Here is a 72089-nt window from a genome sequence, read left to right on the forward strand (position 1 = left end):
AAAAGTTTCTGTCACAAGTGCAACATGCAAGGATATATGACACAAAATTGCAAATCCAATGTCACAAGGACTCAAAGATTTGATGGACATTGTTATAATTGCAAAAAGTATGGACATAGGGAATTTGAATGCAGATCAAAATCTATGTGGACATCAAATCAACCAGCAAAAACAAAAGGGAATGAAAGTCATTATCATTGGGATTACAACACCAGGTACAATTGTCACTATTGTCAAGAATATGGACATGTACCACAGAACTGTATAAGAACACATTTCAAAGGAAACTACAAAAGATGGTTGAATCAAACTACATGTTTTAGTTGTTTGAAAATTGGTCATATCAGCAAAAACTGTCCTACAGGATCAAAGGCACCCAAGACTGAAGATAACAAAGGAAAACAAAAGATTGATGTTGAAAAGATAAGAGGGCAAATGAATAAGACTTGGAAAAAGAAGGAAGAGTGCAACACATCAAGTGGAGGGATCACTTCACCCAATGGGTCAAGTGATCATACTTCATCAAACTAAGCACAAGAAGTACATAGGACTAATATACAAAGCTATATCATACATCAGTCCCAAGACAAAGAAGCTAAGCAAAGTATAAATCTACATGAAACAAGATGTCAAGACAAAAACTAAATGTTGATGCCGAGCTCCCAACAGCGACCGAGCTGAAAATTGATGTCGAGTTGGAAAACTCCAAAGGAAGCCGAGTAAAAGTGAAATATAGTGGAAGCCGAGTTAGGTCAAAATTTCTTCAGGAGCCGAGTTGGCAGTTGAGCATTCAATGCGATGATATTAGGGTATATTATCGCAATTTCAATCAGTTTTTTGCATCGTGATCAAGAAGCAAAGGAGAAGAAAGAGAGCTGAGCAACTTCATAGCAAAAATCCAGTGTTTCAAGCAGATTGCAACCACATTCAACACATTTTTCATCAATCTAAAGGTATTTTCGTTTGTGCCAAGCTACATAGTTTCATACCCATTTGTTGTATAAATCCTAGTTCGCAAAAATGGTGTCAAGTTCAAAGAAAACCTAAGAAAAAGAGTCATTTGAAGTTTAGTTAGTTTCAAATGAAGTAAAGCAACCTGATTTCCGCCCTATTCCCGAAGTTGCCTACAAAAATGGCCCAGTCGGAGCCCTCTCCCACATTCCCCCAAAAGTTGTAATGGTTCAAGATGTGAGGAAATGTTACAATTGCAAGATAGGAGCTCTAGGAGACATGGAAATTAGACAAGCTTATGATAAACTATGTGTAGATGGAGTATTGAAAGAAGAATTTAAAATCGTTGAAAGGAAGGGTTTGACCCGAGTTTTAAGTTTTCCCACCGTATTCAAAACTGAATGGATTAGACTTGTATTGAGCAGAATCCATGGTGGAAACTTGTGGTTAGAAGATATGCCCATCAAATTGACAAAGGAAATTATACATAGAGTAACAGGGTACCCAACCCTAGATCGATACAAAACCCTAAGAAGTGAATCAAAGGAGGTCATTGAAAGGAATACTGGTGCACAATGGAACAAAAGAGGGATGACAATTCATACCATACAGGATCCACTAGTAGAATTTGCTGTTAGAGTCATTGCTCACAAATTATATCAATCCAGTAGACTCAACAGTGTACCATGAATTGCAGTAGATGTAGGTTACAAATTGGTGAAAAAGGATCATACTTATGATCTTGCAGAACTGCAATTGCAACATATCAACGAAAACCTAGCTGCCATAAGAAAAATAAAGGGCACACAATGCAAATTTGGAGCAATTCTAGTTTGCATATTCTTTTATGTACAGAATGAATTTCCTTCTTTTGGTAAAGTAGCATGGAGGAAGGACAAAACCATCATTGCACAAATTAATGAATATATACAGCAAATGGGAGAAAATTTTGATACTTTGATGACAAGCTATTTTGAGGATTTCAAGAAATCCATGAAGCAAAGGTCAAGGATACCAGCCTCATTAGTGGAAAATCATACTAATGACATATGTTTCTTAGTTGACATTGATTTTACTTACATTCAAGTAGTAATTCCAAGGGTAAGATGGCTAAGGCCATTTGGATACGAAATTAATATTGATAAGGCATCAACAACAATAACTGCATTATTGGCAGAGGAAGCAGATAAAAATGCACCACATTTTGGCACTTATGATGTGGTAAGATAAAAAATAAACATGGAATTAAAAACTACTTCTACATTGAAAAAGAAAGATAAATTAATCAAGAAGATCAAAAAGAAGTTTGGCAAAGAAATTGAGGCTGAGGCAGAAGAAGAAGAAGATGACAGTGAGGATGAAGATGAGCAGGAAAAAGGGCCAATGGAACTAACACAAGGTCTTGGAGAAGACAAGGAGGAAGGTGCAGAGAAAGAAGAAGCCAAGGAAGCACCAACTACAGCCGAGCCAAAGAAGAGAAAGGCAACAGAACAACCTTCAGCCAAGCCCAGATCAAAGAAAGCTGCCACTCCATCACCTCAAAAGCCAACAAAACAAGCATCAACAAGAGCCTCTACTCAAAAGGCTAAAGATGAAGTTACCAAGAAGAAACAAGTCAAGGAATCACAGGAAGAGCCGAGGAAAAGGAGAAGGTATGTGGCTCAACTTGACACTGATGAAGAAGAGCAAACAGAAGAGGTAAGCAATTCATCAGTTGATACCCTATGTAAAAAGATTGCAAGTGGTGACTTGAATAATTTAAATAAAGTTGATTTTAGTAAATTTACAAAAGAAGAACAAAATAAGATAGAAGAAATAGTGTATGGAATGATGGCACAGTTCAACTACACTCCATTTGAACTAGATGGTCAATTGCCAAAGGAGCTATCAAAAATTATAGAAGACACATGACATTTTTGCTTAAAAATGGAGAAGGAGATGAGGGAATCAACCCTAGCCAGTGTATTGCCGAATTTGACCAGGGAACAAATTAGCAAAGCAGTCAAAAGGCATAATAAGAGGTTTACACCCAAATACAGGGCATTCTTTATACTTCAAAATAGAATAGAAGAAATTGTTCAAAGAACAATGAAATCATGGAAGAACTTGTACAAAAAGATTGAAGATTTTCTTGAGGAAGAATACAAGGAAGAAGCAGCTATACCAATAGAAGAGAGGAGAAAAAGAAAAGAAGAAGAAGAAAAGAACAAAGAAGAAGAGAAGAAAGATGAAGAAAAGAAAGATGAAGAGGAGGAAGAGGCACAAAAATAGGATACAATAGCAACAATTGAGCCAGAAGAGCAACCAGATCAGAGTGTGCAAGACACACAATTGCCACCCCCTAGCCCTCCACAAGCATCCATCCCACCTACAGATACTATAACAATTACTGATGTTCCTAATACTTCTGGTCAGAATATCAATCCATTAACTGCAGAAGATCTGAAAAGAATTCTTGACCAATCAATACAACAAGCAATATTATGTGCAGATCCAGTATTGGTCAGTATAGATGAGTTACAAAAACTAGTAGAGAGTATAGTTAAAGATAAGGTGAATACACAAGAACCACCTTCTATCACAAATACTAGTAGTCAATTTGAAATACAAACAAGTATAATTGATGCTGCAAGACAAAAGCAAAGTGAAGCTATAGAAAAAGGAACAGAACAAACAGGACAAACTATTACATCTGATCCTATAGCACAAACACAAGGTGCACTTCCACAGATGACAATAATTGATCATGGTAGACAGAAGGAGGAGGAAATAGTAAAAACCCCTAAAGAATAGGAGGCAATTCAAACATTAATAAATTCGCCTACCTCGGGAACTCCTTCACACCAGCCATTGCAGATTTCAGTATCATCATCCAGTACTACCAGAGTTGCAAGGGTACTTCACTATGGAGACCCTGAATTAGATGAAGAGATAGTCATACCGAGCTATGACTCAAAATCAATAACCATTGATCAAATCAATGAGGTGCAGGATTCACTAAATAGAAGGAAAAGATAGGAAATACTTAGGAAAGAGTATAAAAATAAGCAAACACTTTATGAGATCAAGGACATCTTTATGGATGCCTTCAGTTTGCAATCACTGGATGAGTCAAAGCATATCACAGAGCAACTAACAGATATTTTTGACCAGGTGACAAATGAAGACGTAGAAACCAATGCAAAACTTATGGAATGGTCAGAAAGAAAATTTCAAGGGAAAGTGAATGAGAAAATATCAAGACAAATCGCACTTTCACAAGTAGAATTGGCAAAGCTTATTGATAAGGTGAAGAAGGTACTTGAGAATATATTTTCACTGTACAAAAATTTGTGTGATTTTTCATACTTCACACAAGAAACAAGCCAAAAGATACTGAGCTTGGAAAGAAATATAAACATTTCAAGCATGCAGTTACCAAGTGATCCAGCTCAAAGTGAGAAGCATTTTGCTCAACCGCTTCACACTCACAAAGAAATAGCTATCTTAACAGCAGATGAGGCTAATATTAAGGCCAAAGTAATACAGCTCCAGTTCTCCATTACCCCACATTTAGAGATACTCCTAAAGAGCAAGTATATGTTGAAAATGTACTCAAGAAAGATCCAAATCTTTCTACATTAGATGGACTTATTCATCTTGTTGCCGAGACTACTATCTAGCATAAGTCACTAGAAATTGCTTTGAATAATTGGGATGTAGCTCTCAGAATGATTATGGAGGTAAATAACACATTTTTGGCCAAATATGGTCTTAACCCTTAAACATTCTTTGACATAAGTGTCAAAAAGGGGGAGATACAGATCAAAAAGGGGGAGAAATAGATTAATAAGGAGAGATACAGATATGAGATAAATTAATGGGAGAGAACAGATACAAAGGAGGAGCATTGATATACAGATAAGGCACAATCAACTCAGGGGGAGTTACAAAATTTTTGAGGTATATATTGTAAGATTGTAAGTCACAAATTTTGATCAAAGTTCTCAATATGTACATACCAATTAGATTAAGTAAATGTACTTATAAGGTCAGTTAAGTGTTTTTGTCACTCATGTCAAAGGGGGAGATTGTTAACATCATAATATTTTTGACACTTGAGTGCCAACACACTTAATCATATTCCACATTGGATACCGAGTACATCATGCATGTCGAGTGATCTTCATGTGCCGAGTAATTTTCAAATGCCGAGTGAAGACATATACCGAGTGTTAACAAGTGCCGAGTAATACAATTTTGTTAAGGTGCCGAGCTATCCAGGAAATAGCATGTGCCGAGCATCAGCAATACTTCAAGAGCCAAGTAACTCAGTAGATCAGCATAAGAGTTTGTAATTGCACAAACTACGATGCAAATAGTTTTTACAGTCGACATAAGGTAAATCTCGAAAGATTTAATAATGAGATCGAATCTTTTATTTTTCCTATGCAATTTGCATGTAGCCAATAAGAAAAATGCTAAAGGCATGTAACCAATCAGCAAAAGATAAGTATTGAGCGAAAAATGAAGATTGAATATGGATCGTAGATCCATACCTAACCCTAAATCTTCAAAAGTCTTTATAAGGAAGATGAAACTTCATTGTAAAAAAAAGAAAAAAAGAAACAAGAGGCATGAGAAGACATACAAGGGTTCGCAAGGAATTCTATTTTCAGAAGTGAGGATTATCAGATCACAAAAGGATCCAGATCAGAGAAAGCATAACAAGTGCCTGCAATCAACAATCAAGGATTGTAATTAGTTAGGTTTATTGTACCTAATACTCTCTAGCAATTGTATTAGAATGAAAAATCCTATGGTGATAGGTTAGCTTAACAGCTATTTCGATAAATCCTTTAACTAGGTGATGAAATCCTTTTACAGGGTAACACTTCATGTTAAGTGTTTGAAAGCCTCTAACCAAGTCACTATTGACACAGTGTAAAGCCTTTAACAGGGCAGGCCTTTAATAGGGCAAACCATCAGAAGTGGTTGAACAATATTGCTGCAATAATTTTTGTGGGTATCATCCCCGCCCCAGTTTTACCTTCTTATTCCTGGAGGGTTTCTGGGTTACCAAATTTCAGTGTTAAGTATTATTGATGCATGTGTTTTGTTACATGTTTATTTGATGTATTTACATGCATGCAATTTACTTTCAGTTAAGAGTTTTATTGGCTAAAATATGATACTTATGATTCACCCCCCCCCACCCTCTCATAAGTACTCTTTCCATATTTGAATATTCCAACACCACATTGGTATGTTCATTGATAGAGGAGTTCTACCATCTTGGGGGTGAAGGGGGGGGCGAGGGTGTATGGAGTCTCGAGCTTCTATTGTGGAGGCTTTCATTATACTCATGGTCTTGAGAGATTCTCTTGAGATGTTTCATTTGTGCATTCTCTTCTATCTCTTTTTGGAGTAGGGTTTTTTGCACTAGGATTTCTCTATTTCTCTGTTTCATAGAGATTTAATTATGATTGGGTACCTCATCAGACCTTGTTTTTGAGACCCAAGTTTTCTTTCCGTGTTGCATTGTAGTTTCCTTGCTCTTTCTACATTTTTTATAGCTACATTGTTGCTCATCTTAAGGGGGGTGTTAGAGAAAAAGGTTAATCTCATTTCATTTATTAAATTACCTTTTCTCCCTTCTTAATATTTCATTTTATGCACTTATGCATTCACATTTAATAATTAATTAGTAATTATTAAATGGCTTTTCCTTTTTAGGCTAGCCTATTTTCGAGTTTTGATCTCCTTCTACAAGAATTGATCTTTTGTAATTATCTCTTATCTTTTTCATTTTTCAGAATATAATTTGCATATTTTTCAGAGCAAACCCTTTCCTCTTCTTGTCTTTTTTCTTTGTGACAAGTTTTTGCATGCAGGTATTCTTCGAGCTTTGTGGATTTGTATTGCTCAAATCCTTCAGGTCCAGCTATCTTCCACAATTTAATAGGGTTGGCACAACTCCTAATAGTGTTGGAATCTCCTAATAGGGATTCATATGTATTGAATATATTCATAGACTCCTAACAAGGTCCATCCTCTAGCAAGGAATATTTATATTAGTGCATCGTCTTGTGGGTACCATTCGTGTCGAAGTTTTCCCTCTAATCAAGGGTTTCCATAGTTAACATATCTGGTGTTATTGTGTATGAGTATCTTGTTGTGGTTTCTTATTATATTTCTCATATGGTTGAAGTTTAATAAGGTTTATAATTGTGATATTAGTTGTATAATTGATTCACCCCCTCCCCCCCCCCCCCCCTCTCTCATTTATATTGGTGGACTATATATTCTAACATGTCTAATGACACTTAATTGGATTCTATCTCTATTAGGAGATATAATCCAATTACCAAAAAGTACTTCTCAAGACTCTGCCAGAACTCTCTCTTCAATAAATGTCAAATAATTGTCAACTATCTTCATATTTATTCATGGTCTCTTAACCACATCATCATGACACTATTGTAAATGGAAAAAAATGAAATATGGTGTAAATAGTGGACCAAATATAGCACATGCATTTGGAATTATTGCAAGATTTTCCTATAATCCTAAGGAAACACATATGTTTGTTGTCAAGAGGATGTTCATATATCTTAAAAGGGACTAAAGATTTTAGATTGTGGTATAAACAAGATGGTGACTTTACTCTTAAAGTCTATACTGATGCAAGTTTGGCTTGTAATGTTGGTGATAGAAAAAACACAAGTGGTGGAGCTTTTTTTTAGGAGAAAAACTAATTGCATGGTTGAGCAAGAAATAGAGCTTCATATCACAATCTACTACTGAAGTTGAGTATGTTTTCATTTTAATTAATTGATCTAATATTATTTGGATCAAGAAACTATTAGAAATGATGCAAGAGGACATAACCAAACCTATTAGAATTTTATTTAATAACACGAGTGCAATAAATATATCAAAGAATCTGATGATGCATGTAGAGACAAAACACATATCAATCAAGTATCACTACTTGAGGGAACAAGTACAAGAGAAACAAGTAAGGCTTGAATACATGAACTGTAGGGGAAAGCCTCTTCACCCCTAGTTTGATTTCTAGACTGTTCATTTCTAGTTAGTTTCTCTCTTTTGCTTCTCTTGGTCAGACCGAAGACACTTCAACATTTTATTGGGCTAGCTAGAAAGACATGCCAACTGTTTCTCCCACTTCTGCTACTGGCTTCACCCTTGCTAACACCAATTCTAACTTAGTATCCAAAAAAAAGTTACCCTAAGACAAGAATGAAGGTTGCTGACATATCTACTAATCCATTGCTTAAGGATTCTTTTGAGAATCTAAGAGGTAACTTGGGGTTTCTTCCCCTATCCAAAATTCACTAAGTAAAGATGCATGTTGTGGTTATTCATGTATTATTAGATATATCTTTATGGAGTTGGTGCAAGAGTTTGCTCTTTGGGGATTGTTTACCAAAGTTGTGAAAATGATTGTAATCAGACTGATGTAAACAATACATGCAAGGTACAAGTATAACTACAATATTTGATAAGTTTCACATTGGAAATTATAATTACCTTTGACATTGTTGTCAAAGGGGGAGACAACAAGTAAAGGGGAATATGATAAGAAAAAAGAGAGAAAGAATAAAGATAGAGAATATGCTAATGAGTGATACATCATGGGAGAGAATCAAGATTGTTATCATAGGTGATAAAGATAAAGAGAATCAGAAATGAGGATGAAGTATCAAAGGTGAAGCTAATACATCAAGGAGAAAAATGAAGATATTGTTGAAGAGAAAGAAAGCATATCCTAAGGAAGAGAAATGTTGAAGATTTATGTTGTTGAAGATGCAGACCCGAGTAGACCTGGTGATGAAAATTATTGCAGAGAACCTAAATGAAGTTAGTGCACTTAATTTTTATTATTATTGTTAATGTGTATATTTGATTATCTTGTGTAATTTTTTTAGTATAAAATCACATGTTTATGTGTTGCCATCAATTCTAAAGGAGGAGATTATTAGCCCCAACTGATAATCTTGATAATGTATGTGAAAGAGTCATATCAATTATTATGTTGTCATTGATGTCAAGTCTTAGTTTGGCTAGACATTATGTAAATTTAGTAGAGTGCCATATCATTTGATTGATGAAGACGAGCTAAAGAAAGTATGATGATGATAGAGTTGATAAGTATTGGTGTTCAATAGGAACTTGCATGAGTTGGATTGTGATAAAGTAATGATGGTTTGATTGTTTTACAATCATGTAATGTAATGAGGAAGTATATATATTCAAAGATATATACAAGCTACACCAAGTAACAAGGTGAAAAATGAATATAATATTCATTGAGTGACTATAGTTGTAACCAAGCAATTGTTAGAGAGAAGCTAAAGTTGAGTGTTAATTGAGTAATTATAGAGTTAGCCGAGTGAAATATAATGTTCATCAAGTATGAGCTAGAAGAATCAGTTAAGAAAGATGAGATACGAGGCCAACTTATTATGAAAATAAAGAATGTTTGAGAAGTTCAAAAGATGAAGTAAAAGTTAGTTACAAGATCTATGACTAGAAAAATGTAATGGAGATCTAATGATGGAGATTGAAGCAAGATAAAAATGAGCACAAAGTTCAATAAAAGTTATATTTTTGAAGCGACTAAATATATTGAATCTGAGATCTACTATAGTGGTTAAGCAACAAAATCTAGAGGATTCTAGAAGATGTAAGATTACTATTTAAGGAGATGATCAAGCAAGTTTTTAGTTTTTCATTGTTCATTGATAGTTACTGTTTGATGTTGAACTATTATTGAAATTGAAAGAGAAGAAAGATCAAGGTGAATTGAGCAAAGCATAAGGAAGATCAAGAAGAGTTAGAGCAAAGTGAAAGTGTGAAGAAGTGAATCATTCAAAAGGAGATAAGAGAAGGAAGAAGATAGATCAAAATAGAGATCTGAATGAGCAAGGTAGCGCTAAACCTAACAGATTATTTGACTATTACTTTCTTACCATTGTAGCAGAAAAATATCTTAATCAGGTGGACCTAAAAAGTTCATGAAATCCTATATGGTAACATCAATTAGTGATGTTTGTAATTCCTTTAAAGCAAGCCACTTTTTAGATAGGATCAAGGAGTGATAAAGTCTAGATGATCTTTATGTTGAAACCCTCTAACCAGGTCACACTATAAATGCATGTAACCTTTAACAAGGTTCACTCCTAGCAGAGCTCATTGTTAGTTTATGGTGACTGATCATGAAAGTGTTGTACATGCTTCATAATTCCTCAGTGGGGTTTGGGGCTATTTTATCGGTATTTTTGGGCTGTCACATTGTAACTAATTTTAACCTTAAAGAAACAAAAACACTTGTATAAAAGGGCTTAGGGTTAGGGGTTTTTTATAAGGTTTGATGCGATAATAACTTCTTGTGATGATATTGAGTTGTAAGGGATTGCAGATTGTAATCACATGATAATAAAATATTGGACTCATTGTTGGTGGACATAGCTCAGGGATTGAGTGAACCATGTTAAATCTTTATGTCTTGTGTTCTCTTCTATGTGCATTATTATTTTCTGATATTGGTTATATTTGCATGCAATTGTTATTCTTGTCTCTTTAAATCCTAACAAGTGGTATCAGAGCCTAGTTATTTTAGTTATCCTCTACAGGTTATGTTTGACTAGGAGTCTTGCAGCTAAGTGGGAGTTATGACAGATGAGGGTAAGCTGAAGGTTGAGAAGTTTAATGGGCAGAACTTCGATTATGGAAAATGAAAATGGAGGACTATCTTTATCAAAAAGATTTATGACGACTATTACAAGGAAAATCCAAGAAAGAGACAACTATGACAGATGAGGACTGCAAAATTTTGGATCAAAAGGCACTTGGAAGTATTCGTTTATGCTTGGTACAATCAGTGGCATTTAATGTTACAAATTCAAAGACAATGGAAGAGTTTATGGAAACCCTAGCAAGGTTGTATGAAAATCCCTCTATTTCAAACAAGGTATTTCTCATGAAGTGTTTATTTAATATGAAGATGATAGAAGGTGGATATGTTGTAGATCATTTAAACAAGTTTAATATAGTTACTAGTCAGTTATTTTTTGTTAATGTTAATTTTGATGAAAAATTTAGGTCTCTCTTGATTTTGTATTCTTTGCGAGAAATCTGGAATGGGTTCGTCATGGTCGTGAGTAATTCTTTTCTTGGATCTAATACCCTAAAATTTCATTATGTGATTGGTGTTATTATGAGTGAGGAAACTTGATGGAAAAGCTCAAGTGGATCTACATCGGGAAGTGTTTTGAATGCACAAAGTAGAGGCATAATGACTAAGAGAGGAAACAATTATGGGAATCATGGAAAATCAAGAGGAAAATCAAAGGGAAAGAAGTCTCAATCAAGAGGACCAAAAGATTGTTGGTATTGTGGAAAACTAGGGCACAAGAAGAAAAATTGCTAGACTCAGAAGAACAATGAAGGCAATAAACAAGAAGGGATCACGAAGGTAGATGTGGTAAGTAATAAATTTGAAGAGGATGCTTTGCTTCTTTCTTTAGAAAGTGTCGATGATTCATTGGTTTTCGATCAGGGGCTTCATTTCATGCTACTCCTCATAGAGGTTACTTCCTAGATTGTGTCTAATGGAATTTTGGGCTTGTTTATTTGGGGGATAATGAACCATGTCAGATTATAGGAAAGGAAAAAATTAAGATTAAGTTGAAAAATGGGAATCATTGGCTACTACAAGAGGTAAGACATGTTCCAAGGCCGAGTAGGAATTTAATTTCAGCAGAGCAACTAGGTGATGAGGGTTAAGTAGTTACTTTTAATGTTAAGAATTGGAAGGTTTCAAAAGGTTCCCTAGAAGAAGGTGTGAAAGTAGGCACCTTATATATTTATATAGGTCATATTGTTCCTTACACTTTAATTGTTTCAGAGAAAAATGAATGTTCAGGAACAATTGTTGCAATTGAGCTGGGAGAACAAACAATTGATGTAGATTTTGATACAACACTATGGCGCAATAGACTCGGGCACATGAGTGAGAAAGGTATGAAATTATTTCATTCAAATAAAGTTTTACGATGTATGAAATGTTTTAATATGAATTTCTGTGAAAGTTGGGTGTATGGAAAACAAAAAAGAGCGAGTTTTGTGAAGAGTGGGAAGGAAAAGAAAAATGAGAAATTAGAGCTTATGCATATAGATGTATGGGGACAAGCTCAAGTATCTTTCCTTGGTGGCTCTCATTATCATGTTACATTCATTGATGATGCAACTAGAAAAGCATGGGTTTATTTCCTTAGGCATAAATATGATGTGTTTCAAACTTTTAAGAAATGAAAATTCTTGGTTGAAAATGAGACTGATAAAAGATTAAAATGTCTCAAGTCTGATAATGGTGGTGAGTATTGTAGTTATAAATTTGAAGATTATTGCTCCATTAATGGTATTCATAGAATAAAACTATTCCAAGGACTCCACGGGAAAATGGAGTCATTGAATGCATGAACATGACAACAATAGAGTATGCAAGGAGCATGAGGTTGCATGTTGGGCTTCCCTAAAAGATGTGGGCAGAGGCTATCAATACTAATGTATATTTGATTAATAGAGGTCCCTCTACTAATTTGGGTTGTGGTATTCTAGGGGAAGCATGGATTGGTAAGAAGGTGAGTTATTATTTTTCTCAAAACCTTTGATTGTGAAGCTTTTACACATATAAATTATGAAAATAGAACCAAGCTGGAAGCTAAGTCAAAGAGATGTATAGTTGTTGGATATGACATTGATGAATTTGGTTATAGGCTTTATGATTTTGAAAATCATAAATTTGTAAGAAGCAAGGATGTCATATAAAATGAGAAGTCATTGTATAAAGATCTATTGCGAAGAAAGAAAATGATTGTGTAGTCTTGGATGATACTCAAAAGGATGATGGTCCAACAATCCCTCATGCTCTAGAACAACCACAACAACAAATACTACACACCCCGATAAATTCAGATGGTCAACAAGGCTAAGTAGACCTCTGGACAAATTTTCTCCCTCTTTGTATTCTATTTTATTAACAAATGCTAGTGAACTTGAATGTTACAATGAAGCTGTGCAAGTGGTACAAATATTCAGTGGGAGTAAATAATGTCAAAAGAAATTGAGTCCTTGTTGGAAAATAAGACTTGGGATTTATGTAAGTTGCTTGTAGCTAAAAGGGCTTTACAAAATAAATGGGTTTATAGGTTGACAAAAGATGATGGAAGTAAGAAAAGATTTAAAGCAAGGTTAGTTGTAAAAGGATTTGCATAGAAAAGGGCATTGATTTTGATGAGATATTTTTTGTTGTTGTTAAAATTACTTCTATTCACACTATTTTAAGTATTGTGGGTACTGAAGATTTGCATTCAGAGCAACTTGATGTTAAAATAACCTTTCTTCATGGTGATTTGGATGAAGAGATATAGATGACATAGCCATGGGGATTTGAGGTCAGAGGTAGGGAGAATTTAGTATACAAATTGAAGCAAAATTTATATGGCTTGATGCAAGCACCTCGACAATGGTATATAAAATTTGACAGTTTTATGCATGAGCATGGTTACACTCGGTGTCATTTAGACCATTATGTTTATTTTAAGAGGTTGGATGATGATAACTACAATATTTTATGTTTATATTTTGGTGATATGATTGTAGTTGGGTCTAACATGGATCACATTAAGGGGTTGACATCAGTTAACACATTTATTTGCTATGAAGGATTTGGGGGCAGAAAAACAAATCCTCGGTATGAATATTTGCATGGATGGAAAAAATAGAAATTTGGTTGTATATCAAGTTGATTATAATGAGGTGTTGCAACATTTCTCTATGGATAATGCTAAAGCTGTCAGCACACCTTTACTTGGTCATTTAAAATTGACTACGAAGATGTGTCCCAAGACATAGGAAAAGCAGAACAAAATGTTCAAGGTACCCTATGCTTCAATTGTAGGAAGTTTGATGTATGCCATGGTCCCAACTAGGCAAGATATTGCACATGTAGTGGGAGTTGTTAGCAGATATACAAGTCATTGAGGTATTGAGCATTGGAATGTCGTCAAATAAATTCTTAGATATTTGAGAGGAACATCTAGCAAATGTTTACATTTTGGGTAAATATAAGTATACATTAAAGATTTCTCATACAATTTTCAAGAAATAATTGGTTGGAAAAAATACATGAAAACTTTAGTGTCCAACTAATAATTAAATACATTAGGGATCAACTTTTTTTATTAAACCTATTTTAATATAAATAAAATTTTATATTTTAAAATAATTAAATAATTTTTAGTCAAAATATTTAATATTTTAAAATAATTAAATAATTTTTAGTCAAAATATTAGAAATGTGAATTTTGAGAGTGCATGTACAAAGTCCCATATAGAAATTATTTAAGCCAGGCGCAAGTAATCAAAGTGGTAATAATTTTGTGTCAAAGAGAGGCATGAATGAAAGAGGTTAAAAATATGCAACACATTCATTCACTGTGAGGAAGATGAATAGAGAAGATTCTCCAATCGTTTGCCAATGCTTTTGGCGTGATTACCTTTAAATTTTTTTGCAATATTCCTCTTCTCTTTATTTTTGTCCAATGATCATTTTATTTTGTTCTGCTTTGAAATGGCAGTGGGAGATTGTTTGGAAAACTGTTATAGGGCTATGTTGACTCAGATTTGGCAGAGGATATTGGTACTAAGTGGAGTACTACAAGTTATGCATCTAGTGTTGGTGGGGCATCAATGAGTTAGGTTTTCTCAGTTATAGAAGGTGAATGTCTTATCCACTACAAAGGCAGAGTATGTTGCAACTATAGAGGCAACTAAGGATATGATATGGCTTCAGTTCTTCTTGGAAGAATTGGGGTACCCATAGAGGGATACTTATTTGTTTATAGATAGTCAAAGCGTCATTCATCTTATCGATAATTTTGCTCTACATTCAAAGACAAAACACATTCAGTTGCTGTACCATTTCATTCAATTAGTTTTGGATGATGGATAGTTAAAGCTGGACAAGATTCATACAAATGATAATTCAACATGTCTACAAAGGTAGTGACAATGGAGAAGTTGAACTTCTCTTCAGCTTCAGTTGGTCTTCTCGATTGAACATAATAAAGGTACAACTAAGTCTAGGGTGGTTTGATCCAATGGGAGCCTCATGGAGTAACAAAATTGCTACAAGACCAATCTCCAAGCAGGAGATTTTTGTCTAGTGTGGAGCTTGATTAGTCCCTAAGTGGGAGATTGTTAGTTTGTGGTGACTGATCAGGGAAGTACTATACATACTCCATAATTCCTTGGTGGGGTCCAAGGCTATTTTACCTGCATTTTTTGACCAACATATTGTAACTAATTTTAACCCTAAAGCAACCAAAATACTTGTATAAAATGAGTTAGGATTAGGGGTTTTTTGACAAGGTGTAATGTGATAATGGCTTCTTGCGGTGGTATTGAGCTACAAGGGATTAGGGATTGTAATCAGGTTGTAATTAATGGATAATAAAATATTGGATTCATTGTTGGTGGATGTAGCCCAAGGATTGGGTGAACTACACTAAATCTTTGTGTCTTGTGTTCTCTTCTATGCACATTATTATTTTATGATATTGGTGATATTTGCATGTAATTGTAATTTTTGTCTCTTTAAATCCTAACACACATTTTAAAAGAGTGAAATTATTTGGGTTGTTGGTCACATGTGGTTTTTCCCTTACAGGGTTTCCACATTGAAGCATGGTGTGAAATATGTGATTGCTTTTGTGTTCCAAGTTGATTTTCATGTTATTTTCTTAATACTGCAAATCAATAAAAGCTAAGTTATATCTCTTATACTTGGTAAAGCTATGGACAATGAAGTAATAGTTTGAAGGAAATTTATTACAAGTAAGAATTGTGAAGTTGAATGAGATCATCGAGTTACTGTTATTGAAGTTAATGAAGTTTGAATTGATATTAAAGTGTTTGGAAGACCTATAGGATAACTAGACATAACTGATTCACCCTATCATCTCATCCATCTAACAATTATGGAGTTATGGGGTCATGTTACAAGATGTTTGCATCAACTAAGGGGGAGTCATCTTTGTTGTGGCTCAGAGATACATTTTTACCATGGTTTGATAGTTAACCATTTTTTCACTAATTGTTGCCATTAATGCCAAAGGGGGAGATTGTTTGCTTAATTATGAAGTCTGGTGAGATCAAAAGGAATGAATCATCATTGGAGTGTTGTCATTGTTAGAAATAATGTGTTTTGGAGTTGATGGATTAACCATATTGGCAGAGGAATAGATCAAACAATCATAATTATGATATCTTCAATGTACCGTTGATTGAATAACTGGTAATAGTATTTGTGTGATTTGGGACGAGGAGTTTGATGTTTCAAGTGTATGGTTCATATAGAGTCAGAGTCATATCAATCTATGTTTTAAATCACACTATCTAAAGTGAAGTACAAACAAAGATTTGGTGAATTGAACTGGTATCAATAGGAAATATAGAGTGATTGAAAAAGTAAGTTATGTTGAGCAAGAAATCTAGTAAGATCAAAGTCAATAGATTGACAGTTGCTCATAAAATTTGAATTGCTTGTAGAGTTGACATATGGTAATACATTTTAGGGTTTTTTTATGCCTTAAGACAAGTATAATGGAGTCATAAGATCGAGTTGTGATATTGTTGTTGATGTCAAGGGAAGATTGTGATGCTTGAAGGCGTTAGTGTAAAAGTGTTGTGAATGAAGTTCATAATAGAGCAATTGAGAAAAAGTGCATTGGATTTGTCAACTTGTAGAGTGCTATTATCATATCACTTTCACTCGTTGATTCTAACAAATTGATAAGTCAAATACCTTAACTCAGTCACTCCCAACATGATGAGCAGGATCCTAACAAGTCTAAAGAACAAATCCTCTAATAACGGGACTCTGAAAAACTTATTACTGAAGTAGTGGGAATTGTGGGTATTAATTCCCATCATGATTTTTCTTTGTGACCAAGGGTTTTTACATGAACAATCTTGGTGTTATTTTGTCTCATGTGAATGCTTGATCTACTTTACCTCTATGTTCTAGTTTTAATTTAAATAATAGACATGGTACTTGTTTGTTTATGTAGATTTAATTTAATTTTACTTTGATATATAAAACTATAATAATATTAACATATTTTTAAAATTACAATCATAACAAAATATTACAAATCACAAAAAAAATAATTATTAAGCACATATATTAACAAATCACAAAAAATAAATTATTGAGCACATATATTTATGTTGTAGATATCACTTTCCATAATTGTCTCCTAAACATTTTCACGTGTGAAACCCACCTTAATCATCCACTCTCACTTTAAAAACGGAAAGTCTTCTTATATTATTATAAAAATATCCTTAATATTATATTCTTTTGATAATTTTTAAAAAGACACTAAAATAAATAAATTCTTTTTCTCCTTCTTAATATATTATTTTTAGAAAGTTAAAATTTATTTTATTATTTCATATATTTTATAAAATGATAAACACTAATAAAGATATTAAAATTAATTTAATAATAAGTATCCTAAACCTCCTTTAGATATATCTACTTATATTTTGGATTTTGCAAATATCGTGTATTGGAAATAACCGTCAATTTTATCACATTTCGATTTTAAAGCCCTAACGGTAAAAACTTCTCGGTCAAATACAACGTTTAAAAAATCCCCCCCTTGAAAATCAAATTATGAGCCCGCCAAAACAAAATCGCACGTAGCACTCGGTCCCTGGGTGGTCACATGGCCGCTCGAATAAACCCCTGAATTCTTACCAAATTCTTCTACGTGGGAAAATAGAAGTTTCTATTGACAAGGTTCGTTAAATTTGCTCAAATTTTGAATAGAAAATCTTCATGCACCAGCATTTCAGATCGAAAAATCATGTCTGAAGACAGTGAAATTTTGAGCTCCAGTAGAAGGCAACGGATTGACAGGCAACAATGATTTACAGGTACGTTGTGGATTTTTTTCGTCTACAAAAATAATTCAAATACTTTCATTTAGAGGAAATGGAAGAGCAAACGACATTCAAAAATGTGAAGCGTAAAATTCAACCGACGGTTTCTGTCAAAAACGCTTCAATTTCTGCAAATTCAACTGGTTTTTCTGCCAACAATGCTTCAGTTCCTGCAAATCTAGCGGGATTAAGCGACAAGGATAGCTGCAATGTCAAGAGAAATCGTGCTACATTTGTGATCACGGCTCCGACTGGGAACGTTTTCATAAGCACAGCTAAAACCAGGCTCGTTTTTGAAGAGTCCCAAACTTTGCCTCGAGAATCATCTTTAAATTTTAACCTCAAGAAGCCTGAAGATGAAAATGACAAGTCAGAAGAAAGGGCGGCGAATTTGCTCGGGCAAAGTATAAGCCCTCGCAAGCTTGAAGAACAAAGTCAATGCTCATTTCAGGAGATTCCACAGGAAACTGGTATAAATTTGTTGGAGAACACTAGCAAGCCTGAGGACAAGAACTCATTGTCGTTTGAAGAAATTTCGCAAGAAGCACCACTACATTTGCCGAGGCTAAGTTCAAACCCGACGGAGCTCGAAGATCTGAATTCAGATTCATTAGAAGAGTTTTCCAAAGAAACGGCTCCATATTTGCCTAGGCTAAGTTTAAATTCAAGTAGGCTCGAAGACGACACTTCACATTTATTTCATGGAAATTTCTATTCCCAAAGTGGAAATTCGGTTCCAGATTTGAAGAATAGTCCAAAGGAAGCTTCCAAACCTTCGAAAATAACGTCAAAGAAGCTGGACAGAAAGGAACCTGCTGCTTCTGGAGATACTTTTGATATTTTTAAAAACGCCGCTACAAATGATGCAGGGACCCCGAATTTGAATCAAAATGTCAACTCTGAAGGCGTAGCTAAGTTTACCACTAAATTACACGGAAGATCGCCGAGCTGTTGCTCCTCTAGGGCATCATTAAGTGGAACTAAGAACACTCCTACGTCAAAGTTATACAAAGTACAGAAGAATTTGTTGCCTACCAATCGTCATCGGGCGGAAGCAGCATCCCGACTGAAGGCCATGGAAAATGAGCAGATCCAGGCTTCCCGGTTGGCGCAGGCAAGAGAAGATCTTTGGATGGATAGACAGGAAAAAGCTTACTCTGCATGGCTGAATTTTGTGCTCAAGCAGCCAATGAAGTCAAATCCTTCAAGTTCCTCAATGGCAGAAAATCTGAGTGGCATCGCTATTGAGAGCACTCCAAATAGAAACAAAAGTAAACGGTACAGCTTCTTTAAACCATCTGGTGGATCAGAGAATGAGGCATCATGGCATACACCAAGGCGAACTGGTTTCAGATACCAAAGGGGAGTGTCGACAGATGGATCCAAGAGTATGGAGAAATTCAGGTTTCGATCATCCCAAGCAATGTCAGAAGCTTGCTTCCAGGATGTATGCCTTGTTTCTGATTTGCGACAGAGACTCGAAACCTATCTTGATTCTACTGCTGTAGAGGATGTAATCTCTGGAATGTTAAGGGTTGCTAAGGTAAGCTTCCAGAAGCTGTAAATTGCTGAAGTGCACTGCTTTAACATATGGTCAAAAACTGCTTAACAGTTAGATAAGCATCGGATTTCAATATGTTTTTACTTTGTTTTGCTTCTCTTTATCTCTGTTTTTTGGTTTGGTAATCACTTTTGACTAGAGCTCTGAACCAGCGGGGTCACAATGGGGGACCCTACCCCCGTAGTGATATCCCAGCTTGAGGCATTAACACCTGCTGTTGAGTTGTTTCATACAGTCGTCTTCTTTACTTCAAACCTCAGTCACCCTCTACCCTCTTGCCACCTCTACCTTTATACCTCTCATCACTGCCACCTTGTACTCCACTCCACTCACCTTCCTCTTCCTGCTCCTGCACCGTCTGAGTTTCCAGCTACATACTCCACACCTGTACGCTGCTCTACCACCTGTTTGACTGCAAACTCTACTTGGCATTCTCCAGCCTCATCCGTACACCATTCATTCTCCTCGCCAATCTTCTTCTCGTCTCGAAATCTGCACAGCAATACTCCCTCCGACCTGGCTCTAAACAACATGATGGCACTAACACTTGTGACCATCCTGATTGCGTGAACACCAAACTATTTTCTCCTTGTGATTTGAACCAAGGATGCTCCTCTCATCAGGGGTTCACAACTACCCTTGCGTTATAGGCTCATGCCCATTGACTCACCATTTATCACATGTAGACATCGGCATAATTTATTTTTTCTACTGGGCTAGCATGTATTTGAAGATCTATTACAATTGCGCAGAGCAGGGAGTCACTGAAGATTGTTTAATGTGAAGGGTAGAAACAATGTATTGACATGCTGTTTTCTGTTTTGAATTCTTTTAGTATGTTGAAGATGGAAGGTTCAAGATGAAAGAAGAATGTGCATTAATAACAGACATTGGTTTGAAGGAGAGGGCAGTTCAAGTTCTCATGAATTACAATCCTATATGGTTGCGAATTGGATTGTACATTGTCCTTGGACACAATGCCCTTGCGACAAAAGGAAAACCTAGTTTTCCTCTGCATGGAAATTTTCTTGTGGAGAGGAATGCAGAAGAGGACTCCCAGTTTTTGAAGCTTGTTATTGAGAAACACTTCCTTGGACATGCTGGTCTATCGAAAAGTTATGCATCAAATAAGTCAGTATTGTCATCTGACCTTTCAGCTTTTACACAATTGTAATATATTAGAAATAAATCAAATCCATATTTTAAATTGATGCATCAGCTCATTTTTATCTGTTATGGCAGATCCATTGACGGTTTATACCGTCCAGGATATTATGAAGCTCTGGGAAAGGTAATCTTGAAGAGATTCTTCTTGTTTGTCTTAGCTTTGGACAAGGCAAAGTGTCAGTCCACCCTTCCAATCAGAAATGGAATTGATGGTCTTGATGGTGGTTCTCCGTTACTATTTTGCCAAAACACATCAGTAAAATCTAGTCGCCAAGCACTGCAAAGTGAGTTAGTTATAAATAAACGACTTTTGAAGTTTTTACTTGATTGGTCATGAAGCTAATCAGCATGTCTTCCCATAATATTGGGTCCAGATTTCTTATCAGATGTAATGCACGGAGAAGGTGATTTGCTTGGACGTCTTGCTACAATAAGCTACCAAGTTTTTCATCTTCAGGTTTGTGAGTGGTCTTAGAGGTCAAAAACATTATTGATGTAGACTGTGTTCCTTGGGAATAAGAGCAAGTTGCACACAACACAGAAAAATAGTAGCTAGAAGCTACTTTAAGAAACTTTTGACCATTTTGTTTTTGAACGAGTCTGGAAGCTGATTTTTTGAGTCTTTGACAATTTCTCTGAGCTGAATTTTTACGTAAATTCCTTCATGATTATCCCAGGTTCCACTTGCTGATTATGATTTCCGTGTAGCAAATTTGATTGAAAATCTCCAAGATGGTGTTATACTCTGTAGACTTGTTCAGGTTCTACTGGGAGATGCTTCTATTCTAACGGTATGCACATGTTCTTGCATTTTAATATTTTTGTAATGAGATTAATGTGCTCACAGTGTTAGTTCAATGCATTGACCCTGAGCATGGTTTTTATATCTGAAACCAGAGAATTATTGTACCTTCGGATCATCATAAAAAGATGGTGCATAACTGCAATGTTGCATTTCGATATTTGCGTGAAGCTGGGGTTCCTCTGGTAGACGAGGAGAGCTATGATCTGGCAGCAGAAGATCTGGTGATGGGAAACAGAGGGAGGATACTATCCCTTCTTTGGAATATATTCATCCATTTGCAGGTTCAGTTATATTATCAACCCAACAAGCATACTTATTTTTACTTCAATCGTTATTGAGCATATTATGTAGCCATAGATAAAAGCATTTTTATTAGGGCACTTCAGAATTTACTGCAAGTATATTCATTTCTTGAATTCATGGTAGTAATGCTGTAAAACTTCTGTTGAAAGATTGGATGCGTTAAAAAGATGATTTTAAAAGTTAGGGTGCTTTGCAGTCATATTGTATAAAAGAGGAATCAGAACATTGACTGAGTAAACTTTGGGATCTTTATGATGAGAATGTGTGCATGTGTGTTGGTTGGATTGATTTTTTGAGATTACCGTTCAGGTGAACATAAATCATTATTTAGAATGGCCACAACCATATATGTCAAATATTTAACCACTAGACTATAAAAGGGTGAAAGTGAACGATAAAGAAATGTGTGATCCCCATTCCCTAGGATGTCAGATATGATGTAGGTAGATTTACCGTGGTTTTGTGATCAACCCAAAGCTTAACTTGATTGACATGTAAAGTTGACCAATGCTATATCCATTTGTGAGTGACAAATAATGATTTGGTTAAATTGCAGGGTTAATCAATATCCAATGATGCATAATATGCTGATTAAGGTGTTATGTTGTATTGTATGTTTGCAAGTGTGTTGTACAAACATCTTAAGGTGTACGGTCCTATTGATGATTAATCTATTGTAATTTGATGTCTATGTAGAATTAGTAAGACACCTTATGGTACTTGCTTGTGTGCAAGGTTAGTATGCCATCTATGATAGATCTATTTTAAACGAATCCCTCTTGCAATTTTTGTACCAAAAACTTCATTCTAGTACCAAAAACTCAATAGATAGACATGATACAAATTTCAAAGAATGCCCAAAAAAACAAAGAATAAACATTTCCTAAATGAACCCTATGTGAGCAGCATTGTGAGACATGAGATCAGAACAAAATCATCAGAACAGTGGCATCTAAATAACCCACAGACAAGGGCAAAAAAGAGAGCAGAAAAAGGAACCACACAAATAATTGAGATAGATATACCTTATGAAAATATGTGATGTCCCCGACTCAAATCAAAATGATTAACAGCAGATTGGTTGAACTTTCCATGGATTACCCAAGAGGAAAAAGGACAGAGCATCATTGGGTAAGATTGAATGAATAAAGATGCTAGCCTATTTTTCTAAATTTTCTCCATAGGGTAGAGCATTAAAATAAAGGGGATTTGGAAATAATTAAATAAAAGGCCAAAAAGTTAAAGATTGATTTAAATTTATCTAATTTTTCATCAAATTCATTGCTGGGTCATTTTAAGTCATCCATTGTTTTACTTCTAGGCAAAGTATTCATATTGGGGAATGTGAGTCAGAAAATGCTCTAAAATCAAGGCTTTATGAGGAGGATCACAGCTTTCTTGATAATAAGATAGCTTATGGAGAATTCAATGGAAAAAGAGGAGGATGCCAGGTTTATGATATTGTTTATTATCTTATCTCTTTGCAATTCGTGTTGCTGGTATGGAATGAAACCCCTGTAGCAGCAGCTGTTCTGGATGCAACCCCAACACAGGATAACGTTTGGTGATTTTTATCAGAACTACAAGTCAACAACTCTGGCAGCAAGCCGTGAAATATAACCATTCTGAAGCAGACAAGGGTTTGAGAGCGATCTGCAAATACACAAGTTTCATCTGGTCTGAACCCTACAGCATCCTCTGGTATTGTAATTGTAGAATTAATTAAGGAATCACAGCGTGCATAGAGGGAAAAAAATGCAGCTGCTTGGTACCTACAGGTGATTCTTGAAGCAAAACTATTCATGGTTTTACGAGTACAGTGATCTGGTATGTTTTTTGTATGACCAAGTTAGGTGATCAGAATTAAATGGTGATTTCTCTTGTAGTCTAATGTAAGCAAGCTTTGTACAATAATAATTGCACAAGGTTCGAATTTTCAAATAATCTGTGTGTTTGCTTCAGTTTGTGCTAATTCCATGAAACGTTTCTAAGAGCTGCTAGTTAGGATATTTTAGTGGTATCAAAGCCACAAATCTTACCAGCCTGTGAGATTGTATGTCAAATTTTTCAGTTTTAGGGTTGCTTTTTCTGTGTTGCATGTCAAAATAATGAATTGCTTTTTGCTCCTAAACCAATGTATGTTAGCATAAAGTGGTTCTATGCCTTCTAGAGCGTTTGATCCACACACATATAACACTAGAAGTAGGCCAGGGCCACCAGGAGATGAAATTAACCCAGCTGCAGCTGAGATGGGTGAAAGAGGAGAGGGAAGCCCACAAATGGAACTGAATATTCAACTGAATGATTTTTGACAGTTTTTGCTGAGCAACAGCAGCAGATGGTGCAACAGTTATAGGATTGTATGATCACAGCTACAGGAGAACCGAGAGTTTATCGTACATGATCAAGAAGGTCAAGTAGTCAACATGACAGAAGTGAAGCTGGATATTGGAACCAAGACAAAGCGACTTCCAATGTTGTGAGAACAATGAATACGAGGTTTGGTCGACCATTATGTCCCACATTTTTACCTTGTCAATAAAATGGGAACCAATCCTAGAGGTAGAGGAGGAAGAGACACACATCATAGATGATGTGATGGTGGCCCACAATGAATATATGAACCTTCCAGCGGATGTAAGGCAACTAGTGAACTTAAATCAGTTCATGAACCAACGTAAGGACAAGACTAGAAACCATCTAGAAAGACCAGAATGAGACCTCAAGGACACGTTATGCAAGTCACTCAACCTATGAAGTATAAGAATGCTCTGATTAAAATCTCTGTATCAGCCTGCATGGATGAATAAATATGCAGCCAGCTGGTACCTACAGGTGATTATTGAAGCTCAATACTTCACATTTTTATGAGTACAGTGATTTGGAATGTTTTATGTAAAACTCCAAGTTTGGTGATCAGATTTAGATGGTGCTTTCTTTAATAGTCTAATATAAGCAAGCTCCATAGGAATATAGGGGAATTCAATAATAATTGTATTAGGTTCGAATTTCCATATAATCAATGTGTTTGATTGAGTTTGTGATAACTTTTGAATGCTTTTATACTTTTCCTAAGAGCTGCCAGTTAGAATATTGCAGATTTGGGAGTCTTTTGCTTTCTCTATATTGTGTTCTTTAGTTGTGTGCTTGTCTTTTTATGGAACTTAAGTTATTTTAAGAGAACATAAGTTATTCAAGTTATGGACACATCTTTTTAGTCAACTAAAGTATTTTAAAGAAAAAGGACTTATTTTGACTCCCTTTTATGTACTTTAAGTGATCTTAAAAAGCATGTGACAAAAAGGAAAGGGGGCATTGGTTTTTAAGGAGCATAATGACTCATTTTTAGGGTTTCAATGTGGAATATTGGATTAAGAGGTGGTTTTTGAAAGAGGTGATTTGTTTTGGAGTGTTCACACCAAATTCAACAAAGCTAAGGTTTGACAACACCTTTGGGCACGCCTAGAGTTTGAAAATAGTTTTTGGAGGTATTTTATACCTAAATATGCATACTTTATCCCATAGTTACGGGACTCGGACTCGCCTCTGACTTGGAAAGTCAAAATCCGACTCGGACTTGATCTCAGCGACTGGACTTGGCAAGGACTTGGAAAATTGAAAAACCTATGAAATTCAAAGATTTTTAAGGATTTTAAGATTGTTTCATGCATCTTTCAGTCAATTAACATCAAATTACACAATAATTGAAATAAATAGAAGCTACTTAATACACATACACAATTTTGCATAGATCACATAAGTATAAAAACAAATTTCTGAAGGAAAAAAATTGAATAACACAATGTAAACTATAAAGTATAAACTTAAAGTAACAAAAATAGTGTCACTCCAATGTCAAAGACTCAAATGTCTACAATATTCATGGATTACGAAATCCATGGTATCAAAAATTCAAAACATTTATCAAAATAACAATGAGAAGACTAAGGCTCATAGTAGGCTATGTCCTCCTATGATCACGCTTAAGATAAGTCATGGAAAACTGTAGACCCATTCTCTCTCCCTGTGTCTAAGGCTGATCCTGATCCTTATCCTCATCCTCACCCACATAATCCTCATCATCAGACTTGTATCCATTACTCCTAGCCTCAGGGTCCTGCACTCTGTCTCCTCGCACTCTAGCCTCCTCGACTGCCATCGCTACTGCCTCAACCTTTCGATCTACTTGATCTACCCACTCCACATCTTCATCACTAAAGATAGGATCGACAATCTTTGTGTTCCACTCTGCATGTAGATCATATTTCTCTAATACAATCGGTCATGTATCGGTGTCGATGATCTTTCTATGGTAAAGGTGAAGGTTGTAGTGAACAAAGACAAGATCATTCAATTTTTTCATTGCCAAACTATTGTGCTTCTTCAAGTGTATGTGCTCAAATAGACTCCAATTATGTTTGCATCCTGATGCACTAGATGGTTGGCTCAAGATGTGAATCAAAATCCTTTATAAATTTGGCACCTTTGTGCCAAACATCTCCTACCATGCATTTGAAACAAGAAAATTTTAAATCATATCAATAACTTTGACTTTATCAAATAAAAATGGTAATAGAATTAGAAATTAGGATGTAGAATCAAAGATTTTTACTAGGCATCAATTTTGTTCTATTTTTCTTGCACAACTCCCGTGCAAATAAGTCCCTTTGAGCTTAATTAAACAACTCAATTTCACGGACTACAATTGTTCCAACTCTTGAATCAAGTGACATTCTCTCTACAACATTGTAGAGGCCACTCCACACCTCATCATCAGCCTTGAAATGTGGGCTGAATTGGTATGTTGGATTAAGGAAGTAGGCCGCTACATGTATAGGCTTGTGAAGTAGATTGTGCCGACATCTATCAATGACATCCCATATAGCCTCATACCTATCTCGATTCTTTGCAAAAAAAGAGCAAATGGCCTCCTTCACCCTATCCACGCCCTCATAAATGTAGCCCATTGAGGGCTTCTCTCCATTAGCAGTTTGTAGGAGAACAACAAGCGGCTTTACAAACTGTAATCATTATGAAAGTTGGAAGAGAAATAATCAGCTTTAAGTTTTTTCTTTAAAAAATGAACAATAATTTATAACATAATTTCATAAACAAAATGAAGTTGAAATGAGGACAAAAAGGAAAACTACTGTCACAATATCAGCAATCAGTGTCCAAAAGGAAGCCTCATCAAAAACGTGTTCAACTGCATCAATTCCTGCAGTGGTCTTTGCATATGATGATGCAATCCACTCTTCACTAACAAACATGCGTCTAAAACCTCTCTTTGAATCAAGCAAAGATTTCAATGTGAGAAAATTGGTTGCAAATCTAGTGACCCTTGGATGAGACAACTCCTTTTGCTCACTGTGTTTTCTCATGAGGTTGAGAACCCATGTATGATTATATATGAATTTACATTCACTCCTTCGTTGCTCTATAATTGTTTTTATCCAAGGGAGTTTACCAAGATCTTTTAACATATGAGGTCAATGCAATGAGTAGCACAAGGGGTCCAAAATATGTGAGGGTGTCTCTTCATAAGAAGCTTTCCTGCAACAACATAATTTGCTGCATTATCTATAACTATTTGCACCATATTCTCCTCAACCACGTCCTTTATCACTTCATCCATTACCTCACAAAGATATTCAACATTCTTTGTTTTTTCTGAGGCATCAATTGATTTCAAAAAACCCGTGGTACTTGAAAAAAAAAGAAACAAATTAGTATAATGATTAATGATGAATCATAATTTATAAACTTAATCACTTAAGTGCAAGTTCTACTTCTAAATTTTAATGTCTAAGTACAATTATCTGATGAGGAGACAAGAAAGTTGAGGAGTGTTCTACTCCTATTAGTCCAACCATCAGTCATGATGGTGCAACCCTTCGTCTTCCACACCTCACGTTGCTCCTTGATTGCACCTTCTACATCAATCACCTTTTGGGTCAAAATAGGGCCTCCTAGCTCGTCAACACTAGGGGCTTTGAACCATGGACCACAAGCAATAACATCATCAATTGCAATTTGCCAATAAGGGGACCTAAAACAAATTAAATAAAATTTAAAGGTAAACAAGTTAGTATATTATAAATAAATTTGAAAACAAAGTACAAATTAAAATAAACAAAATAAGCATATTATTATCTCTTGAAAGTTGAAATTGAAAGCAAGAGAAGTAAGACATAAATTTAAATTTAAGTAAATAAGTATCTTGCAGCATTGAATGAAATGTTGTTGCAGATGAAGTCTCCAAGTGCCAATTTTGCATAATCATGCTTCTCCTTGTTCCAACCCATGCTTTCAAGCGATGGTTGTGCACTTGGAGCCGTGCGTGGAACAAACATAGAATCAAGTGTCAATCTTTGCTTACGAATGCGAAGCCCAATAGTCACACTCGTAGAAGCAATGGCATCCGTAGGTGGAGTAGGGGATAATGGAGAGCGAAAACTAGAAGATTCGTGTTGGGCTAGTTGTGCCATTTCTTCTTGTTGCTTCTTTTTCAATTCTTTTTTCTCCGTTTTTTCCTCTAGAAGAGTTTGCGTGTTTTGCATAACATCGTGGGGTACATCTTTGCATTTTTTAGCATCACGCCTAGGTATATGTGCTAGGTGATACTTCAATCTATTTATTCCTCCCCCATTATATACCACACCGCAATGCCAACATGTAACAACTCCTTTTTTGTGCCCCGGGATGACATGTTTCCAAGCCCTATCCCTTGCTATTGCACTTGAGTTTGCATTAGGGTTTAATGTAGGCCTAATTCCACTTCTAGAAGGCTCACCCTGAGGCATTATGTCAATGCGTTTGCTGTTGCAATATGAATATATTATAAATAGAAAAAAGCTAGCATCAAATCAGATTTTTAAACTTTAGGGCCTCCTTACTTTGTCATCAACATAAATTAGAATAAATCTAGATTTTAAATAGTAGATAGTAGAAGCAGAGATTAAACAAATGTAAACAAAATGGAAAGTAAAAAATATGAATGTAAAATATATTGCAAAACAACACAAAGAAATGCAACTTGTTGCTTACCTCTTCAAATTTGCACAAAATCAAACAATGGAAATGCAAATAAGTTTGTAGAAGCCTCCTCCAAATGCTTCCTTAAGCTCCTCTCAATGCTTAAGTGCAAGCTACAAAGTTGCACAAACCATTAGCAACTGATACGGGAGAGCCAACTGGTTTGTTGATTTCTCTCTCAAAACCCCAATATTCTTCTCTAACTCTTTTCTCTCTATCACAAGCATAAGCAAATGGTGGAATGACCTTTAGGTCAATTAGATGTTATAACAACTGGAAAAAATGCAACTTAAGTCAATGTTTTTTTATGTATTTTTGCACTTTATGTGTTTGCCGCTGGCGAGAGTCCTGGGCTCGAGACTTGGTGAGTCTGGCGAGTCCCTCGACTCGATGAGTCCATGTGGACTCAGCTAGGATTCAGCCGAGTTCGAGTCTAGAGGCCAATTGCCTCGGAAAGTGGGACTCTACCTTGGACTCATAGGGTTCTGGTCAGACTCGCAAAGTCCTGTTACACTGCTTTATCCTTTATCTCAGAATTGTGTTCATTTCTTGAGTTTTTGGGCAAAACTTAAGCAATTTATTGTACTTCTGGGGTTAGTATTACTCAAAATTCATTTCTTTTGGAAAAAAAATCAATTTTATAATTTGATTATGAATATGGGTTTATTGTAGAAATTTTATATGGAAATACAGTTTCAGATTTTTCCTTGCCCTAGTTTTGGAAATATTGTTATTTTTCTTGTATCCCTATTTGGGGATATTATTATTAGTGGTATCAGAGTTGCAAGACCTGACAACTTGTTTAGGTTGGTTGTATGTGTGGAAAAGGTGGTAACACCTGGACATTAGGGTAAATGGTGGGACAAGGCCCATTGACGAGCAATATGAGAAGATTGATGAAGAGACAAACAAATGAGAATCAAGATGATTTGGCATAGATGAAGGTTGTTGCAACTCTTGCGACCACTCATTATGGTGCTTTAAGAGTAAAAAGTATTATGCAAGGACAATGTGTTGTTGTATTGATCGGTAGTGAGGTTACACAAACTTCATCGATGCATCCTATGTTTCCATGTGAGGAAAGTGAACGACACATTGCCTTGTGCTTATCGTTTTCTAAAGTCGAGCACGACTTTGTGTAATTGCACCCTTATTGAGGATTTTTTCTGTGATTGATATTGATGAGACCAATGTTGTGTCGAGCATCCAATGATTGCACACTATAGTCCGTACCTCACAAACATTGAAACTATACAATTGATTTTCACAGCAAATGGTTGGAAGGTGGTATCATAGGGCTTGTCTTTAGATGCCGCATAGAGATGTTTCAACCAAGAGAAGGAGAATTTATCTAGCATTCAAATGATGAGTTGGTAGCGCAGTCTTTCACTTTAGATATATCTACTAATATAGGACCATATGGATATCATGTTGATATGTAGGGCTTGTTGGACAAGTATAGTTTGGTGTTTATAGATCTTACACATGTAAAAATACCTCTACATTGTTGATTTTAGCATGTTATTGAGTTGGTAGATAGTAAGCTGGTTGTTAGGGATCCTTACCATAATCCTTAACTATTCGAGGATGAGATAAAGAGGACACTTTGGTAGTTGTTGGATGTAGGATGTATACAACCTAGTTCTAGTCCCTTCGTTCCTTTAGTTCTCTCCGTAAAGAAAGTGGTTGGTTCTACGAGGATGTGCATTGATTATTAAGCACCTAATATGAAGACCATAAAGAACAAGTATCCTATTGGGTGTATTGATGAGTGACATGGAGTGATCTATTTCTCCGAAAATATTTTCATTAGGATATTATCAGGTTTGAGTTGTAAATATATAACTTGGAAAAGATAATATTATAAACTATATAATATAAAATTATAACACATAATGGAAACATAAAAATAGCTATATATGAATAACCAAACTATAAAGATAATGATTACAAATCTAATCATTTTAAGTATATATAGAAAACAAATTAGATATGTATGTATGTATTGAAGAACACACAATTATACTGGGGGGGGGGGGGGGGGTGAATCTGTATAATAACAATTTTGCCAATTTAAAACTTTTATCCAAACAATAACTTCAAATGCTGAAATAAACAATTATGCACATGAACACAATGACATAGATTTTACGTGGAAACCCAATGCAGGAGAAAACTATGGCAAATAAATGCTTTCTTATATAAACTATTCTTTTACAATGTTTTGTAGGCTCCAACCTCTATGTTTATGAGCACCGACCCACTAGAAGCTCCAACTCCCACACTTCGCAAGCACCAACCTACTAGAAGCACCAACCCCCACTTCTATGTTCGTGAGCACTGACCCATTGCACACAAACTTCTTTTCCACCAAGTCAATGTTGCTTACTCAACTGATGATGGATGCTCTATCTACTATAAGTCTAATCACAAGATTTTCATAAACAATTCTTAAATCTGTCTTTCTTTATATACTTCTATCCAAATCTGCTTATATTTCAATCATTTCAATATACTTCTTAATCTCTGCTGCCGCATCTTCACTGTCACAAAATTGAAAACTGATTTCACAAATGAAAGATACTATCGTTTCTTTAGTATTTGGATCACTCTATATTGTATGATATGGATGCCTACAGATTCAAACATGCTATCCTGTCTTGTATTTCCACATATTTGTTTCTCTTCATTGATGCCACATTATATACATATGATTTTTGTGCTGCTTTGACTATAGACATTTCAGTTTTTATTTTATGATAGTGTTACCTCCTTATATTGCAACATGTCGTTAATAATTTTGTTGGATTCATATCTCCAGTCTCTACACTATGCCTTAAGTGTTCACTGCAGCACTCCATCATGGCTTTGAAAATTATCTAAGTTGCTGATTCGGGTTTGGGTTCGGGGTTCGGTTCGTGGGTTCGGGCAATTTCTTTTTTCCCCATTTGGGTTCGTGCGTGGGTTCGTGTTATATATATATATATATATAGACACACACAGAGAAGAGAAACATGCATAGTTGCAAAACAAAATCATTTCACAATATGAACAATTGTTGCTCGATCATTGATCAATGCCAAATGCCAAAGGGTTTTGGGTCCCTTCAAAACATGATTTTACTTGAATCTAAAAACATTAAATACTCGCTCATTAATCTATCTTCATGATTGTAAAGAAAATTATACATTGAATTACTAAATTGCAAAACATAGACTAGTTCATCAAATAATACATTGAATTACTAAATTGCAAAACAAAGATTAGTTCATCAAATAATAAAGTTTGAAACATGATGATAGATGACAAGTGTTTAGTAGTTTATCAATAATCATAGTATCAAATGCCCTTCAAGGGTCGATTGGATCATCATAAAATGAGAGATCAATGGCTTCATCCCCAACTGCAACTATATCTAGAGCTTCATCATTGGAACCCAAACCGGTTCCACTAGTCCCATATGCTACTATATCATCGTCCTCCTCCTCCTTGACATAAGGGATTAGATGAGTGAAATGTTTTTAAAATTTTTATTAAGTTCCTTTGAGAGTTACAGAAGAAATCAATTTAAAAAACACACTCTTTAAAGTTGTTTTTAGCCCTGGATTCGCTGTGGGTTCATCTGGGTTCGCTCCAGCAAGGACCCGGATGAATTCACAGTCAAAACTAAGGACCTTGCGCGGACCCGGGGGCGAATCCGAACTCGTGCGGACCCGGACCCGAATCCAGGCAGCAGGGGATGAATCCGGCAACTTAGAAAATTATTAAATTTGATAGCCCATTTTTGTTATTATTAATGTTTTAAACCAACACAAATTGAAACTTTCGTCACAACTGTAGAATATGAATGGACTTCAATTTATTGTTGAAGATGCTAATTTTTATTTGTTACGCTATTCACGATTGCTATGTATACTCCCGGCTATATCTGTTAAGATGGAATCAATGTCAAGGAAAATGAAAATGGAATTGATCGAGGATGACTTTGTACTCTGAGAACTTCATGGTTATCCTAGATGGGATTATTGTGCGCCCCTGGTATGTAACTTGCTATTGGAAACATGCCCTCTTCATCTCTTTAGGCTCTTTTAGAGTGGGCTCTCATCGGTTATAGGTCCAGATTGACCATCAGATTGATAGAGAGGAGAGGATCTGCCAACTTGGTGAGGTGGAGATTGAGATCCACTTTATTATCCTCTACCGCATTTTCTATTAGATCAGAGGGAGGTTTCAATGCTTGTTTAGAGAGTGGACATCCCTCTTGTCCTTCTTTAGGAACACAGATCAGTTGTATCTGGCACTTTATCTTCAGGAGGCCTTGCAGCTTTGTGGTCACATCTTGCAGCCTCAGTTATCTTCTGTGCAGTCTACCAACCAGCTCATTACCTCATTCTTCGCTCCTGGGTCTCTAACTTGGGGGCGAAGCAACCCCTTTGCCATTCTTTGGGTCACAACAAGTCTGTGACACCTTGTAGAGGCTGCAGTGAGCAACATCACCCGACTTCCAGTGACTCTTTGAGATGGTCGGGGGCTCACCCCCGCGCCGGGGTAGTACCTCTTGGTACTTGACTACTTCTTGCTTGTGAGGAGTAGCTAGTTGGTTTGTCTCTCTTAGGTTCTTATTCCTTCGCTTTCCTTTATGTATGCTTTTCAGTCCCTTAGACCCTCGTGGTCTCTTGTTGGACACTAATAGATTTATCTTATATTATCATTCTTGTTCAATTCTTTTTTCTGTTGCTACACCAAAATGTTGCTAAATTTTGCATAAATTGGATAACTTCTAACTCTCTACTCATAGGATTAAGTAGGGAATTGTTTTGTATTTCCTTTTGTTATGATAAGCCCAATTATGTACTTGCTTGCTGGTGAAAAATCAAGAGCTCTCATTTGGTAATTACAATTTATAGGATCATTGAGCTGAATATTTAGCATCAATATGGGCTTAGAACTTATTGAATTTGTATGAAAATGCTAAATATAAAGTTAGCTTGCTCAATAAGTAGACTTTCTTTGTGAAAAATCTTCCATGCTATTCATAAAGTTTAAAGCTCGAAATAAAAAAAATTGAAAAGCAAATATACTAATAAAGCTTACATCAAGTTGAAGCAGGCAATATGAATGTGTTAAATTTTCTCCAAACATATGTTGTCTATGACTTAGAAGTTCAAAATGACCATGGCTCAACCTGTTCTATGTGATGATTTAGTGCCCTTTAAATAGCTTTATGAGCATTAAAGATCTATACAAAGTAAAAAAGATACACCCATGTTTGATCACAAAGCAAAAGAAAGAGACTGAAAGATTAGGAAGGATCATTTAACTTCTTGGACTGCTCAAAAAGTGCAAGATAGTGATAATTGGCATTCACATCAGAAGAATCGTCAGAGTTTACTTGGACTAGGTGAACTTGTTATCAGCATTACTCAAAGCATGCAGATTTTTCACCAAGCTGTTTTGGACAGTTTTCTGCTTCTATGAGGTAACAGGCCAGCATTATTGTCTAAAAAGGGCTGAAAAGGAAAGAGATCATTCACCACCTCTTTGGAGATAATGTGAAAATGTGTATGGTTACCTTGGTGGGAATCAGTTTTATCTAGGGGATATCAGACAAAAGTGTGGCTACAAATATAGATTAGATCTCTTTCATTTCTTAAGATTATCTTGCCTGTTGATGGGGATTTGAGAGATGGTGGGCACAGGTTGTCAACGGAACTTTTATCAATCATGAAAAACTCATATTTGAATTTCTCTTATATGTCCTGTGACCATTTGTTTCATTTCTATACACTGGTTACTAACACTGCATGGCTAGATGATATAATTATAATCTATAATAACGTCTCTTCTTTGTGGGGCACTGTTCAAGAACAACTTGCTCCACATAAGAGATTTCCATTACCATAGTTTAAATAAATCCTCAAACAGGTTTGTAGACTCTACTACTGTAGATGAATTGGGTCAATCGGAAATGTGATCATGCACCAGTACAATAATGTATCACCTAGCTATATCTTTTGGGACGTTTTTATCTCCATCCTATGTTTAATATATTCTGAGTGAACTGTAAATCCAACGTTCATTGGCTATAATGAGCATCTGTGGTCATTAGAAAAGTTTCACTTTCTGTTGTAGCTATTATCTTAAAATTAATCTAGGCTCCTTGGCGGGATTTTTATGACATGTTGCATGGTAGAGATCATCATATGCTTATTATATGCATGCCAGTTTTCTTTATAGAACTTTATGATAATCCATTTGCTTTTGATCAGATGCCTTTATTGATTACCAGAAAACAATTTTGTGAAGAAATTGTCAAGATCAATGGACCAGAAGTTCCTAATCAGGTATTATTTGTGAGCTCTGTTTAATTCCATTTTGTTCATTTTCAAAACTTACAAATTTTTTCTGCATGAGTGTTCTTTCTGTAGTTAGTTATCTGATTCCAATGACATGCCTTGTTTTGCTTGTTCATTGATTTTATCATTACTTCTCTCTTGAAGCAGGTAGTGTCATCAAATGATGCATCTACAATAATTGACCTGATGATGAAATGGATTCAGGTATTTGAATAGATCATTGTGTCGAGCTTTTGAACTGTTTCACAAACTTTTTACTTTAATGTTAGCATTTTTTGAACTTAATTCCTCTTGGTGTAAGTGTGCCCTCGGCTGCATTTGATGCAGAAGGCCTTCTATGAAAAATAACTTTTGTTTCTTTGATTTGAAGAATGGTGGTAGTTGTATTGCATTGTAGCAAGAATTATAGCAGAAAGAAGTTGGAGTTTTTGGTGGACTTATGGTTCAATTTTTAATTATAGGCAATATCTGCAAAATATGGTCAGTTCACAGAGGATTTTCAATCATCATCTGTAGATGGTAAATTCATTTTATACCTGATTGACTTCTACCTTGCTGGATATATGCCATATTCTCATCTTCCAAAGGTAAACTTTTACATTTTCCTATTCCTCTATTTATTTTCAATTATATTAATACCTACAGTTTATGGTCTGTTAACATATTTCCTTCCCTTTTTAGGAACCTCAACATGTGATGAAGACAAAATCTTCTGATTCCAAGGCTTGGATTCATAAATATAGTGAAGTGCATGAAATCATTAGGCATTTGTATGATATCCCAGAGGTAAGTCCACATCTTTGTCCACATAATGAATGGCTGCCTTAGATGATTGCTTGTGACAGTTGCTTTGCTAACAGGTTCTTGAGGTGTCTGATTTCCTTGAAGGGGATCCTTCATGCAATGAACGGAATTTGATCATTCTTCTAACCTTCCTTTTTCCCCAACTCCTTGAAAGGAAACTGATGGTAAACAATTAATTTTCTTCTCAGTTAATATAACATCTTGGCTTATGTTTTCATAGATTCCTAACTAAGCTGTTGTGTTCTTTTGCTTTAGGATAATAAGTGGGTGCAATCTCTTGAAAACAGTATTGGCTCCGACAATTATGAAAAAATAGTATTAGATAAGAATTCTATACAAATGGAGTGCAGAGTTGAAGGTGACCTAAAACACAGTTTTTGTTCGAAAGTCTGTTCAGTACGTTCTTTATCTAGCCATTCTATTATTACATATCTGGTGATTGATACTTTTACACATTTGTAAATAGAACACTTGGCAGCTATCAAAATACAGTCATCATATCGATCTGTACTTCAAAGACGATGGTACCTGAACATGAAAGAAACCAAAATTGATCTTAACAAGACATTGCATTGCAATGCTTGCATGACAACCCAGGGTGCGTAACAACTAATAAGGGTAATTTGGTATGCATTCATATTATAGCTTTCCCTGGTTCTGAAAATCATTTCCTTGTTTTATTATTTAAAATGTTAATGGTGTTACAGAGAGGGCAGCTATTAAAATTCAGTCTTGGTGGAGAGCTTTGAATGGAAGAATGCATTTTGTTAGGATTAGGATGGCTGCTTCACTTATTCAACATTCTGTGCGAGCTTGGCTTTTAGCAAAGAAACTGCCAAAAAAACAAGGTAGTGTATAAAATTATAAATTATCAGTTATTTCAATTCGCTTTTGTGTTTTTCTTTGCAGTTTTTCTTTTGTATCTAAATTACTATCTTTCATAGGTTAATATTTTTGATGTTGCATTGTTGGTTCTTGGATCTCCTGTTATGAAGGCAGGGTATTGATGTGTTATGATTGCTTCATATAGCTTTGTCATTCTTCCATTACTCTAATTTATACACTTTGTACTGTTCATACATGGCATTGGCATGTTCCTTCACATTTCTAGCTATTCCATCATTTATTAACATTTGATTTTGGAATTCCTCATATTGTAGAAGAAGCGGCAGTAGTCTGTTCAGTACCTTTATTTTCTAGTCATTCTATTATTATATATCTGGTGATTGATACTTTTACACATTTGTAAATAGAACACTTGGCAGCTATCAAAATACAGTCATCATATCGATCTGTACTCCAAAGACGATGGTACCTAAAAACAAAAGAAACCAATAATGATCTTACCAATACATTGCATAGCTATGCTTGCATGATAACCCAGGGTGCGTAAAAACTAATAAGGTTAATTTGGCATGCATTCATATTATAGGTTTACCTGGTTCTGAAAATTATTTCCTAGTTTAATTGTTTAAAATGCTAATGGTGTTACAGAGAGGGCAGCTATTCAAATTCAGTCTTGGTGGAGAGCTTTGAATGGGAGAATGCATTTTGTTAGGTTTAGGATGGCTGCTTCACTGATTCAACATTCTGTACGAGCTTGGCTTTTAGCCAAGAAACTGCTAAAAAAACAAGGTAGTGACTACATTATTAGTTATTTCAATTTGCTTTTGTGTTTCTCTTTGCATTTTTGCTTTTGTATCTAAATTACTATCTTTCATAGATTGCTATTTTTGATGTTGCATTGTTGGTTCTTGGATCTCCCGTTATTGAAGGCAGGTTTTTGATGTGTTATGATTGCTTCATATAGCTTTTTCATTCTTCCATTACTCTAATTTATACACTTTGTACTGTTCATACATGGCATTGGCATGTTCGTTCACATGTCTAGCTATTCCATCATTTATTAACATTTGATTTTGGAATTCCTCATATTGTAGAAGAAGCTGCAGTAGTCTGTTCAGTACCTTTATTTTCTAGTCATTCTATTATTATATATCTGGTGATTGATACTTTTACACATTTGTAAATAGAACACTTGGCAGCTATCAAAATACAGTCATCATATCGATCTGTCCTCCAAAGACGATGGTACCTAAAAACAAAAGAAACCAATAATGATCTTAACAAGACATTGCATAGCTATGCTTGCATGATAACCCAGGGTGCGTAACTACTAATAAGGGTAATTTGACATGCATTCATATTATAGGTTTACCTGGTTCCGAAAATTATTTCCTAGTTTAATTGTTTAAAATGCTAATGGTGTTACAGAAAGGGCAGCTATTCAAATTCAGTCTTGGTGGAGAGCTTTGAATGGGAGAATGCACTTTGTTAGGTTTAGGATGGCTGCGTCACTGATTCAACATTCTGTACGAGCTTGGCTTTTAGCCAAGAAACTGCTAAAAAAACAAGGTAGTGACTAAATTATTAGTTATTTCAATTTGCTTTTGTGTTTCTCTCAGCATTTCTGCTTTTGTATTTAAATTATTATCTTTCACAGGTTGCTATGTTTAATTTTGCATTGTTGGTTCTTGGATCTCCTGTTATTGAAGGCAGGGTATTGATGTGTTATGTTTGCTTTGTATAGCTTTGCATTCTTTCATTTCTCTAACTTATACACATTGCACTATTGATACTAGGCATTTCTGCGTTCCTTCACATGTCTAGCTATTCCATCATTTATTAACCTTTGCTTTTGGAATTCCTCATATTGTAGAAGAAGCTGCAGTAGTTATCCAATATTATTACATGGGTTTTGTTCAAAGACAACAGTTTCGGAGGACAAAAGCAGCTGCTTTATGTTTACAATGTGTTATAAAAGCTTGGCTAGTAGGCAGGCGCATAAAGGAGAGCAAATATGTTTTGAGGCAAGGTAGTATTCAAATGTTTCACTATTCCCTTTGTTGATATATTTTTTATTTTAAGTATTGATAACTAGATCGCTGGGTTGTCAATTAATTTTATGTTGTATCATCTCACATGGACAGAACGAGCTTCCATTATTATTCAATCCTATTATAGAGGTCTGACAGAAAGAAGGCGGTTTGCAAAGAGAAAAGCAGCTGTTTTACTTTTGCAGAGTGCTGTAAGAGTTTGGATTGCAACTGTACAGATGAAAAAAAAAAGTCAGAAAACCCAAATTGCCGCAGTGATAATTCAGAGTCACATGCGAGGATGGTTACAATGGTCCAGGTACCATTTGCTGGTCACTAAAGTTAGGAAAATTCAATCTATTTATAGGGCTTACAGACATAAAAGAAATCAAATTGAGGCTGCTGTAAAGATCCAATCTGCATGGAAAAGGGCCTTGGCTCAGTCAGAATTTTCTCGAGTAAGATATGCTGCAATCAAGATTCAGAACTATTGGCGGGGTTGGCTGGCTGGAGAGTATTTTAAAAAACAGAAGGCAGCTGCTGTTGTGATTCAAAGTCAGTTTCGGGGACATCAATGTTGGAAGCAGTACATGTCATGTATAGAGGCCTTGATCAATATTCAGAGTGTTATCAGAGGAAGATTAGTGTTACAAGTTTATTTAAAATATAGAAATGCTGCATGTGTACTGCAACATGCTGTCCGAGTTTGGCTTTCAAAAAAAGCTGTTCAGAAACATGGTTATCGATCTGTTGGAGAGAAGCATAAATTCAATGAATTTGCTATAGTAATACAGGCAGCTTTTAGAGGTTGGCGGGAAAGGCAAATATACAAGATGAAGCTTAGAGTGGTAACTATGCAACATTCAATAGTCATCTTGTCACAATTGAACATATTTGAGGTTATTCATAATGTTGTGTTTTTTTTCAGGCAAGGAGCATCCAGGCCATTTTTCGAGGAGGTCAAGTTCGAAAAATGCTATCACATGATATTTCAAACAAAGGACTGGGACTTGGTGAAATGGATTATGAATCTAAGTATGCTCGACTGTTCCCCAAACTCACAAAGATAAATATGAGTATTGAAGCTGCAAGAACTATTCAGCGATACTATCGTGGTCATGCAACCCGTTTAGCATACAGTAATAGAAGAGAAAATATCTTAAAGGTTCACGATGCCAGTGTTCCACAGGAATTGACTTGTGCACAGAATGGCACTCGTTACATTACCCATGTTGAATATATTTCTAATTCTCATCAATCAGATGTGGCCAAGATCCTTGAATTAGAGAATACTGCACGGAGATTGCAAAGTTGGTGGAGGGGAGTTCTAGCACATAGATCACGCTCAGCTATTGTAATTCAGTCTCATTTTCGTGGCTGGCACTGCAGGAAAGCCTTTTTGAATTATAAGTTGTGTGCTCTATTGATTCAAGTAAGGATACACTATGATTGTTAATTTCATGACCTATTATATGTTTATCTTTTTGAAGGAATACCACATAAAAATGATCAAATGATTATTCCAAAGTTTGAAGTGATGTAATTTTCTATGTGCTGCAGGCATGTTGGAGAAGCTACCTTGTAAGGAAGAACCAAGTTGATATAAGTCAACAAATTTCAAACCTGCGGTTTCGAATTGAAAATTCTGCAGCTAATGTGGACAATAATTTGCGACTAGAAAACCGTTTGACAAGGGCACTCGAGGCATTATTGAATCATAAAACTCTAAGTGGAATTCTTCATACATGTGCAACTATAGGTAAAGTTCAATCCTGAATAATATAGTGCTACTATTATGGTAACTAAAAATGGCTTATTTTCTAAATTTTAACTTTTCTATCAACAGATATGGCAACCCAACATTCAAAAAGGTGTTGTGAACGCCTTGTTTCTGCTGGGGCTATTGAAAAGCTGTTGCAGTTGATTAATGAAGCTAACCGCAGTGCACCGCACGAGGAGGTTCTGAAGCATGCATTATCTACATTGTGTAACATTGCTCACCATCCAGAGCTAGCTCAGCTCATGGCGGATACACCTGATTCCATTAGTCAAATTGCAAAGCAACTTTGGAGGTTAGTGAGAAGATGGATACACAGAAATCACTTTCTTTGGTTTTAGCCTTTTACAATGGATATGTGTGTCAGATAATTGGGATAACGACAATGGCATCCTCTATTATTCTTTTGATATTTATTATAGAAGCAAACACGCTTTAAGATGCTCCAATTGACTTGGGCAAGAATCATTGTAGTCGTAGAAGCATTAATCGTTTGGGGAATAAATTGGCAAACCAAAAGTATAGGATTTTCTGATATTCGGATTTACAGAAAAATGAAGAAAAACAGTCAAAAACTACCCTTTTTAAATTTTTTTGTTATAAAATAATCAAAGGGTATTTCTCTAGTGGCATAGATATAGATATATTGAGAGCAAAGGAAATATAGAATTCATCCAATGAATTGTAGAAAATGTAAGGGATTGTTAAAAAAACCATTGAATTGTCTATAATAGGTTTGCCAATATGTTAGAGCAGTTATTCTAAACCATGTGGTTCTCTCTGATCATCACAATCCAATTGGATAGACTTAACTTTTCTATAAGGTCGAAACTCCTATTTACTTGTCTCTCATTGCATGAAAGCATGAAGAGTTGTGCAAGCAAATCTTGGATCGTGATGTATTACATATTCATTCTTCTCTGATCTTCCTAAGCTTGGAGTCTTTCTGTGAATGGATGACTGCTCTTTAATGCTGAGATTCATCACCTATTCTCCAAAATATTATTCGTGTCAATTTTGTGTTGTACTGGAGTTATTGTATATCATTGCATTATTATGCATTTGATTGCATATTTCTTCTCTTGACTACAAATTTTCCCTTCACGTGGTTTCCCCATCACTGTTCATGGAAGATTCATTGACCTTTGATCTTTTCTACACTTACTATTGCACATTTGTCTTGGCCTTTCGACAAGATCACAGGTAGCAAGGCTTCCTTTCACTGTTTTATGACAATCAGCAGGACTGTTCTGCATATTGCTTTGCTTTGTCATGATAACATGCATCCTTGTGCATATTGCTAAAGGCACTCTTTATGACTGTCTGCTCATTGCCTAAAATATGTTCAGATCTCTTTTTTCTTCCAACAGTGAACAAATCTTATCTTTTGACAGTGAGAAAAGCTCTTCAAGTACGACTAATCGCTCTTTTAGAAAAGTCAATCACTCTTTTCATAGAACAGTTGTTCACTAATGGGATGGTCTTTTGATCTTCAAAATTTTAGAGTTAAATAGATTTAATTCTATTTCTAATGGTCACTCCTATGTTTCCATATTCTTTCTCTGTTCAATATGGAAACTTTCTCTTTCTCACTCTCTTCAGAGTGTTTCTATTTCTCTCTTTGTTCATTATAGAGATATTTTTGTGTATACTTGTAGATATAGATCAATTATGATCTTCATTTAATAACACATTCATTATTTTACCAATTGCTTTGAGTAATATGGTATCAGAGTGATTTTTTCTGAAATAGGTTTTGAATATCTTCAATTTCTTTATGTAATTTTTAGACTCGTAAGATTTTCAAAATCCTTTGCTTGGTTTTGTTAAAAAAATTGTGTCAAGTTTTTTTAAACTTGACTAGGGTTTCCTAGCCGTGGTTTTTTCAGTCAATCACATTTTGCTGTTGGAAAATTTGCAAGGTTTTTTCTTCTGCAACTTGTGGCATTATTCTGGGCTTGTTTACTTTAAATCATGGTCATTTTGCTGCATTCTAGCTCACATTGTTTTGGTCCTAGATGTTCGGTTGACCTACAACCACTGATTTTAAAAGCCTTTTCTCTGCAATTTCTAGAGTCGTCTCCTTGTGTTTTTTCAAAAATGGCTAGGGCTTCTTTCAAAAGCCTCTGATTCTTTGTCGTTTTGAAAAATAAATTGCAGATTCCTTAAGGGTTTTTAATAAGCTCAATTGGGTTAGTCTCAGTTTTTTTAGTTGACTAGTTTTTTGAGCAAGCAGATTCAAAATTTGACATCAGCATCCCTCTGGGTTTTTCAAGCTCTCTTTTGGGTGGTCTTCCGTCAATTTGTCTTGAAATTCGCGCCTTTTCAGATATTCACATATTTTTGCATCAAAAAATGTGTCATGGCATCTCTCACCAATCTTCTCTTTGAAGGCATTCATCGATTCAACAAAAAGAAATAGAACACTTGGAAGCAAAGAATGATAATGATCTTCAAGTACTGTCCCATTAAGGCGATTGCTCTGGGTATTGAGACTCATCCCATCACAGTCGATGCTACTCAAGCAAAGTTTGATGAGTGCAACTGTGACTCTGTCATGCTCATTAAGCTTTTAGTAACTAATGATCAACTGCCTTAAGTGTTCTGCGAAAAGACAACTGCAGAGATCTAGAGTAACTGAAGGATCTCCACGAGACAGACAAAAGTGATCCTTTGTTTCTGAAGAATCAACTATTCTCTATTATTATGGATGAGCACATGTCCTTACAGGAACATCTTCTGAAGATTAAAGACATCAGAGATCAGCTTGAGGCCATTGGTTGTACAATGGAGGAAGAGGATACGGTAATTATTACTTTGAATCGTATGAGCACTTTATTGAGACGCTTAATATTACTGTAACTAATGTTGACCTCAAGTTTTCAAATTTGTGTAGCAAACTTCTACTCTAGTATCGTTGGAAGCAACAGTTTGGTAGCAATTTTTATCCATCCTCTTTTGAACGAGTATTTACAACCCAATCCTTAAACAAGGATAAAAACCCATCTCAGTCTTAGGATAGCTCCAAGAAAATGCAAAATCAGTGCAACTATTGCCACAAATTTGGTCATGTGATCTGAGATTGTAGGACTCACATTGCTTCTGAATAACGAAAGTAAGGAGGGTATTAACCACAGGCCAATATTGCAGAACATGCAGAGCTCATTGGTCAGCTCGAGTGTGCCTTTTACGTCTTTTGAGTAATCACTTGCAAACTTTTGTTTTGAAGTTAGATTGACCATTAAGGGAGGGTATTAGAGTTAAATCTCATTATTTTTGTTTCTCTCTCTTCTGTAGATTTAATTATTTTTATAATGGTCACTCCTCTTCTATGTTTCCATTTTCTCTCTATTCAATATGGAAACTCCTTTTTTTTTTCTTTCTTCAGAATGTTTCTATTTTTCTCTCCTTGTTCGTTATAGAAACATTCTTGTGTATACTTGTATATATAGATCATTTATGATCTTTATTTAATAACACATTCATTATTTTACCAATTACTTTGTGTAATACAAAACAATCATTTGATCATTGATAAGCCAGACCTTGAAAACATAAATATCTCTAGAAACAAAGTGTGAAAACATTGAAAGAAGGGTGATTCCCTTATCTAGAGCAGCATAATAAACTTTAAAGACAATGGAGACTCTGAATAGTGTTAAGTTTTCGATCCAGAATATAATCAGATTCTTTAACAAGAAGACACAATAAAACCAGACACAAATTTACCTCAGGAAAACCCTCCTACTTAAGGGAAATACCTTGACACACCCAAAAGATAGATCCTTTATTGAGTTCTCAAATCGACACTACAACCCCTTGCTTATGATTGATGACAAAAACCAGTCAATTGATAAGCCTTATTCAACTTGCACACAAATTGATCACACATGCAACAACCAAATGAAGACTTTCATTAATAGATGTAACACAATGTCTGATAGACAGACAAAAGCTTACAAAAAATATAACTTGATTCTGCGGCAATCAAGAGTATGATCACAAAGACAATGCTCGAGTGTAGCTTCTTGTTGCTTGATGTATTAACTCATTAACAAGGGATTTTACCTTGAACTTCTCCCTCACGGAGAATAGCTCATTAACAAGGGATTTTACCTCGAATTTCTCCCTTACAAAGAAGAACTCATTAACAAGGAATTGCACCTTGAATTTCTACCTTACCAAGAAGAATTCATTAACAAGTGATTGCCCCTCAAACATCTTCCTTTTATAGAAGAATTCATTAACAAGGGATTGCACCTCGAAAATCTCTCTCTTAGAGAAGACTCATTAACAAGAGATTGCACCTCAAACTTCTCCTTCGCAGAGAAGAACTGATTAAAGCACATGAAATATCATCTGACTGCTAAGACCCCCTTTGAATAGGGACAACATACTGCTTTGATTATCACAATAAATTAAAGCTGATTTCAATGTTTAGCCAAACAAGAAGCTTTTGCAGGCACACTGCTACACGAGCTTGCTGATCCTCTGCAAATGACTTCGCAACCTCCCTCTGCAACACAGGCTCCTTCTGAACTTGATTTCTGCAGCTGAATAGTCTCCCTCTGAATGTCATTTCTTCCACTTCAAAGAAACTAATTGCAATGACAATCTGTATAAGTTCTTCCTCTTTAATGAAGTTATGTCACCAATTCAGTACCATGGCTGCAGGCAACATTCCCCATGTTCGTTTCTACACCTGCATGACTTTGATGTAATTCTCTCACTCTGTCATGGATGCATTTTTTTTATAGAGATTAGCAATAATTAACAGAATCAAACCATTCATGAAGAGAAATATACAGATCTATGCTAAAAGTATACACGATTCACTATAGCCAATATTATTAACTACACAGAACCCATGATATATAATCAAGGTAAAATCATAAAATATTTGTCTTTATTGCCTAGATTTCCTCACAATCCACCAATAGATCTTATGGCATGACACAATTATAATGCAGGTAGAGAATGAAATATTCAAACACCAACACATCTGCTATCTTCATAGACGTGCATGCCAAACATGTAAGCATAGACTGCATGGCAACATCCTCCCTGTTGATATCAAAAAAAGAAAGCTTTGGAGTCTTTGGACAGCATAAGCTCTTAAACTCCCATCAACATGTGAGTAGCAAGAAATCCTCAGTATTCAACTATTAACTGAACAACTTATTCGGCACTCATTAGACAACATGATTCTTCTAGAAACCAATTGTCCTATTCTGGTTGAGGATCTTTTCTTAAACTTGATACCATGATAAGTTTTCGAATGAGAATATAATCCATGCAATAAAATAATCAGAACATTTTACAAGAGGAAAGGCTTTCATCTGGATTTTGCATGTGTGAACAATTGAGTGCAAGTTGAATAAGGCTTTTTGATTGCCTGGTTATTGTCCTCAATCATAAGCAAGAGGTTGTAGAGTTGATTTGAGAACTCAATAAAGGATCTACCTTTTGGGTGTGGCTGGGTTGGTCCCTTGATATCTGCATCGTCTCTGTGAATTCTGTAGTATAGGATTTGTTTGGCAATCAATCACAGTTTTCAATTGATTAATCACCCAAAAATTGTGAAAAAAATCATCGATAATAGTTGACCAAAATATCACCTTTTTTTGATTGTTGCAAATTTCTGCTTTTATGATCGTAGTGACTGAATTTTGTTTAATCGATTGTCCTGCAGAAATAAGGAAGAAGGTTTTTCAAAGGCAGTAGAAATCCTGAAGAAGCTCTGTGGTGTCAAAAGTGGGGTTGATGTTGTTCAAATACTGACTCCTAGCATTGGCAGACTACAATTGCTGGCTCAAAAAATGGAAAAGAAAGTTGAAATGGAACGAAGGTAATTATAATTTTGATAGTTCAGTTTTAATTTATCTCGATTGCCAATATCATTTTGTATCTTCATGTTTTTGACAAATTGTATGCTGTTCGTTTTTAATTGGGAAAAGATAAAACTTGACTGTCTTTTTTTGAATTTGTGCAGAAGCTTAATGAGGCTTCCTCAGAAAGGGGCAGGTACAACTCGAAAGATGGGAGAAAGAAGGTTGAGGGAAGCCGAGTCACAGTATTCATCGATTGTTCATCTTTTACGGTGCATTGCTGGTGAATCTGATCGAAGAAGATCTGAGGTGCACAAGATCAGACGTCAGTCTTTCCAGGTGCCAAAAAGGGCAAGCATTGGTCCTACCGAGCTTCCAAAGCACATTAATAAAGGACGCAACCCATTTCAGGATTGTTCAAACCATTAGTCTTTCCTTGTAACATAATCTTGCAGAGGTTTGTAAATCTTCTGTATTTTAAATGAATGTATATTAGTTATTTTTCAAATATCCTAAAAAGGAGACTTATGTACAATATCACCACCGCTGAAAATTAGTACCAAATTGCTGTCTTGATTTGTTCAATTTTAGCTGAAGATCAGTGGACGAGTCCCTTTTTTAACTAGCCACTTCAAGTAGACCGTTCCAATCTTAGCATTTGATGAATTGCTTTGGTATTTTGAACATATTCCCTCTTGGAGATAGTGCAGCTTGGAATGCTAGAAATCATGAAGGAATGTTTGCATCACCTATCTTTATTGAAGTACACTACGTCTTTTATTTACTTTCCCACAAGATTGATTTAACATGATCCATCAGCATCAGAAAGTAATAGAACAAAGAATGGAAAATTCCAAAACGAGTTTTATTGTAATTTTATTCCTAACCTAGTTTCTGAAAGATCCTTCAAGGAATTTAATACGTGTGTGAAAATACGCTGTCCAGTGTTTTGGGCTAAACAGACAGGAAACTTAAGATTTATATGTTGCAATAGACTTAAATAAACTCTATTTTCGCCTTTATGTGAGATTGGCTGTCTTTTGATGCGTCCGAGGTGCATCAAAAGATCTTCAATGATTTAATCCCTTTGCAATTCTATTTTGACCTTTACAAAACGTGAATTAATGACCACTCTTCCAATACGAATGATTAGCTTATTGAGCCGTGAAAGTGCTAAAATATAAAATCACCAATTTTATTGATTCAGATTTTCATTGGAATACATATGAATGATTCACATTAGATATCTAAACTATTTATTCACAGCAACTAAATATCTAACTTATTTATTAATTTAATCTAAACATAGAAATTAATCTAATGAATGTAATAAGTACAACAATCCACTCTTATTACATTAATCCAACAAAAGTGAAAGTTGAGAGAAAGCTGTAAAGGTTTTAACTCAACCCTGGAAACTTTGATGAAGCTCCTTCACTAATATTCTTCCTTTAGAAACTTTGATGAATGCTTTCACCAATTTTCACTTATTAAAGTGTTTCATGTCTACAATTTCAGATTGCAAATTCTGAAATTGTCCTCATAATATGAATGTTCTCGCCTCCATTGTACAATGAGACATAGTTCCTCCAGAATTTCACATATCCTTGGAGTGTGTCTAATGTCCCCTTAAATGTAGTAGGAACAATAGTCACTAATATGATTGCACATGAGATGTCTTTCCTCCTCTCTCCTTGGAAGGACAATCATGTTGTCGATCCCCATCTTCTCTTTAGAGACACAAATAGGTGCTTCTCATGCAATAATAATATCTAAGCGAGAAGCTAGCTTGAGATGATAAAAATCCTCCAACGGTTATTGCCTCCAACCTCCTATAATTTCTTTTTTATTCTTTAATGCACAAATCTTGTATCAATTTTAGGTGGACTATCACAATCATCATTATTTGCATGTATTGCAATAAAGATTGTATTTTTCTTGAACTTCCCATCGATAAGATCTTTGGCCTGTTGAAAACAATTCATTCGTACATGTCCACTTTGTTGACAATAAAAGCATTTAAAGTTCTCTTCTTCCAAGAACACAAGATTTCTTTCTAGAAAATAAAACACATTCCTCAATAAAATTATGACTCTTATGAACTCTACTTCCTTCATCAATTAAAGAATCAATTACTGTTTTTAGGCTAAGATTCATTTTGTTCAAAACAATATGATCAAAGCTTGAAGGCATGCTACTAAGTAGGATTGCTTTGGCATCATCATCATCTATAAAGAATCCCTATTTTATTATTGATAAAAAATAAATCATAGCATATTCATGAACTCATAGGTTGAAAAATATAACATTTGCACAATAAATCTCAAGCCTCTCTTCAATAATTTTTTTTGTAGAAGATCTCATCTACAAAAGTTAGGGTTTGGTCATCCAAACTCCATTATAATAACTCTTCTCCCCATTGATCAACTTGCTCTGATATCAAATGAAAGTGCTAAGATATAAAATGACTAATTTTATTGGTTCAAATTTCCATTGGATACATTTGGGTACATGCAGAATGATTCACATTGATATATGAACAACTTTATATAGCCTTATTTTCCCTTATGGAAAACTGCTTAAGGGAATAACTTCTGAGCAACTAGATATCTAACTTATTTATCACTTTAATCTAAACATAAAAATTGACCTAATTAATGCAATAAATCCAACAAGCCATAATTTAGTTGGTCCTATATGACTAAATGCACACTAACTGTCAAAGCTTGAAACGGTAATTTATTTTAGTTTTTAGTTCAGGTTATTATGTTAGGATTGACTGTAAATATAGATATATACACTAGTTTATAGAAAGTATTTTTTTCCTTGCAAAATTAGATCCTTCGACACAAAAATAATAAATATGGGAAAAAGGACAACTACCTTTCCTTAAGTCTACTCAAAGACAATCAAATAAGTTGCATACAACTCATCAATATGCACACACTCAGATTAATTGGTGAGAGCTATAGCCCTTGCCTATTGTTTAAGAAAAAAAAACTTAATTTCAAATTTTGAATATGTAGATTAACATATTTAAGAGTATAAAGAGAATACGTCATACAAATTAATTGAAAATGAATTCAAATCAATTTGAAAGCAACCCAAAAACAAATGCAAGTAAAATCATATATTGCAAATAGTAAATTTTGTAATGCATATTAATTTATAAGACGCATATATTATTTAAAATTTTAATTGTAATTTCTATATTAAATATAATAATAAAATAATACTTTAAGAGAAAAACAGAAATACTATTTCTAGAAATGAAGATTTATTTTAAAAGATTAAATAATTTTAATTATATTATAATAAAATAAAATAAATTAAAACATATAAAAATCTAAATTTGATATGATATATTTTAATGATTTGTATTAAAATTAAAGACTTGCTATTACTTGTAGATACATTATTTATTGTGCTCGAGAAGTCATAGTTTATGAAAGGTTTGATTTAGAAATGATTTGATTTAGACAAGCATCAAAGACATTGTAGTGAAGCAGTTGTGGAATAGCAACATTGTGAAACTCAGTCATCAAAAGAGGAAGCATTGAGAAACGAGCAATTTGAGATGGAGGTGGAAACATTGGGATGTATAAGAAGAGAAATGTAGTGAATTTGTATGGTGCTATCTTAACTATGTCATCTTTACATCATCCTCTATCATATCCAATGATCAATTTGACTAATTCCTTACAGATTTGAAGAGATGTTCAAATCATTTAGTTGTTCATCATTGTTTGCCTTAACAGTTTCCCAATTTGATTATATGATTCATATCTTATTGAATTCTTCATATAAATGGATGTTATCATAAACACAACGGTAGGACACATCACTTAACCTTCCTATAGGATAGCAACACTTATTTCTTACTGCAACAAAACTTTAGCAAGAATGACTATTAGGTTGCATGCTTCTACGATTTTAGTTTACATGTAAAACATGTGGCATTTGATAAAATGTACGCATTTTCTTATCTCTCCTTCCACATCTTGCAGTGTCCTCTAAATGTGGCATCAAATATTTTCATTTTCATACAAGTAGCAAGCCATGAGTCACCTTTATTCCATCTCCAATTCTAATGTCAAGAGCTCCCCAAGAGCATCTTTGTTGCCATACACAGATCAACAAATAAATTTTATAAATTTTAGAATATGATCATGACTACCCACAATTCCTAACATATGAAACTTAAGGTTTTTCTTTTGTTGAAATTCTTACAAAGTGTTTGAATGGGTGAACATGCTCTACAAATACAAAGTCTATTTTAGCAGAATAGAGCATTTTCTCCATGGCTTTCCTCATGTCTTCTCTCTCTCCCTTATGAGTTGTGATAGTGTTGTATTAGGTGCATGTAGCAATTTTATAAGCCATGATGTTCTTTTTCTATCCACCATTTCGAGATCCACCTAATCTCATAACAACCACAAGCCCTATCATTTCAATGGAATGTATTGCAATCTAGTTTGATAGCCCCTTTTAAGTAGACTAAAAAAATGAGAACAGGGGTGCACAGACCTGACATAGGAGCCGAGCATTATGACATGCACTCCGACAACATCAAACGAGTAGAAGATATTTGAACTCGAGCTGATCTGTTTGAATAGTCCACATCCTTTGCAGAAACTGGGACTTGATACAAAAACAACATCAATTGTTCGGAATATAGTGGATAGATTTTTTGAATTGAATTTGATGACTATTAGGAGTTTTTAGTATTTGAGTTTATTGTTATAAGTTCTTTGCAAGAGATCATGTTTAACGCTTCTCATCTTCAAGTGGTGGCTTGATTGATTTGTGATGACCATAGATCAATGAAAAATGTCACAAGTATGTGATTTTACGAAAGTAATCATTTGCAGATAATAGCGATTATATCAATTGAAGAGCTCATTTCCCCCTTTTGTAGCTATAGGACTAGTGTGTAATTTGTGAGTCTATAGAAGAGTAGCCTTGGCCCCAAAACTGAGGAACAATATGGTGTTGCTTTTAGGGAAGAAGATTAGAATGAAAATACATCTGCAGAAGCTGTTGGAGTAAGATCTTCTTTAGGAAGAGCAGATACTCCACTTGATCCAAAAATTCAATCTTTAAGTAATTCCATTGAGGAGGTTATGGCATGGCCTACAAAAATTCCAAAATTGAACAATGTGATTCTTATCGGAGAAGATTGAGCATGATGAAATAGATAGCTGACAGTCTGAAAAATGTTAGTTATGCACCTATTTTTTATCCTAATTAAAAGTTCAGCCCATTCCAAAAAGAACTTCTGAATTCCCATGGAAACTTGTGAAATTTTATAAAGTTGTCTTGAAATCAGACACTTCTAGAAATTCCAGTGGACACTTCTCGAATTTATAAAGTTGTCTTGAGGTCAGTGGAAACAAGGATTCTACAGCTGTCATTGCAGGCACTCATGGCTACATTGCTCCAGGTATGCAATCAATGCCATTAAGGAAATTAAATTATTTTTTATATAGTTATTTTGGACATTGGAATGAAATTTTTGTGTAATGTTTGCAGAGTATGTATACACATTTAGAATGAGTGAGAAAAGCGAAGCGTACAACTTTGAGATAGTGCTGATGGAGCTTGTGATTGGCAAAACAACCCATGGAGGTTGAATTTCGAGAGAAAGAGTGAATTTTCCTTTGGATTTCTCACAAGATTTCCTTCAAAGAGAGTGCATTAGCAGTTTTGGAGAAGAGGGTTTCTAAATTTTGTGAGGAAGAAATGATCAAGGTTCTTATAATTTCATTGTTGTGCACCAGCCATCTTGCTGCACTAAGGCTGCATCAGCAGGCCCTCCATCACTGCGGATTGTCACTGCTTGCCAAACAAGGGTGAGGTTCTAGATCAGCTCTACTATAGAAGTTGAAGTTGATGGTGGAGTTGCCATGGAGCACTCTCCAATGGATATAGAACTTTGAAGATGTTTCTAGAACAATGTTGACGTCAATTTTTAACAATTTTCTAAGCCAAAAAATAATTTTACCCCCTAGGAAAATGGGTCGTGACCAGTAAGAATTTAATATTTGATGCACATAATTTTTTTAAAAAAAATAAATCATCACAAACCTTAGAATAATAGATATCTGTTTCTGAAAAAATTAATAGGTGGCACGCTACTAGAGACATTAGTTCGCTGCCTATTACATACGTAGGGACTAATAAACAATTAATGTTGGTCATGCAAAAAGTAAATATGATGGTTTTATATGCTTAGCTCTGGGATTGATAAAGAAGGATAAACTTGACGGTGCATAGATCTATTTTGATAGAAAAGCAGGCAATGCAAATGTAATCACAATTAGGAATTTTGTGTTACGTGGTCATGGCTTTGGATATCTTCGTGTATCTGTACATTTGTACTAAACTGCATGGATTTGATTTTTTTTTGATGTCGATTGCCTGAGTTATTTGATGAAAGGAGTGACAATATATATTGAAGTAGTTGGGTGAGGCCACTAGATTACTTAGGGCCTATGTCAACATTGTAGACAATGACACTTATTGATACATTTTTAAGTGCAAGGAGATGAAGATGGAATCTAAGCATGTAAATCATGTAAAGTGATGATAATAAACAAAGATAGTGTAAAAAATTCAAAATTGAACAATTGTAGAGGTTGATTTGGTGAATTCTAAAGAAGACAGTGATGGTGGTCACAAGAGATGCGATAGATTGGCTAAGAGTAAGGTGGGTGGAAACAAATGGCCAATAGGAAGATAGAAATTGAAGAAGAGGAGATGGGATCAAGGATGAGTGCAAAAAAAAACAAATCAAGGAGGGAGAAAGTATTTAGGGTCTGTTTGGCTGCAGGAATAGGAATTGCTATTCTGAATAGTTATTCTAGAATAGAAAATGGGAATACATATTCCTATTCTTGTTTGGTTCAATCAGAATTTGATGGGGAATTCACGGACCCAAAAATTTATGTTTTCTAAAATAAATAAAACTAGAATAGGAATATGTATTCTAAAACCACCTATTTAGGTGGAATTACAAATGCTCATTTTTGGACCAAAATTGGAATACATATTCCTATTTGCAATTTTGATATGGTAAACCAAGAATTTACATATGCCTATTCCACTCATATTCCTGCTGCTAAACGGGCTAGGAAGACAAGTTGAAGAGCAAGATGAAACTTTAGATTTAGAGGAGGCTAAGCTAAGGTGGCCAACTTTGACTCTACCATTTGTCGGCCAATTTCACTATCAACACTATTAATTTTACCAATCATACCCCCTGTTGCATAAGCCATAAATGAAACTTGCCCTGTGGCTGCTACTTATTTGGAGGGTAGTAGGAAAAACAAGAGACACAAAACATCAAAGTTCTTGCAAATAGTTTGGAGGAATTAGTAGAAATTGAAATACAAAATGAGGAAGAGTAGTAAAAATATAATTAAGTTATTTTTAAATTTGAATGTATGAAGATTTGAAATAACTGTCATCAAAATAGAATGATCAAATATAATGACAAATGATCAAATTTTATGAAATAGTATAATATCTAAAGAGAGTATATAAAAAATATGAGAACTTTTCACTTTGACTTCAACTAAATATGAGAACTCTTAGCTTTTACTTTACAATAAAAATAAAAATAAAAATAAAAATAAAAATTTATAAAGTTTTTAAACTCTTAAATAAAACAACTTTATATATTTAAAATAACATATAATTTAAAAATTATACTTTAAAATTATGATATTTATTTTACGACAAATAATATATGTGTTAATACAAAATAATATGTAATTCTTTTCTAATATATAATATAATTAAATATATATAAATGTAGGATACAAATTTAATATATTTATAGATTGAATTTATATTATATATAATTATTTATATTATGTTATATAATTGGAAAAACTACACTAAATCGTATTATAAAATTTAAAATTAAAAAATATTAAATATATTATATTATACTTAGATATTGACATTTAATAAAAAATATTTTGTCTAAACAAAATAAGCCTTCAACAAAATTAGTATCTAACTAACAAGATGATTAAGATTTGAAAAAAAGCGTACTTTTGACATAAAAGTTAAAATGATTAGAATAGAAAAAGAAAAAGAAAAAACTAGTATAGATATAAAAGTCACCATTACAATTAAGCTCCAATTTTAGATATTATTGATATATGCAAGACAATTAAAACCTCATAATATAATACATCAGGATGATAAGTCGAGGGGCATTCCCCTTGATTGGAAGGATAATGAAAAAATTCTATTGGAATAGATTTTTAAATTCTAACTATCCTTTTGATCCTATTGCTGGTAACATGAAAACCAACCCTAGATTATGGCACCCCTGGTGCAATTTTCAGCAGGGCAATGCTAGGATTTATTCTAGGCTTGATAGGTTTTATGCCAATAAGTATTTTTTCTCTTTTCCTCATGACATCTCTAGAAATATTGTTCGGGTTATTGCTACCACTTTGTCTGATCATCACCCTATATTGACTAAGGTTAATTTTAATAGTAGTCCCCTTTAGCACAAGTCTAGAAGCAATAAATTCATCTTAAACACTAGTCTCCTCATGGATGAGGATGTTCTTGCTACTGTGCAGATTATTAGGGGTATCAATAAAATTAACCTTCAACACCTATCCCATCTTGATAGATGGAAATCTAACCTTTCTTCATGGAGGCTTTTTCTTCAAACCATTGGTCAAAAAAGGGCTAAGGATTACAAGTTTGTTGAAAAACAATTATCTTTTGAATTGCAAATAGCGGAAAACAATATCTAAAGAGATTCCTCCAATATGGATCTTCTCTCTCGGGTTATGGCTACCAAAGATGCTCTTAGGAAGCATCAACAAGTTAGGATTCATGGAGCCAGGACTAGATCTAGAGCCCATTGGCTCCAACATGGGGACAGGGGCTCAAATTTTTTCTTCAATCTTCTTAAACATAAACATATAAAAGAGTCCATTGATAGACTCTTGATTCATAATCAAGACATTTCAAACCCTAAGGTTATTATTCATGCTTTTTCTGATTATTACAAGACTATTTTTACTTTAGAGGACTCCTCTGAGGCTGAGGCTTTAAGAAATAAATGCAAAATGCTTATTCCTAAAAAGTTGGACTCAGATGATATTGCTGTGCTTGCTAAAGATATCTCTATTGAGGAGATTGAGGGAGCTATCAAGGCTCTCAATAATGATAAGGCCCCAAGCCCTGATGGTTTTCCTGTTGAGTTCTATAAATCTAATATCAGTTGGATATATAAGGATCTCCATGACTTATACTTTGAAGCTTTGTCTATTAGCTCCTTGGGACAGGACATTAATAGAGGGATCATTAAGCTCCTCCCCAAGGACGAAGATAAGACCCTCATTAGGAATTGGAGGCCGATTACCGTTCTTAATGTGTCATATAAGATTTTGGCTAAAATTATGCCTCTTAGGTTAGTCAACATTCTTCCTAAATTTGTTAACTCTACCCAAACTGGTTTCATCAAGGGTAGATATATTCTCGAGAATCTCATAACTAGTTGGGAAGCCATGGAGTGGTCTAAATGCTCACACCAAAACTCAGCCATGCTTCTTTTGGATTTTGAGAAGGCTTATGACAGGGTTTAATGGAGGTTTATTCTTATGATGTTAGAGGCATTTGGTTTCCCTCCCTCCTTTTGTAATACTGTGCAGGTGCTTCTTTGCAATGCTTCTGCTCAGGTTGAAGTTAACGGTGTTCTCTGCACCTTTTTCTGTAGGGAGATCCATTAGACAAGGGTGCCCTTTGGCACCATCTCTTTTTGTGATTTCTTCATAGGCTCTTTTTTATATTCTTAGAGATAATTCTTTATCTCCTAATGTTAGAGGTATCTATTTGCTTAATGATGAAGAGCTCATCAATTTCTAGTTTGCGGATGATACCGCACTGTTCTTTGAGCTTTCAAAAAGCAATTTTAAGGTTTTGCAATATAAACTCAATTTTTTTTTTTCTATATCTGGGGCTAAAATATCTCAAGCCAAATTAGTTCATTTGGGTTGGGATGTGCAGCCCCCGGATTGGTTTGCTCAATACAATTTTTAATGGGGAGGCCCCAATAAGATCACTAGATATCTTGGTATCCCTTTCTCGGTGGAACTTTCCCTCAAAGACATGTGGTCATGGGTTAAAGAGAAGATCCATAAGAAGCTTAACAAATGGCATAATAGGGTGTTATCTCTGGTAGGCAGAATTAAGGTTTGCCAGAAGATGTTGTCCTCTTACACCATTTACTATTCCTCTGCTTGGTTTTTTAACAATTATCAGATTGCTGAAATTCAAAAGTCCATTAGACAATTTCTTTGGTCTAATGGCAAGGGTAATAATAAAATTCATTCTGTTAAGTGGGCTTGGTGCCACACTGACAGGGCCCTTGGGGGACTTGGGTTGAAGGACTTAAGAATTCAGGGTATTGCCCTTTCTGCCAAATGAATTTTTCAATCCATTGAGGGCGACTATCCTTGGAAAGTGTTGGCTAGAAACAACATTGAGAGGGGTGTGCCTAAGAAAGCCAAATCTTGGACTAATCTCCCCTTTTGCGACCTCATTATTGGTAATTTTTCTGTCATGGTCCAAGGTTCTGCAGTTTTCAGATCTATTTGGAAGGCTTGGGACCATGTTAGGAAATTCATCACTAACAAGGATTTTCATTGTAATAATCAACTCCATGACGAAAGATCCATTTGGTGGAATCTTTACCTAAATGGTAAACCTTTGGCCCTTAACCAAGGGTGTTCTGCCAGACTGTGGGCTAAGAAAGGTATTAAATAGTTCATAGATCTCTTTGAGTAGAATCAAATCACTCCTTGGGATGAGCTTAAAAATAAATATGATATCCCTGATTCCCATAAAAGAACTTATAACATGATTGTGCAAGCTGTTAATGGTCTTCCCACTATATGCCATGTTGACTCTCAAAGGCACCTTAAATGTAACTGGCTTGGTGGAGTTGTCGCGAATTTGCTTAAGGCCAAGAATATATATCGAATCCTTGATTGTAATACATATATTATTGATCATGTCAATATTGTTTGATACTCTTCTTATGATGCTGATGTTTGGAAAAAATTATTTGATATCTTGTGGAAGAATTCTATTGAGCCTAAAATTAGATGCTTCAGATGGTTAGTCATGTTGGACAAGCTACCTATTAAGAGAGATTTATCTAATTCTGATATTTGTAATTTATGCAGAGTTCCTGAAATTGGTAGACATATTCTTTTCGATTGTACTTTTGCTAAAGAAATATGGAGAATGTTTGGCATTGTTTATCCTATTGATGTTAATATTCTTGATATTATCACTGGTCATATTAATGGTCTTCCTAAAGATACCAATTTATTCTGGAATATATTGTCGTCTAACATTCTCTGGCAGATTTGGAAGTATAGGAACGAGGAAAGGTACCAAAGTAAACTGAGGGATCTTACTGAGTTTTTTTCCAAAACTCACTTATTTTAATTTTTTTTTGTAGGTATAGGCTACTATGTTGATCGAGTGGGACAAGATGAGAAGGTTCCTTCATGATGGGCATGTTGCTTTTTTCTACTATGAGTTGATGCATGGATACCAATGGCATAGAACCCTAGATGATCTGCAAGCTTTTGAGCAAGATTGCATTAGGCTAAACAGAGAAATCAGTAAGAAAGTGAATGCTAGAAAAGAAGATTTATTCAGGCTAATGCAGATTTAAGAACGTAAAAGCATCATTTAGATGGAGGGTCCCTTAGGTTGGATTGCTTGGGTAGTCAATTACTATGATCTTACTTAGATAGTCCTTCTTCTCCTCTTTTTCTTATGTTGTATAGCTGATACTATTCTTCCTTAGTGAGTCTTGGCCTCCTTGTTGATTTTCATGGTGGTACTTTGGTTGCTTTGTATTTTTTGTAACTCTTATATCTAATAGAAAAAAATAAGTCATTTTAGATTAGTCTATATTTTTTGATAAGCGAGAGGCCGAAGCCATATATTAGTAGAAAAAATAGTAATATAATTAAACTCAAGGGATACTAAGAAGACAGAGTTAGGTGACTGTCCTTCGGTATTGCTTCAAATCAAAACCATTGGATGAGAGTGTTTAAATAAAATAAAACTTTGGGAGAGATTCCTTAATTCCTTAGTTAGCCCATTTGTTCATGTGACCTAAAATAGCACATAAAGACATCCGACAAAATATTAAAGACATTGAGATCCTAAAAAGTTAGACAAGGAACCAACATACATTAAAATTAGAAAGAAATACAAAATAAACAAAACAAAGTATTAATTATCAAAAACCCTCATTGAGAACTCTGGTAATCTTGGTACAAAAAACCTTTTAATAACACCATAAATGAATAGATGGAACGTTGATTAGTCTCTTGACATATGAGATGGGGATGGTGAATCCAAGACCTCTGAGACCTCCTCTTCTTCTAGTGGAGGAAGTTCCAAACATTCTAGATTCACTTTTGTTACTTCTCCCAAGCTCCTATATGCTTCTTAGTCACATTTTGCTCCAATTAGTTTCTCACATAAGTCCTCTTGACATACAAAAAAACATAGGAGGAAATAGACATTCCTATGAATTGTTGGAACCATTCGATCACCCTAGTTGGAGCTGTAGACACCTAAAAATCCTTTAGAAAATAAAATATTTTTATTTTTTGAAAAAAGTCCCTGATGACATCATCATTAATTAATTAATTAATTTTGTATGCCATTAAATCCCTTTATCTTAATTAAAAATATTTAATTAAGGAATCCCTCCCAAAAATGTTTAAATCTTATTTAAACATTATTTCCTTATTTATTAATTATTTAATTAATAAATTGACTAAAGATCCCCAAATAAATAAATAATTTATTTTTTGCCCAAAACTTGGCCAATTTCCTTAAGACCACTAACCTCTTCCAAAATCTTCTAATCCTTCTTTAATTTCGATTAAAGGCTAATCCCATAATTTCCTACCCCTAATCCCAACTCAAAATATTTAATTAAGATTAAATATTAATCCTCATGTTTATTAAAAATATTTTAATAAATATCTCCTCAACCCAAACCCTTGAAATAAATAAAACTTTATTTATTTCCTAAAAACCTTTTTTTATCCTCATCCTAGGAAGTTCTAGACTCTTCTAGAAAGTCTTCATCCTCATCCAAAGCCTAGACTCTTCTAGAAGATGTCAATCCTTATCTTTAATCCTAATCCTAATCCCCTCCTAACCTTGTCACATTCCCTAAACATGGGTTAAGACTTGCTAACCCAAGCCAAAGTTAACAAATATCTCCTCCTTCACCCACCCTCATTTATTGCCATCCACTTGCCTATCCCTAAGCTAATCCTAAACCATCCTCTAATCATTTGCACAATCTTAAGCAAGCTTAAAACCTTCCTAATCCAACCCAAGTCAAAATTCCTCACCCTCCAACATAAATGACCCTCAAATATCTCTTACACTCTCCTTCAATGCTCTTACAAAGCACTTATGAAGGGTCTTTATGAAGATATTATCCCTTGAGTCTCCTTTGTTGACTCATCCTTGCCCTTTCCTTCATCCTCTCACCTTGTAACATGTGTCACTCCCTGATTGGCTATAGGGAAGCACAATCCATGTGCTCTCCTCTCATTCAATTTGAGCCCTCCATAAGCTTTCTCCTTTCCTTCCAGCTTAGCCCTTCATCCCTCAAGCCTCTTGCCTATAAATTGGATCCTTCCCCTTTGCAAAAATAACACAATCTAGAAAGTAAAGCCATAGTGCCATTTTGAGAAGTCATTTTTACATCAAATCCATTCACCAAAATCTATCAAAAATCCTCCATTGAATCCCATTTGAACATTTGAGCATACATACATAATCAAGCCATCTTAGCTATTAGACACACCTCTTTCGAGGCCATCTTGGGTGCATAAGATTAGGATCCAAAATCTTGTCTTAGCTTTTAGGAGGCCTGCTTGGGGATTTCATCACCCCTTGAGATGACCTCAACTCCAACATTCCGGCAGAGTATAAAGATCGGGAGGTGAATCCAAAGACACCTCTCTTGGGATCAAAATTTTGTCACTCGGGCTAAGCCTCAAGGAACTTTATACCCTTGAGAAGTGAAAGAGGAGAAGTGGGTTATCGCTCCTCTCGACTATGTGACATTGTTTTGGTTTCATCTATGGATTTGGGCCTTACATACCTTGGGTATATCGAGGACTCCCTAGCTAAACCAACTGTTAGCCTTGTAGACAACCATCTAGGATGTTAATGTGTTTGAAGTGACTGATCGAAACATTTGTAGAATATACACACTCTACGGAGCAGTTACTATCTTCTGAGAATCAAAACTTCTATCTGGTTGTTCCTATCTATTGCTTGATCTTTTACTTGTTGAATGAATGTTTGCCAAACTCGGTCAATCCTAGCTTAGGGCACACTTAGCGTAGTCACTGCCTGTTTCAAAAATTGAACAAAGTTGAAGAAAAACAACCACGATCTCTCAAAGCCAAACAAATTCAGGAATTTATGTTAGAACAACCCAAACCAAAATAGAAGTTTCACAAAGCCAAACTCAAGCCATCTCAGGTATACCAAGAAATTTCAGCCAAGAGAAAGGAAGTAACACCAAGCCCTTGAATTACCAAACTCCACAAAGCAGAAGACAAAGCTGCCGATGAAGCCCTTCAAGACACCTGGTTAGATCACACTATCAGATTTAGCAAACATCCATGAGTTAACCCTGCTTATGTCTTACCAACTAGGCATGATTTCTATGATTAGGCCCCCTTATTTCTCCACATCTTCTTGCATAAGTTTCACTTTAGAGTCATCTTTTTAGGAAAGCCAGCCATTCTAGGTTATCCCTTTAAGCATTTTAGCTCATCCATCTCATCTAGTTCCTTGCCTTAGAACCAAACCATCTAGCCAGCAATCAAAAAGTTCACATCCAAGCCTTCAAAATTGTTGTCACATTGCTAGAACTTTCTTTTCCTATCATTTTGCAAATCCACTAGTCTCACCAAGGTTATCCCTCTGACAGAGATTTGTATAGGGTAATCTAGCCTTGTCACTTGTCATCCCTCATTACCTTGAGCTAAAGGTTGGGATCCACAAGTGGTCAATCTCATGTTTTTCCTAAGGGATCATCAGTCTATCCTTAAGTTGACACAATCACCACCAAGCTTGCACATAGGAAAGTAGACCTTTCGTGCTTTGGCAACATATCTTTGAAGTTAGAATCCCCAACCCAGTCTTCCTTAGGTTTGTCATATAGCTTTGCCTCAGCCTAGGAAATTATTTGCATAGAAAAGCCTCCCCCCTTTGCATCCATCAACATTGTTGCACCTCATCCCTAGGAACATTTTCATGCCACCCGTCACTCGCTTAGCTAAGAAGAAGAAGGCAACAATGGAGCCCTATCATTTGGATCAGACAACATCACTCCCCTTGAGCACTCAACCATCCTTCAGCCTAGAGAACACTATACCATCACCTACTGACATTGAAGCTTTCATGAACCAACCAGGAAATGCAGTATTGGTGAACTCCATTATAGACAAGAACAAAGAAACAATCATGGAAAAATTTCAGAGGGACAACGTAGGAGCCTCAACCCACCTCATATGATCCAACAGACCCAAACATACTAGCCTCCACTCAAGTTGAAATCTCCATTCCGCAAGCCAATCCAGCTACCACCACTCCACCATTGGTCCATACCACTCCATCCCAAACCCCCTTCGCCTAAAACACCTCATCATTCACTCCCTTCACTATTGCTGTCGCTGCTCTCCAACCCAGCTTTCCAAATCCACCTATCTCCCAAATCAGTGCTAGCATCTTTGACCAACCTTAGCATTATACAACTGGGATGCCACCCATGGGGCCAAGTAATTAGCCTTTCATCACCCCCAGCTTGTTTACCTCATCTTAGAGTACAATTCCATCATTTCCACTAGGTCCTTGGAGGTCAGTGCCATCAACCACAAATCCACAAGCTACCGCCCTCACTCCACAAAGCCATCAAACCCCACAAGCTACTACCAATGTTCTGCCAAGCTCTCAAGTGACCCAAGCTCCTGCCACCACTCTACCAAGCTTTCAAATCTAGCCACCAAGCTATCAAACCCCATCAGTTCCATTTCCAAGCTTTCAATTCCCACCACCTCCACCACCAACTAATCCATTACCTCCTATTACTAACTATTTTTCTATGCCACTTCTAGGAGGAAATCCACCATCACCAACCACCAATTACTTGGCCTCTTTTGCCATGTAGATACCTTCCCAAATGGGGGCACAACCCATATATATTAGTCAAACTCCTCAAATCCAAAGTCAAGTTCCACAAGCTCCCCGATCCTTTCCCCAAGCTTCACAACCATCATATACCTTACCTCCACAAAGCAATCCATTTATCCTACAACCAACTTATGTTCCTCAATCCCAACCTCAAATCCAATATCAACAGCAAGCCTCGCAACACATGCAACAATATATGCCACCTCCACCTCAGTAACCCATCATCCACCATTCAGTTGCCCAAGCCATGTACAATCTCTACCAGCCCATACCTCAAAGCCATCCATATTCAATTGCACCATTCAGTGCATATCTCCCTCAGAGTGCTCCTACAGTGGAGGCACCACAACCATCACCCATTAATTCAGAATGGAAAGCCATGACGATATCTTTGAAGAACATCTAGGAGGGAAAGGACCCAAAAACCTTCAAGTTTGAGAATGTGTGTCCTTACCCATTTGACAGAGCCATTACCATGACATCATTTCCCAAACACATTGAGATACCCAAGTTTTACAAATTTAGAGGAAAAGGAGACCCTATCACACATATCAAAGAATTTTACATGCACTGCCAAGAAGTGGCATACAATGATGTCGTCCTTTTGTGCCTCTTCCCCAAAAGTTTGGCCGGACCAGCTCTTGAATGGTTTTATAGAATCCCATATGGCACAATAAAGAACTTTGCTAAATTGTCCGAGGCATTTGTAGCCCAGTATGCCCATCTTGTTGAGACAAAATTATCAGTGGTTGATCTTGTCCACACCAAGCAAAAAAGTGGAGAAAGTCTTGGTGAATATCTGCAAAGATGGAAAACCCTTACCACCCACATATCTTGCACCCTACCAGAGCACCATTTGGTGAAAATGTTTATTGATAATGCCCATCCCAGCTTAGCTCACCACATGACCATGAACTATTTGCAGAACTACAAAGATATCAAAGAAAAAGGAATGATCCTTGAGAAAGGACTCATTAAAGATGGTGTGGTCAAGATTTACAAGGAAGCTAACCAAAATCAAACACATTCAAATGACAAGTCTAGGTATTGGAACAAAAATAAGCATGTTGCAACAGATGGGGTCACTGACACCAGACATGTGAATATTGTTGGTCCTTCCCAAAATTAGTCCAACCCACCTTATCAACCAAACAATCAACAAGCTATCAACAACCAACAACAGAATCAACAAAGCTTTCAAAGCCACAATCCAAAGCCCAACTTTCAAGGGTCTAACAATCAAGCTAATGCCATCAATGTAGCTGTAGGACCAAAGCCCAAGTTCTAACCTGCACCTCAAAACTATACACCCCTTGGTGAGCCATTGGATGTCATTTTTGAGAAATTTGTCAAGGAAAACCTCATCAAATTTCCTCCTATCTAGCAAATCGACCCAGGCCAATCCAAAGCTACATGGTATAGAGACAATGAGTATTGCAAGTTTCATAGGGTGAAAGGGCACACCACCCTCAGATGCATGAAGCTGAAAGATTATGTGCAAAACCTCATTGATTGGAAATAAATCATAGTTGGAGCAGAAACCTCTCCCAATGCAGGCTTGCAGATCTATCAAAATGCTTTTCCTCCTCACAACAACCAAAATTTTGGAAAAGCACCCATCCAAACCAACAACAATAACATCGACAACTGCTAGCCAAACCAACAACATGGGAAGAGCAATGACCACACTTCATCCTACATAGACTATGGTAGCCTCATAGGTTGTATATCTGAGAAAGAGCCTTCTGTCAATGTTATCAATATCCAAGGCCCAAACAATGAGTGTGCAGTCACCACTCAAAGAGCACCATTGAACATCGCAACCCCATCAGTCCCATCAGCACTATCAACCCCGGCAACATCATCAGCTCCATCAAAAAGCCAGTACAATATCTTGGAACACCTTGGGAACATGCCAGCCCAAGTCTCCATTTTAGACCTTCTCTGCACTAGTCCTATGTACAAAGACATCCTTGATAGTGTTCTCATAGAATCTCGTGTCCCTTCGGATACCAATGCGACTAATTTTTGTAATCTTGTTAGACACCTTTCATCCTCATGTGCCTTATCATTCAAGACCACTGACATACCCATGGTCGAGCCAGATCACACCCTTCCACTTCGCATAGCCATTATGGTATCCAATTTTGCCGTAAAAAGAGTAATGATAGATAATGGATTAGCCTTGAATATTTGTAGTCTAAAATTCATAAAACAAGCTTGGTATACTGAGGCAGATATCATCAATGAGGTTATCACCATTAAAGCTTATGATAATCTGGAGAGAATCACAGAGGGAAATTTTTTTCTACCCATCAAGGTTGGGCCAGTCATCCAGGAAATAATTTTCCATGTTGTTGATCTAGACCTACCGTTTAACATCCTCCTTGGATGCCCGTGGATCCATGCCATGAAGGCCGTTCCATCCACATATCATCAGTGCCTCAGATTTTCGCATCAAGGCACAGAAGTGACCATCCATGCCGATCCAGAACCCTTTGCTTATTGTAATGCAGTTGAAGCCTCATATACAAACCATTGCCCTGACATTAAAATTGGCCAATCCATTGCCAGTTCATCTAACACCTGTAATGACCCTGAAACCATCCTCGCCTCCATCCTATCTACCGTAAAGATCAACAGCAAAGGTTGCGAAGAATATAGCCTGTCTAATGCATTTGTAGTTGGTGCATTACCACTTGATCCACACACCCATGGATGGCCCACATATCATAACGCCAAGGAGACTCCACCTCCTCAATACACATTGCTTGGCCCAACAACCTTTGTATCCCCAAGAATCCCTCTTCATGAGGAGCTCACTCCAGATATCAACAATTGGATACATAAGGATGCACCTCCAAGAAATCAAGCACGCCTTGATCACTTCAGCCAGAAGTATCCCCAAGCACATAAGCTCATCACTGAAAAATGGAACTATCAAGGTGGTGGTCTAGGACCAGAGGAAAGAGGCATGCAGTGCCCCATCGTAGCACACAAATTGGAAAAGAAGTTCGGTCTAGGCTTTGGCATACCCACAACTGAGGGCACGAATACAGACGGTCATGCTTTTTTGAACATCCACCATGACCTTGTAGAATCAAAGACATTCTGAAGGAGGTTGAAAAGAGAGCCTACGACGATATCCTAGACCAAATCTTCCTGGGAGACTCTGTTCTCCAAGAACTATCCATCCATTTCATTGATCTACCACTCGCTCACCCTGAACTCATAGATTGGGACCAACCAAGCGTCATACACATTGATGAGTTCACATCAGAGGAAGTGCTTCTAAAATTCATGGGAGTCAAAACTCCTCACAAGCAAACAAAGCCAAATTCTGCTTATATCTATAAGCTAGATCCCAAGGGGTATTTTGGAGAAATTCCCCAACCTAGTTCCGATACACCCAAAACTGGAACTAAGGCAAATTCAAGACTAGCTCAGGTAGTGAAGAGAGCCCCTCAGCAAGAAAATCTAGAGTCACAAGTAGAACATGAGGATTTAGCATTGTCTCCTCAATATAATCGACCAGAGGTGTCTTCTATTCTAATTGAGGATACTAGAGAAGTCAACATCGATTCTTTAGAGATCCCCAGACTTGTTCACATTGCTGCATCCCTATCGCAAGACCAAGTTGATCTCCTCTTTGAGGTTTTAAGAGAGAACATTGGCTGATTTGCATGGGCATATCAGGACATGCTAGGACTTGATCCAAAGCTTGTAGTTCATCATCTTGTAGTCAATCCAAAGATTAGGCCCATCAGAGAAAAGCTTATAAAAATGCACCCCAAGGTGGCATTACTACTCAAAGCTAAATTAGAAAGAATGTTAGCTACTAAGGTTATCCAACCTCTCGACTACTCAAAGTGGATCTCCAAGATAGTCCCTGTCACTAAGCCTTCTGGTGACATTAGAATCTGCACTAATTTCAGAGATCTTAACAAAGCTTGTCCAAAAGATGATTTTCCCTTACCCAACATAGATATGATTGTAGACCTTACAGCTGGACATGAAATTCTGTCCCTCATGGATGGATTTTTTGGGTATAATCAAATCAAGATTGCAGAGGAGGATCAACATAAGATAGAATTCACTACCCCTTGGGGAACCTTTTGCTACAACATGATGCCTTTTGGCCTAAAGAATGCTGGGGCTACCTATCAAAGAGCTATGATAGCCATTTTCCATGATCTTATCCATAGCAATTTGGAGGATTATGTGGATGATATCTTGGTTAAATCTCACACCTTCATGGATCATCTTGTTGACCTGGAGAAAGTCTTTGATAGGTTAGCCAAATATCATCTCATGCTGAATCCCAAGAAATGTGTCTTTGGGGTCACATCTGGCAAGCTTCTAGACACTGCCTCCTCCCCAAACACTGCGACAACTTTGTACTCTTTAGGGAAAGCTTCAATCTATCCGACGCTTCATCTCCTAGCTTGCAGATAAGTGTACACCATTTGCACATCTACTAAAGAAAGATAAGAACTTCAAGTGGGATTCTTTATGTCAACACAACTTTGATCAGCTCAAGCAATATCTCGTCAATTCCCCAATCTTGGTTCCACCAGTTCCTGGTTGTCCCTTCATCTTGTACATATCAACAATGCCTATTGGTCTAGGGGCACTTCTAGCACAGGACGATGACTACAACAGAGAAAGAGCCATCTACTATATCAGTAGAACCCTAGTTGGTTACGAACTCAATTACACTCCTATGGAAAAAGCTTGTTTGGCAGTTATTTTCTCAACTCAAAAGCTTTGCCACTAAATGCTAAGTCATACTATCTAGCTAGTATCCAAAATTGATCCTCTCAAGTATAGGCTCTCTAGAACAACACTTACAAGTTGTTTGGCCAAATGGGTTATGCTCCTTAGCAAATTTGACATCCAGTATGTGGACAAAAAGGCAATCAAAGGGCAAGCTATAGCATATCACCTAGTTGATGCACCTCTAGTAGATACATATCCTTTGGTCACAAAATTTCCAGATGAACATATCTGTCTAATTGAAGAACAACCCCCATGGAAACTTTATTTTGATGGCTTATACACATCTCATGGATCAGGGGCAGGAATATTTTTGGTCACACCTCAAGGAGATTACATTCCAAAAGCTTTTAAGCTACAATTCCCTAGCATCAACAATATAGCTGAATATGAGGCTCTCATAGCAGGATTAAAGATAGCTGCAGAATGGAACACTGAGTTACAAATCTTTGGCGATTCTCAGCTCATCATCAAGCAAGTCCTAAATGAATATCAAACCAAAGATGAAAAGCTATTACCCTACAAAGAGCTAGTTGATTAGCTAACCCAACATTTTACAAAGCTTTCAGTTTATACAAGTGCCTCGAATGCAGAAAAAAGCAGCGGACGCTATGGGTACTATCGAATCAATCTTGGAAATTCCCCAAGTAGCTACGCAGTATGAATTTTTAGTCGAGCAACTCCTCAAACCTACCTATGCGAATGAGGATTCAAATCGTGTTTGCATCTTGGTTGGTCCTCAATCTCCTTGGTACCATGAAATCCATGCTTACCTTAAAGATGGTATCATATCCCCTCACCTCACACGAACCCAACGCCAAAACCTCATCCAAAAATCATCTCACTATGTCATCATAGCCAATACCCTATATCGTCGAGGTTATCACGGTACTCTCTCTAGGTGTTTAGACCAAAACGAGGCTGCGATGGTATTAAAAGAAGTACACTCCAGACTTTGCGGTGCCCACACGAGTGGTATTGTCCTAGCGCGACAAATTCTTAGAGCAGGCTATTATTGGCCTACCATCGAAGAAGACTCTTGTGACTTTGTCAAAAAATGTCTCCCATGTCAGTAGCACACCAATCTTGTGCACACTCTAGCACAAGATCTACAGCCTATTGCACCACCTTGGCCCTTTGCATGTTGGGGCCTTGATCTAGTTGGAACTATCACACCTCTATCATCTGATGGACATAAATGGATAATAACAGCTACATATTATTTCACTAAATGGGTGGAAGCAGTCCCCTTAGTCTCAGTTACAGGAGTTCAGGTCTCCAAGTTTATCTTGTACAACACTGTTTGTCGCTTCGGTATCCCATCCACCATCTTCACCGACCACAGAGGTAACTTTGAAAATCTCAACATGGAAGAATTATGCACTTCCCTCCACATCCATCACCACTTTTCTAGCCCATATTTCCCACAAGGTAACGACCAGGTAGAGGCAACTAACAAAACCTTCCTCAAAATCCTAAAGAAAGTTGTCAATGATTTCGGTCGTGATTGGAACCTACAAATAAGTCCAGCCCTATGGGCCTATCGAACCTCCTTCCATACATCCACAGGCACAACTCCATACTCCCTATTTATGGTGCTGAAGCGGTACTACCTATAGAGGTTCAACTTCCCTCCTTGCACATATCTTTGCAAGGGAAAATATCAGATGAAGAATACAGAGTAGCTCGGCTCACCCAGCTAGATCTCCTAGATGAGAAGTGGCAACACACCTATGATCACCTCACAGTCTATCAAACTCATCTCAAAAGGAACTTCAATAAGAAGGTGCTTCCATGACACTTTCAGTCGGGTGACATGGTCCTCAAAGAAAACATGAAAGTCCAAGCAGATCGAGAAAAGAAAGGTAAGTTTGAACCTACATGGCTTGGTCCTTATGTTGTCACTGCCTCCTTTGGCTCCGAAGCTTATCAGCTATCTACAGCGGAAGGTGAACTCTTGAATGATCCTACTAACATCATTCATCTCAAGAAGTTCTATGCTTGAAGATCCTTGGTATACCTAGCTTTTGAAAAATACAAAAAAAAATAGTAAAGAGAAATAAGCGTCCAATGGTGAAAACTTGGCAATTCAAGCACCTTAGATAGGTACCTTGGTGAAAACCTAGTAATTTAGGTGCCTTGTGTACTAAGACTAATCCATTATCTATCACTATCCTATCCCTCATCCATCTACCCACCATCCCATAAAACACTTGCTTTTTCCCTTGGTGTTCCAGCCAAATATCCAACATCTAATGAAGGTTGTAAATACCTCTTGTACAACTTGTAAATCTTGTACCTTAGCTTGTAAATCTTGTACCAAAGCTTGTATCATACCTTGTAAATCTTGTATCATCCCTTCTATCATAGCTTGTATATCCAAATCTTGTCCAAAACTTGTACCATATTCTAGCTTGTAAATAATCTTGTCTCCTAGTTTGTATCCTATCACATGCACAAAAAGAATCCCATTTTCCTTAAGCTTTTCACAAAACCATCAAATTATCCAACTATCCATCCAATACACTCTAAAACACTTCCATCTCACAAAACCCAAACATGAACAAACTTGTACATTTGTAACATATCTTGGTCTGTCAGCTTGTACATCCTCTTTAGCTTAGTACCATTGTATCTATCCAACTTTCGTGTTAGTTCATCCTTGATCAACATCTTCCACACATCGCACAACCCCTGGTTAGCTATTCCAATGCATTCTTTAGCTAGATCTCTTGTCACCAAAGTGTTATCCTTCTTAGTTCAGCTTGCTAGATGCATCACTCATCCAGATCCATCAGCTTAGGTGCTCTCTGATAGATCCTTTTAGGATATAGCTTTCCTCATGTTTGATCTTGGTCCGTTAGTAACTCATCCTACCCATCTCGTTGGCAAACGGTTCTCTTTTGGATTTTCACTTTCTTTTGATTTTGAATCTTCCCTTTGGGTCTTGAAGTATCTTTTCCAAGCAATTTTTTGTTCCCTCCTCAAAGTTGCCACGATCTTCCATATCATGGTATACTGCGAATGGGGCAATCTGAGCGTAAGGTTTTGATCAGGTCTTTTGTTTGTTTTTCTTTTCTGCTTGTGGGTTACCCAGTGTCCATTCCACGCTGTTTCCTCTAGGATTCATGTGTGCTACTGGGGCAATCCTTGGATGTTTGTTTTGAGTCAAGTCCATCAGTCCTCTGGACAGTTGGTGAAAAGGCCTTGATGTTCTTGGTAACCTTGGCAATTAACCAACGGTCCTATAGCAAATCTAGTGCTCAACTCCATGGTGGTACTTCTTTGAAGTATCCCCTTGCTCAAAAAGCTTCAATGGAATCCCTTCATCTCCATTATTCCCCATCCATATCCATCATCTGTCTCTCCTACCCAAGCTTATGCATCAGGAATCTCTTTGAATCAATCATCACTCTTAGCTGTAGGGATCCACAATCCTAGTCTTAGGATCCACCAATCAAATCAATCCACCAAGCCTTATCTTTCGAGATCCACATTCCTAGTCCTAGGGATCTCCAAAATCCATCTCTCACCAATCTAGCTCTTTGAAATCCTGTTGCATCAGCTTTATCATCCCATCATCCATCTCCCTATCCTAGATTCCTTTTTATAGCACTCTGCTCCTTCATCCTCCCCAATCTTGAAAGTCTTAAGCTTATTTACTCTTGTGCCTCTGATTTTCCCCTTTATCATTCTCCCATAGTGAGAGTTTGAGCTAACTAAACCTCTTCTCTTAAGCCACTTTTTGTCCTCCCACCCGCCAAGATTCTTGTACTTTTCAAGAAGCCGTCGAGCCTCGCTTTCTCTCCCCACCGCCTTCTTGAGGGGGCATCTCGTAGTCCATTCTCTCCTCTTCTGCTCTAGCCTTGAGCATCTTATTTTCTTATCTTTGATGCCATGCCACTTGTGGCATCACATCAAAGAGGGGCAAAATTTAGACACCTAAAAATCCTTTAGAAAATAAAATATTTTTATTTTCTAAAAAGAAGTCCCTGATGACATCGTCATTAATTAATTAATTAATTAATTTTGTATGCCATTAAATCCCTTTATCTTAATTAAAATATTTAATTAAGGAATCCCTCCCAAAAATGTTTAAATCTTATTTAAACATTATTTCCTTATTTATTAATTATTTAATTAATAAATTGATCAAAAATTCAAAAATAAATAAATAATTTATTTTTTGCCCAAAACTTGGCCAATTTTCTTAAGACCATTAACCTCTTCCAAAATCTTATAATCCTTCTTTAATTTTGATTAAAGGCTAATCCCATCATTTCCTACCCCTAATCCCAACTCAAAATGTTTAATTAAGATTAAATATTAATCCTCATGTTTATTAAAAATATTTTAATAAATATCTCCTCAACCCAAACCCTTGAAATAAATAAAACTTTATTTATTTACTAAAAACATTTTTTATCCTCATCCTAGGAAGTTCTAGACTCTTCTAGAAAGTCTTCATCCTTATCCAAAGCCTAGACTCTTCTAGAAGATGTCAATCCTTATCTTTAATCCTAATCCTAATCCCC

At 35.9% G+C, this 72089-nt stretch overlaps 1 protein-coding gene across 2 annotated transcripts; it reads left to right on the forward strand.

The window, feature by feature from the left end:
• The first annotated feature begins 17796 nt into the window (after positions 1-17796).
• Positions 17797-47277, forward strand: LOC149541190 (binding / calmodulin binding protein). Of its 2 annotated transcripts, none has more exons than XM_089802192.1 (25): positions 17797-19513; positions 20367-20662; positions 20774-20982; positions 21073-21155; positions 21376-21489; positions 21596-21784; positions 35111-35185; positions 35345-35401; positions 35659-35784; positions 35879-35983; positions 36058-36165; positions 36257-36359; positions 36468-36599; positions 36709-36849; positions 37255-37386; positions 37496-37636; positions 38035-38166; positions 38276-38416; positions 38721-38876; positions 38992-39725; positions 39806-40309; positions 40438-40636; positions 40724-40949; positions 46347-46502; positions 46647-47277. In XM_089802192.1, exons 1-25 carry the CDS (start codon positions 18023-18025, stop codon positions 46909-46911), a joined length of 6015 nt encoding a protein of 2004 aa, XP_089658318.1. In that variant the 5' UTR covers positions 17797-18022; the 3' UTR covers positions 46912-47277. The 2 variants fall into 2 exon arrangements, with proteins under 2 accessions (XP_089658318.1, XP_089658317.1); XM_089802191.1 differs by having other exon boundaries at positions 17819-19513; positions 35342-35401.
• Positions 47278-72089: the final 24812 nt, after the last annotated feature.

The sequence above is a fragment of the Cupressus sempervirens genome, chromosome 9 (genome assembly GCF_028749045.1).
Source record: "Cupressus sempervirens isolate cs-2001-9-10 chromosome 9, ASM2874904v1, whole genome shotgun sequence".
NCBI lineage: Eukaryota > Viridiplantae > Streptophyta > Pinopsida > Cupressales > Cupressaceae > Cupressus > Cupressus sempervirens.

What these genes read in the sequence shown, in the direction of transcription:
- LOC149541190 (XM_089802191.1), top strand. Translation starts at nt 18,023, where the DNA reads ATGGAAGAGCAAACGACATTCAAAAATGTGAAGCGTAAAATTCAACCG. An exon ending in CATATTCTCATCTTCCAAAG is followed by an intron (nt 35,785 to 35,878) that starts GTAAACTTTTAC and finishes TTCCCTTTTTAG; the next exon opens with GAACCTCAACATGTGATGAA. An exon ending in GAAACTGCTAAAAAAACAAG is followed by an intron (nt 37,637 to 38,034) that starts GTAGTGACTACA and finishes ATTTGTAAATAG; the next exon opens with AACACTTGGCAGCTATCAAA.